At 37.0% G+C, this 51,910-nt stretch overlaps 2 protein-coding genes across 2 annotated transcripts; one reads left to right on the forward strand and one right to left on the reverse strand.

Annotated features, from left to right (window-relative positions):
• Nucleotides 1-9,535: 9,535 nt before the first annotated feature.
• LOC129249173 (argininosuccinate lyase) lies at nt 9,536-16,613 on the forward strand. Its single transcript, XM_054888839.1, has 4 exons — nt 9,536-10,420; nt 15,772-15,978; nt 16,067-16,260; nt 16,328-16,613. The coding sequence occupies exons 1-4, from the start codon at nt 9,703-9,705 to the stop codon at nt 16,607-16,609; spliced, it is 1,401 nt and encodes a 466-aa protein (XP_054744814.1). The 5' UTR covers nt 9,536-9,702; the 3' UTR covers nt 16,610-16,613.
• Nucleotides 16,614-22,036: 5,423 nt separating this feature from the next.
• LOC129248481 (CD63 antigen) lies at nt 22,037-42,925 on the reverse strand. Its single transcript, XM_054888040.1, has 6 exons — nt 42,843-42,925; nt 42,498-42,680; nt 26,318-26,506; nt 26,059-26,229; nt 25,215-25,442; nt 22,037-22,654 (listed from the first exon to the last, which is right to left on the reverse strand). The coding sequence occupies exons 2-6, from the start codon at nt 42,570-42,572 to the stop codon at nt 22,421-22,423; spliced, it is 897 nt and encodes a 298-aa protein (XP_054744015.1). The 5' UTR covers nt 42,573-42,680; nt 42,843-42,925; the 3' UTR covers nt 22,037-22,420.
• Between the last annotated feature and the right edge of the window lie 8,985 nt (nt 42,926-51,910).

The following is a 51,910-nucleotide window of genomic DNA, read 5'->3' on the forward strand; positions in this document are numbered from 1 at the left end:
TTTGCGTAACTGGCCCAACTACTAGCGAAACCGACTTCAAGAGAGCTCAAGAGAGCATAAAATCGGAATATAGAACTCCTTAAGACTAGTAGGCGGCACATTGGTGAAAATGGCATGACAAATGACCAAATCATAATAAAAGCAAAAACATTTCGACTGATTTTAGAAGGATAAAAAAGGTTATGGTGCCAACATAAGCTTCAAATACAGGTGTGGGCTTCTCCAATTTTTTTTTGTATCCCGGCCGAGGGGGCCTAATGAATACCCTGTATACTGGGGATTCGAAAATTACGTACGCATGCATATTTGGTATTTTTATGAAATATTTATAAATATTTTATCTTTTTTATGAAGCTAGTAGTCTAATGAAAATGTATAATAACTAAACGCCTCAAAAATAGATGTATTCATGTGAAAATTATCCAGCAACTTCCCAATAACTTCATTTTCGTGAATTTTCTTTCAAAGAGAAAATATTAAAAAAAAGTACATAAACGCCAAACCAGTAACAGCTGATTAAATTCTTGGCAAGAAAAATAACAAAAAATAAAAAATTCTTCACTTGAGCTACTTCGTATTAAATAAAAAAAAAAATCCAAAATAACGAGCTTCGGTATCACATGATTTCATTTTGTCCACAATAATTTGTTCCATTTAATCAGCGCTGTCAGATGAAGAACATTCCATTAGTAATTGCGAGGTGCAAATTTCAATTCATGTTTATTTTTCATTTTCGACCAGCTATTTTTCTCACTTACAAATTCTTACAAGTAAAAATGTATCCAGGAAAAACTTGCAACTTCCCCTCAAAATAAAATGCTCTCTCACTTTGCAAGTTTTTTGGGTACGTGGACACCAAAACGTGATAGCCTGTAAGAATTGTTACAAACTACTTGCTTCATGAACAGACCTAATGTTTTGTTCATTACCCGCAAGTTTATAGCAGGCTGAAACATGTGTTCCTTTCAGCGCATGAAACACAGCTTTTGATACCAATATTCTACACCCGAACACCTCTAATTTTGTTGGTTTTTTCCAATTTGATAGAATTCTTGGTTTTTCATTTGTTGGAAGCTGTGATAACGGTATCGCGTGCACTTTATTCAAACTGTTTTTTTATTAGAAACACTCATACAAAATGTTGGCATCAGTTAAGTATGTACTTGTCCAGAAACATATAGTATTGGCAAGTAGTTCGCCGCGCCGCCAGGAGCGCATTACAAATATAGTGAGTAGATAACGAGTAATACATATATAGCACAAAAATTAATTGTCCAACATCTCCTTCCACTAGGACTCTCGATAGAATTGTGCCCATCTAGTTTCGAAGAAAACCTAGAGTGTCGTGATTAAAAGGAGTTTTCGCATTTTGTAGAGGTCACCGCGGTTGGCAAGGCTGAGGAGGTCTATCAACGCTTGCAAGCCGTTGATTCATTGGACGATTTGTTGGTTATTGGCGCTGATACTATGGTCACATTGGGCGAAGAAGTTAACGGGAAAGCGAATATTACAGAAAGCCTATGGCGAGAGTGTTTCATCAATAAACACGCTTCTACGAATGTTATAAGGAAGATTTGCTTCAACGGGGTCGACAAAGTCAAAGAAATGGTGCTGGAAAACCGTTATTTAAGTTTCAGGGAGGTAGCTCATGACCTAAGCGTGTCTCACGAATCAATTCGCAACATTTTACACCATCAATTAGCGTGGAGACGCGACTCGTTCCAAGAGAATTAAATTTCTTTCAAAAAATTCATGGGAAGAAGGTGGCTGAAGACATGCTTGAGCAAGTGAATTCGGACCCAATATTTATCCAGCGCATCATAACAAGTGATGAGATGTGGATATATGAGTTTGACATGCAAACCAGTCAACCGGCGGCTGAATGGCGCTACCCACATGAGCCGAAACCCAAATAACCATGTCAAAGTCGGTCAAAAGTGAAAATCAGGGTTTTGTGCACTCGGAACTCGTTCCAAATGGTTCTACGGCAAATAACAAATATTATTTGGAAGTTATGCAACGTTTGAGAGAGAGAATGTGAGTAGGAAACGGCCCAATTTGTGGAAAGAAAACTCATACGTCTTACACCATGATAACGCACCGTCTCTCAAGGCTCATATTGTGAACAATTTTTTGAGCAAAAACTCGACAAATATCATCGTAGAACCACCGTATTCACCGGATTTAGTCCCCTGTGATTTTTTCCTTTTCCCAAAACTTAAATTGCCAAATTTCTAAAGGTCATTAAGGAGAATTCGCTGAAGGAGCTAAAGAAGACGCGTTTAGAAGGTGCTTTGATGACTGGATTAATCATTGGCATATGTGTCTTGTTTCGAATAGAACTATTATGAAGGCGACAAAATAAACTTTGATGATTAAACAATTATTTTGCGTTTTATTGAACAATAACGTCATTGAAAAAAGTATAATTTCATATCCATAACGGACTTAACTTGTAACAGAACTTATGGCAGGACTAAGTATATAAGCAGTCTTTGGGTTATATTGCCGGAAAAGTTTGAACATACATATGTACGTATGTGTGTATGTAAATGCATGAATGCTTTTATTCGAAGAATAGGATATATAACAAAATATATATTTATATATAAAATTGTCAAAAATCAACAGGATTTTTGAACCATTTGCAGTTTATTATATCAAAGTTCAGTGATCTATAAAACTGCATACCCCGAATTTTAAATTTTAAAATTATGAATAAAAATCTGGAAAATTTGCCGAATTTTTACAATATTTTTGAAGCTTGCACCTTGTTCCGAAATTCAGTGATCTATAAAAGTGCATAGTCCAAATTTTTTTTTACATTATAAGTAAAAATCTTCAAAATTTGCCGAATTTTTACACATTTGTACTATGCTCGAAACTTTGCTTTATGTTTTTGTAGTATATATTAACTACATTTTTATAACAAAAAAAAAAAAACGATCAAATTGCAAATAAATAAATAAATAGTCAAAACTTAGCAATATGTGATGTACACCCTGTAAAAGATACAAATGCGCTAATTGCCAATTGCTTTGCAAAGTGCTGAGCTTTAATTTGATGGTGATAATGTATACGCAATGTAGTACCCAGCATTTAAAAACTTTTGCCGCTCATGAGAGAAGTATTTCAAGTTTGATTATTTTTTGTTTATAGTTTTTGTATGTATGTACATAACTGTTACGCTTCAATTGCTATGTAAATAAACTTAGATGTTACGTTCATGCTTACATAAGCACATATGATCCAATTAATAAAATGTAGTGTTTGTATGTATGTCGCACTTTATCGGCTCAAGCATCTGTTGTGTTGTGTTGTGTTGTATGGATGTTTGTATGTACAAGTACATACGTATATATTTAGTGACGAGATAACACGAGTGAAGTCAGCGTGATATGACGTCTTTGAGCATTTTATTTGTTTGCTTTTTGTTAAAAAAAGTAGACATACTATAAATAGAGCGAAAATAAAAAAATGAGGTTATCATTGCTTACTACTGTTAAGTAAATATTTTGGTTTGATGTTGCAAAATCAGAGTCTATTGTTGAGCTTAAAGTTAAAAGAGCAAACTTCTCATAAACATATCACTCATAGAGTTTTATGGAAATGACAAACTTTGCCCCTAAAATATTTTTTAGATTAATACAAGACACCGGCAACAGTAGTAGAGCAGTTGATTTTATTATATTATTATTTTATTTTTGTACATATTTGGACTCGAAATTGTGAAATCTTGTTTAAATTACGCTAAACTGTCAATCAATGTTGATAGATTTTAACAATTTAAGGTTTCCATATGACGAAAAAAACCTTAACAAATTAGGAAAAGAGATAACAGACCAACTTCTAAAGGAGAAAAATAAAAAATTTGCAAATCTTCAAGCTACACACTTTGGTAGGCGACAGAAAAAAACTCCCATCTACATTTACCACCAAAAACAAAAAAAGGCAAATTGAAAATGAGCCCGAACCTCTTCAGAAAAAGCAACCGTGTTAGCTCAATCATTTCAAAGATACATTTGAAAATAATAATAACGTTATAGACTTCACTGATAGAGCAAACGAGGATAAGAAGCAAATTAAAAAAAAATTAAAAGAAAAAATTAAAAAAAAAAAAAAATCATTTCAAAGATACATTTGAAAATAATAATAACGTTATAGACTTCACTGATAGAGCAAACGAGGATAAGAAGCAAATTAAAAAAAAATTAAAAGAAAAAATAAAAAAAAATAAAATAAAAAAAAATCATTTCAAAGGTACATTTGAAAATAACAATAACGTTATAGACTTCACTAATAGAGCAAACGAGGATAAGAAGCAAATTAAAAACAAAATTAAAAGAAAAAATTAAAAAAAAAAAATTAAAAAAATATCATATCAAAGATACATTTGAAAATAATAATAACGTTATAGACTTCACTGATAGAGCAAACGAGGATAAGAAGTAAATTAAAAAAAATGAAAAGAAAAAATTAAAAAAAAAAAATCATTTCAAAGATACATTTGAAAATAATAATAACGTTATAGACTTCACTGATAGAGCAAACGAGGATAAGAAGCAAATTAAAAAAAAAAATTAAAAGAAAAAATTAAAAAAAAAAGTCATTTCAAAGACACGTTTGAAAATAATAATAACGTTATAGACTTCACTGATAGAGCAAACGAGGATAAGAAGCAAATTAAAAGAAAATTAAAAGAAAAAATTAAAAAAAAAAAATCATTTCAAAGATACATTTGAAAATAATAATAACGTTATAGACTTCACTGATAGAGCAAACGAGGATAAGAAGCAAATTAAAAAAAAATTAAAAGAAAAAATAAAAAAAAAAAAAAATCATTTCAAAGACACGTTTGAAAATAATAAAAACGTTATAGACTTCACTGATAGAGCAAACGAGGATAAGAAGCAAATTAAAAAAAAATTAAAAGAAAAAATTAAAAAAAAAAAAAAAATCATTTCAAAGACACGATTGAAAATAATAGTAACGTTAGAGACTTCACTGATAGAGCAAACGAGGATAAGAAGCAAATTAAAAGAAAATTAAAAGAAAAAATTAAAAAAAAAAAATCATTTCAAAGATACATTTGAAAATAATAATAACGTTATAGACTTCACTGATAGAGCAAACGAGGATAAGAAGCAAATTAAAAAAAATTAAAAGAAAAAATTAATTAAAAAAAAAAAATTAAAAAAAATTAAAAAAAAATTAAAAAAAAAAATTTTTTTTAAATATTAAAAAAATTTCACTTACAGAGATAAAACAATTAATAAAAACCTTAAAAAAAACAGCAAATTGCCTAGATTCCCGATCAAATATGTCTGACAAGGCAATCATTTATCGCATTCAAATTTTGAGGTATTTCCATTGCAGTATGCGGTCGAGGGTTATTGTGGTGGAACATTATTCTTTTTCTGGCCTTTTTTCCTTTATATCTTCATTGAATTTATCCAACTGATTGCAGTATAGACCCGTGCTGATGGCTTTTCCCTGTTTCAGCAATTCATGGTACAGTGGGCTTTTCCTGTCCCACCACAAACAAAGCAGTACTTTTCGTTGATGGATACTTGGTTTTGGAACTGTCGCTGATGAACGATATCAGGAACGGTTTGCTGTAAGATTTTTTCTTTTCACATTCTCGTCAAGAATCAGATGTGATGAATCCATTCTTACAGGGTCCGGCACTCGAAGTGTAACCCATTAAAAAGGCCATACAGTTATTTTGGAAAACTACTTTTTTTCAATTCAAAGTAAAAAATTTGTGAAAATACAAAATGAATAATCAATTTACTTTTGCTCGATATGACCACCTTTTGCCTTGACTATGGCCTTGAGACGATCCAGAGACGAATCGCAAGCTGCCCAAATGTGACTTGCAGGTATTTTGGCGCACTAGCGGACCATGGCTATTCTCAGCGCTTCGAGACTGGAGAAACTTTTAGTTCGGACCTTGCTCTCTAAAATGGACCAAAGAAAATAATCCATTTGATTCGTGTCTGGTGAATTTGAGAGCCATTGTGTGGTCGTTATGAAGTTCGAAACGTTGTTTCTTAGCCATTCTTGGTTCACTCGAGCTTTGTGAGACGGTGCCGAGTCCTGTTGAAACGTCCATAATCTGTCACTGAAATGTTTTTCTGCCCACGGCTTCAAAGTAACCTCCAGAATACTTTCCCGATAATATTTCGCAATCACCTCGACGCCAGGCTCAATGAAAACGATTGGAGAGCGCCCATCTGCGTTTGCAGGGGCCAAAATCATTACCTGTCTCGTATGAACAGTCGGACAAATAAACCCTATCATTTTGGGAGCTTACGAATTGCTCAATTTGAAACATTTTCTCATCAGTAAACACAATGTGACCGCTTTCGGCCAAGCGAACCAATCCTTCGCCCTCTCAAGTTTGACTTGTTGCTGCTTTGGTGCGAGATCATGCGCCTTTTGGATTTTGTAAGGCTTGAGTTGGAGATCATTTTTCAGTATGCGGTGGATGCTGCAGACAGATATTTTCAGTTCTTTTGCCATTTGATTGGCACTTCGTCGGTGATTTCGCTCAATTCGCTTCTTCATTTTTTGAACCATTTCACGTGACGTTGAAGTCTTTTGATGACCCCCTCCATGACGTTTCGCGATGCTACCAGTATCACAGTAACGAGTAAAGGTGCGACAAACAAAAACTTTATTTACTTTAAGATGCTCGAGTTCACGAACAGTCGCTGGTTGTAATTTTCCAGCCAAATATAATGCAATCCACATTACTGATTTTCTTGTTTCGCGTTTACTCTCGGCAAAATGCTTTCCTGCAAATGTTACCCAGCCAAATAATATTACCATTGCTGGCCAAACGATTAAAGAAAACCAGCCCAAGAAATACCAATGATGCCTTTGGCGTGGAACTCCAAGGGAATAGACGCAGGGGTAGACCAAGAGGATCCTGGCGACGCAGCTTGCATGACGAAATAACCCGCATTGATTTTACTTGGACTCAATTGAGACAGAACGCAAACGATAGAGTTAAATGGAAGTCATTAAGCATCATTCGCCACATAATCGGCGCTTAAAGCCAAATCAAAATATTTGGACATAACAATCGACTTAAAATTAAACTGGCAGGATCGTATAAAGAAACAATGAAGTGAAGTTAAAAATCATTTTAAGAAAGTGTACTGGCTGCTTGTATCTCAGTCCAAATTATCATTGCAAAATAAAGTACTTATTCAGCGAACGACAATTGCACCGATATGGAAATATGGATTTGAGGTTTGGTGGCTCTGCTCCAAAAAGTAATCTAAGTATACCACAGTGAGTCCAGTCTAAAATACTTAGGTCCATGACTAATGCACCTCAGTACGTAGTTCAGATTTTCATCGCGATCTGGATATCGATACTATTGACTAGACAATGCAAAACGCTAGCAGAAGACACATAAGTAGACTATTGGCGCACACTAATCCTATGAGAAGGAGGCTCCCAAATAAAGAGAAATCTACCCAAAATCGGCTTAACTGTCAAACACCTACTTACTGAGCTGGCAACTACAACCGATGGAAACACCAAGGGCGGTCAGGTCGTAGAAGATTTGAATTTTTAAGCACTATACTACGTCGATGTCGGCGTACAGCTCGTAGTTCGATCTTATTCGATATGCAAATTTCACTCAAATCGGACCATTGATCTTGCGGAGAATTTTTCTCTTGAAAGCTCCTAACAACCACTCATCGGAGTTTGTCAATGTCTAGGACTCACCGCCATACAATAAGACCGGGAGGATGAGTGATTGGTAGATCTTTTTTTCTTGCATCGGGAGAGGGCTCTGCTTTTGAATTGTCTATCCAGCCCAAAGTAGCACCTGTTGGGCACGAGTTATTCTTCGGTAGACCTCTACCTCGAGGCAATGTGTAAGCAGTCCCGGGGTTGCTTACGCATTGCTTCGAGGTAGAGGTCCAAGACGGCGTCATCCTGAGAAGGTCACTTTCATTTACTCTCCCTGCGGTAAGGGTCACCTATTTTGAAAAACATTTGCTTAAGTTTACATTCGACGCCTTTTTTTCAGATAATAACCTCGACGAAATTGGCGACGGCATTCCATTTATCTTCGCCCATCATCTTCTTGTGTTAGACGATATATATGGATGGGAATGTTAGAAGATATAAATGGGATGTTGCTGCTGATAACTAAACTTCTGCTTACTGCCACTCTGACATTGCATGTGTGTTGCACAGATTGTAAAGTGTCCCGCCGACATTGCACCCTTAGCGAATCTGCACATATTTCGCATCGTATGCCCATTAATAGTTTTCGCTTGCTCTGATTTGGACGCCCAAGGTTTGCCATGAGCTTACTTAACATGCCACTTACTTTGGCAACTCTTGTGGCAGCATGATTTATGTCCGTCCATTAAGCTAATCTTGAGTCTAGTTGCACTAGACTAGTCACTAGGAAGGGGAGTGAACTGGCTTCAGAGACCTCCTACCCAGGCATCGGCATCCCCTGACAGTTGTTAAAAGGGAACTGCACAAATTATTTCTCAGGAAAGCGCCGAAAAGATGGAGCTCCATTTCTTCATGTGTTATTTCGGAAACCCTTTGGCCCCAGTACAATATACGGAGGACTCAGAAAGTCCTTTGGACTCCTCGCCATTCTATTTCCAAACTCGTAGCTGCGTTTACCGGTCACTGGATGATCGGCACACACGCGAAAAAGCTAAGATAACCATTTAACCCCTATTTCAGAAGCTGTGGGGACCTTTCAGAGAAGGAGACTGTTGAGCACTTTCTCTGTAAATGTCCGGGTTTGGCAGCTAGACGATTAAGATCACTCACTGGGTGCTGCTTTTTTCGACAGCCTGGAGCAGTGCTCCAACATAAATTTCATCAACCTTCTTCTATCAACAGCTCTGATTGGCTGTAGATATCCGCTCGTTGAAGGTCTCACAATGGTATCAAAACGGCGCTTTAGTGTCACCTGGGCAGTTGAAAGTCTGGTACTTCAAACTCAGTGGCTCAGTGCTAAAACAAAAATCATCTGTAAGTCGTGCAACCTGCGTCCCACGTATCGGTTGAGCGGTGGAAGGGTAATCGTTACGCTTAATAATAGTGGCTTGTGGATTATCAGCATGAACCAGTTTTGGTTCTGAAAGATTGCTATGTTGCTCCGGCGATGTTTACAATATATTTCATAGATTTACAGTTTTGTGCTCCATCCTAATGTGTAAGGTGATACTTATTTTCATTTTGCGAGTGTTAATTAGATCTTTATTGTAAGCTAAGTTGTAAAATGGAATTAAATTTTTATTATTCGTTTTTAACCTATTGAAATACATTCTTAGTGAGAAAAGTCCCCTATATCTCTTTGCGTATATATTATATTTGCATTTGTCATCATCACTACATACTTAATAAGAAACTGAATTACTTAAGGTACAACAATAATTTGCTAATCATTTTAGAGCGGAGATAACGCGAGTATCTCCTTGATTTTTTGACTATAACAAGCAATAAGCGGCGAAGCGAACAGTTTCGATCTAAAATTTAAACGGTGCAGATCGTAGTGAGAACGATCGTAAACAAGCGCTGCTGCTGCTGCTCTTTATTAACGATCGAGAAAATTGTGTTGACACACATACACAGCCAACTGCATAACACGAAGCTAGTAGATCTCCTACACAAATTTCCCCTACCCAACCAATTACAATTGACACAATGGCACAACAACTATGGGGTGGTCGTTTCGGCGATGCCGAGGGTAAAACAAGCGAATGTTTGGCTAAATTAAATTGCAGTTTACCACTCGATTCGCGCTTCTACGCCGAAGATATTGACGGCAGCATAGCCTATGCGGAGGGGCTCGCACGTGCCGGTTTGCTTACCAATAAAGAGGCAGCCGACATTGGCGCCGCGTTAGAAGTTGTGCGTCGCGAATGGAAGGATGGTAGTATAAAATTTTTGCCCAGCGATGAGGATGTACACACAGTGAATGAACGTCGCCTCACCGAACTAATTGGCGATGTGGGCAAGCGTTTGCATACCGGCCGCAGTCGCAATGATCAAGTGATTACCGACATGAAGTTGTGGTTGCGACGCGGCATACGTGAAACGGTAGCTGGCTTGCTTGCGGTCATTGGGGCCGCTGTGGCGCAGGCACATAAAAATTTGGGTGTACTTATGCCGGGCTATACGCATTTGCAACGCGCTCAGGCAGTGCAATTCTCACATTGGATGCTCTCGCATGCGTTTGCCCTGCAAGCGGACTGTCAGCGGTTGTTGGAGTTGAAAGAGCGCGCCAATCTATTGCCTTTGGGTAGCGGCGCATTGGCTGGCAATCCATTGGGTGTGGATCGTGAGTGGTTGGCAAAGCGTCTGAATTTTGCCGGTGTGACGCCGAACAGCATGCATGCGGTGGGTGATCGCGATTTTGTGGGTAAGTGAAGGAGGAGGGAGCGAGACTGATAGTTGATAAATTGGAAAAAATATATATTTTTATTAATGTTATTCATATTTTTATACGCTAAAAGAACACACGCATTTCATGTTGCTTGTCTTATAAACTGGTAAATCTCATAAACTGCTCTTTCAGGCAAGTGCTGCGATTACTCGTCAAGACAGACGCACGCACATGCTTATGCCGCGATAAGTATAATCTTTTAATAATACATAATAATACCAGTCGTTTTGCCCATCTCTCACCCAACTGAAACCAGGCGTGTGGTTCGCATGACGTACAGATAATTTTTTTCTGGCGCTGAGCTAAGCAAGGCATGAGCTTGCTAAGCGCCGAGATCTAAAACTGTTCAGCTGCAGATAAAGGCATCCACTGAATAAAAAATTAAATGTATACCATTGTCAATAATTTATTGAGAAAGGATAGTAGCGCTTTCTTGATGGTAAGAAACGAGTTCTATGAATCAAAAGTGCAGGAATGAGAATTAAAATCTTGTTTTGAGATTATTCGGAAAGCCAAAAATGTGTGTGCTAATATTTGGAATGTCGATATGTGTGCCAGACAATTTCTTCGCGAGAGCATCACGCAAAAGCTGCCCAATTTTTCATTTCTTACACCTATGGTAAGCCTGCAGGTCGTAGTTGATTTGTGTGTACCACTCATTTTTGCAGGGTCTTGAGACCTGTTTGAATTAAAAAAATAAAAATTTATTAAAAATTATTGTAGATAAAAGTAACTATTACAGGAAAGGTATCAAGGTAAATATTTTTAAGATATATTTATGCAAAAAACAATTTTTATGATAGGGTTGCCACCTAGATCTTAATGCAAAGCAGCAATAATCACAAATTTCAGTTGGGTATTAAGAAATATTTAAAATAAGTTTTATTGAAAAATATTTTTAAGTTGATGTTGCCACCTGTTTTGTTTTTGGAAATTAAGAAATCGATTATGTCTGCATTTATCAATGTAAAGGTAAATATGACTTTAATTCAATAATATTTTTGAAAGGCGTTGCCATCTAATTAAAAAATGGTAATAAATAACAAAAAATAATAAAAGGTTAGAATATGGCTATTCAAAACTTTATGTATTTAAAAAATTAAAATTTATTAAAAATTATATATGAGTAAATATTAAATAAATAAAAAAAAGGTACGAAGACACATATAATATTTTTAAATATACCAAAAACAGTTTTTATGATAAGGTTGCCACCTAAGACTTATTGCAAAGCAGCAATTTAGCACAAATTGCAGTTGAATATTAAGAAATATTTAAAACAAGTTTTATTGAACAATAGTTTTAGCCGGTGTTGCCACCTGTTTTTTTGATAAGAAACCTATATATCAATTTATCACCAATTTCAGTGGAATATTAAGAAATATTTAAAATAAGTTTTATTCAAAGATATTTTTAGCTGGCGTTGTCACCTGTTTTATTTTTAATTAACAAATGGATTGTGTAGGTGTGCATTTATCAATGTGCAGGTAAACATGGATTTAGTCCAATAATATTTATAAAAGGCGTTGCCATCTAATTAAAAAAAATTTAATTAATAACTCAATTTATTAAGAAGTTAAGATATGGCTATCCAAAATGCGTTTAAAAAAAATTAAATCGAAAATAACTCACCCCACATAACACAGCCAAACTGGTATTAGGCCAGCGCGATACGTGTAACACATGCAACGCAGCGAATGCTGGGAGTACTTTAGAGCAATTACTTCGCCACAGTCCTGCTCTTTGTAGGACTCGACAAATGCGCCTACGATCAACTTATTTTTCATACTTAAAGGATATTACTGACAAAACTCGGAACGGCTTGTTAAAATTCACGAAGACGTGCCTTAAGAATTACATAAAATATTAGTACAACTAATATATTGTAGCACTGGTAACACAATGGATCTTGGTCTAAGTGAGATCTTTTTACAGTTCAGCCCGCACTACCTACATACATAACTTGGTTCCACTAGGTGGCGCTGGAATCGAAGTATTTACAGATATCGTATTATTAATCCATTCCTCAGAGCTCAGGGGTTTTGTTTCCAATGCTAGAAGGTCCAACACTTTGACATTTATTTTCTCTTTAATATACCGGTAAGTAGAGAAGGCTTTGGCAAAGAAAGAAATTTAGCTAGACTTATAGAAGTAAGAAAAAAATTTGAGATACCAGAAGCCTTTTATTCAGACTCAACATTTCCACCCCGGTAGCCATTTGAACCAAGAACCTGAGGAATCTGAGATTGGTATATTTTCATTTAACTGTCGAGAATTGATTAGGCAATAAATAACGCAAGCGGGAATACTGTCGCACACAAATCCTATGATGAGAAGGCTCCCAAATATAGAGAAATATAGTCAAAGGCGGGTTAAAAGAAAGAAAAGTTTAATTGCAAATTTGCACTGCAAAAAATTTGGTTTATTTGCTTTGTTTATTTTGTTAAATTATCTTTTTTTCTTATTAATTAAATTGCTTATTGTCTCATCATGAGATATGTAATATTTTATGGAAGCAAATAAAAAAAAAGGCATAAAAAAGGCATAGTTTTCAATCTCCTTTAAAACTTCCGTTGACCTTCACGACGATTGTGTGTGATTTTTTTTTTTTATGTGATGAAATTGTATGAAGGTGCCGAAAAGGCCGAGTTTCCAGTCTCCCTTGAAACTTCCTTTATCTCTCATGACGATGAGGCTGTACTATAAGCCAAAATGGCCGAGATTCCGTTGCTTTGTGGACGGACTCTCGTAAGAGATGAGATAATTGAGATAGTGCCGTCTTGAAGATGTCTTTTTTTCTCAATTGTGTGTGAACTTCATTTAGAAATCGATTTCGGGCTAGTTTAATGGGATGGCCTTCTAGTATTTGCAGGTATTTTTTGCTCAACCATACTACTATATTTCTCGGTCAAAAACCCATCAAAGAGTGTAAGCGTCAATTGTTATTATTATTATTATTATGCCCACTTCTAACTCTCATGACGCGCGGACGTCTATACCTTCATTTTCATTACGACTTATTAAGTGAAACGTCCAAAGCCCAGTTAAAAGCTCAAATCGAGAGATAATTTTTTCATCAAATATCGTTTTTAACAATTCAATGGTATCACGTGCTACTTTTATATGGGTTGTAGTTATTGTAGCAGCATAAACATTCCGCATACAAGTACGGGGACTGCTGCTGAAGTGTCCTTCCCTTGGCCAGATATAAATCCGGTTCCTTCCAGCAACGTAGAACCGACTGTCGTGGGAACGTGCAGTGGGATGTAGCTTCTCCCTGTTGAGCTTGGAGCAATGTTTTCCATGTTTTGAAATAAAAATCAATGGCTCCAGCAGCATTTCTGAAGAAATAAGTTTGAACGATACCAACAGCATGAAAAATATACCAACAATTAGTTATTCGGGATGTAACGGTGCTTCCAGTATCTAAAAATCTGGAATTTAGTTTGTTAACGAAATCATGCAGCCAAAACAGAGCTCCATCACTGAACACAATTACTCGATACAAATGGGAACTTCCTCAAACTTTTCCATAGGTTTCTTGTTTATGTGCCAGTTTGAAGTAAATTTTAATAATTTAATAAAAATAGAAGCGTTGAGACTTTGAATGCTGAAATGCTAAGCTATAATGAACAAAAAGTCCAACTTAATTGTAGGAGCGGACCGGTTTACCCATGGGAGGCAGAAATACATACAATTGAGAGATGTGTGAGGGAATAACTCCTTAGAAAAAGTGAGATAAGCCCACATTTACATATTTGTATATAGTCAGGCGGCTCCGAAAGCCCTTATTTCAACTATAATCACCTTAAAAATGGTATATGACTGCCTGAGCTATCTCAACATGTCAGGGAACTTCAACACAGTATTATTAAGTTGGGCTCCTGGCCACGAGGGATACGATAGATATAGCATTTAAACGAAATTCGTCTCTCTGATCATATGATCTCTGGGATCATCATCTGTCGATTCTGTGAAATGGGCACTGAAAATTCACAACATGTCCTTTCTGCACTGAGCGGAAAATGGCTACACCACCTGGGTGGTATTACCGTGCATCCATATAAATTATGGAACAATAAGCCTTAGAATCTACATCGTCCCGACGGTGACATTCAGCAGAAATTGTGTCAATCTCTTTCCATCTCGGAAAGAATGGAATAAGGGATTCTCACTAAACAAGCTCGACACTACAGTCTATACAGATGGCAGTAAAATGGATTGTGGTGTTGGAGCTGGTATATATTCCCATAGACTTAAAATTGAAAGATCTGTGCGTCTCCCTAATGCTTGCAGTGTCTTTCAGGCGGAAGTACTGGCAATTGGGGAAGTTTGTAGGCTACTAATCGCAGATCCCTCTTTTAAGGGCAGTATCGCTATTCTTTCGGATAGCCAAGCTGCAATCCAGGCACTTCATTCAGCTACAACAACCTCTAAAGTGGTGGAGCAAAGCAGGAATAGCCTCACCACCTTGAGCGAAAACCATAAAGTTACCTTAATCTGGGTTCCGGGACATCGGTAATGAAAAAGCGGATGAACTGGCAAGAAGGGGATCTGCCATGAATAACGCACTAGCAGAATCGGTATTCACACCATTAGGTGCAGTCAAGAGTGCAATTTGCCTAAAATACCTTCGAATCGCAGATTGTAGATGGAGAGACCAGACGAAATGCAAAATCAGCAGAACGTTATGGTCCACCTACAACCTCAAGCAATCGTTGACATTAATAAACATGAAACGACGGGACGCCTGGAGACTAACGGCAGTCATAACAGGCTTTTGGTCTGTGGGAGAACAAGCAGCCAAAATCGGCATCCTTCACAACACATACTGCCACAGTTGTAAACAACCGGAGAAAAAGGAAACAATCTTCCATTTCCTCTGCGAATGCCCTGCCCTATGGAAGGGTAAACCGTTGTTCGAGAGTCTGGAACAGCTGTCTGGCTTACATGTCAACAACCTGATAAGGTTCCTGAACCGCACAGACTGGATATAGTCATGCTGTAAATAACTGGTAAACAAGTTGATAGCGAGGATGTGGCAACAAAATGGTGCGAAAGGGCTAGTTGAATTCTGGAAGAATCACCACTTAAACCAACCAACCACCAAGCCTCAGAATGTAGTAAAAGTCTTAAAATATAGGGCACCTCAACAGGCTTTGCACAATAGATCGCTTTTGGTTGCAATGCGCAGTAGTCTAATAATAATAATAATAATATTTCTATGGGAAGCTCTATCATTAAAAAAAAAACCCTTTATATGCGCCACCTTTTGACTGCGAAGCGTACAAACAAAAATTATGTTTCCTTTTATTTTTATTTCACAGTCGACTTTATCTACTGCTGCTCGCTGGCCAGCCTGCATCTGTCGCGCCTCGCTGAGGATTTAATACTCTATGCTACTAAGGAATTTGATTTTATAAAAATCGCCGATGCTTTCTCAACTGGCAGCAGCTTGATGCCACAGAAACGTAATCCCGATAGTTTGGAGTTGGTGCGCGGAATTTCGGGCAGTATTTGCTCCTCGTTGAGTGGTAATTGAGTATCATGGCAGGTCTCTGCCGTCATTCAATCATTTCTCTTAACCCCGTTCTACTCATCTTTGTCTTCTACTCCCTCCAGGCATCATGATGACCATCAAGGGTACACCTACCACCTACAATAAGGATTTGCAATTCGATAAGCAATACGCCTTCGATGCTTTTGATCGGCTACAAGACGCCTTAACTGTAGTTGAGGGTGTAGTAAAAACCATGCAACTGAATCGGGAACGCATGGAATCAGCGCTGAGTCCAGATATGTTGGCCACTGATTGGGTGAGCTTCGTTTTATATAAAAAAAAATAATAATTAATTTAATGATCCATAATTAATTCACTTACAGGCCTACTATCTGGTGCGCAAAGGTGTGCCATTCCGTCAAGCGCACCACTATATCGGCGAAGTGGTCGCCTATGCCGAAAAAATAGGCCGGGAACTCACGGAAATTCCGTTGGGTGATCTACAAAACATCTGCGAACACTTCGATGTGGATATAGTGCAGGTGGCAGATTTTGGTGAGAATGTGGAAAAATATGACGTGCCTGGTGGCACAGCAACTAATTCGGTGAAACAGCAGTTGAAGACTTTGCAGGCCTATGTCGATGGGCTCAAGAGGTTCAAATGAATTTAAAAAAAAGTAGTAATAAAAGTTGTAAATAATGCTAAAAAAGCAAATTGAACTGAAATAAGAAATTTATAACTTTTTCAACTTTTTTAATTAATTTCTTTTTAATTTTACTAAAATGCGTTATAAATGTGAAAGTTTATGGGTCAGTGAGTTTGAATGTTTTGTGGCTGAATTACGCGGAAACGAGTGAACGAATTTGCATGGACTTTTGCACAGATAACTTATGGCTTAAGTTGTGAGTAGGCTATTTTTTGAAGAGAGTTACCACCTGTTAAAATTTTAAATTAAATTAAATGCATAAGTCAAATCAAATATTCGAATATGGGTAAGAAATGTCAAAAAGGTTTAAAGGAGCTTAACTTCGAAAATATTTTTAAAAAGGGTTGCCATTAGTTTGACAAATTAAGTTCATTAAAAATAATTAAATAAATGAAATATGACATATAGGTTTCAAAAGAGGTTTAACAAATTTCAATTGGAAATATATTTTTAAATAGCGTTGCCACCTGTTTGAAAAATAAACTAAATAATTAATGAGAAATAATTAAACTAGTTCAGAATGGGTGTCAAGTGAAAGGAATTTTTAGAAATGTTATTCTATAAAATATTTTTGGAAATGGTTGCCACCTGTTGGAAAGAGTTAATTCAATTTAATAAATAAGTTATCTGAAATACATCTATATGAGTGTAAAAAGAAATAAGTGGGAAATCTCTTAATTTGAAACATATATATTTTATTTAAGGTTGCCACCTATTCGAAAATTAAATTACAAAAAAATTGCGAAAAATAATTAATCTACTTTAGAATAGGTGTCAAGTGGAAGGAGTTTAAGAAACCTTATTTCATAAAATATTTTGGAAATGGTTGCCACCTGTTGGAAAGGTTTAATTCAATTTAATAAATATGGTATCTAAAACATTATTATATGAGTGTCGAATGCGTGCAAAATTTTCATTTTCAATATATTTTTGCGTAGGGTTGCCCGCTGTTAAAATACTGAATTGATTGAATACCATTCGGAGATTCTCCAGATTACTCAGTTTGTCAATGCATTTTCTATATAAAAAGAGATTTTGATATCCTTTATTCAGAGTAATTATTTATTAGCTACAGTCAAATGAAGCTTTTTTTCTATGTTCTGCTTACGATTTTTTGGTATTCTAAAAATTACTTCGGGTATTCCAACTATTCAGAACTCATTTAGGTGAGACGTCATTTGAAGTTAAAAAATTAAAAAAAACAGACTTTATGCTTTTCATTTTGGTCTATCATTACCATCATCATCTATTTGCGTTACAGCCCGGCGTGGGTTTTAGCTTCCTCAGCAATCTTCCTCCATTCAATCGACGATCCAGCGCTAGAGATTTCCAGTTTTTGCCTAATTTTTTCAAGTTCTGTTTGGTCTGCCACTGGGTCTTGAGCATAAAGGATTGTAGTACAGCTGAAGTTTTTGTTGCCTACCGCCATTCATGCGGATGTTGTAACCTACCCATCCGATGCATTGTGACTTAATATACCTTAAAATATCTTCGCCATTGAAGAGACTTCATAGCTCTTTATTGGGCCTGATTCTGTACTCGCCATCTTCTCCGTGTATTAGACTTTACTTTACGCAATATTCTTAGGCGGTCTTTGTCTGCAGGATTCATGCGCCAAATGTCTGCTCCGTAGGTTTGTACCTACGTGAGGGAGATATTGATTTCAGGAAATTTATGTTAGCGTGGTATGCATGATTCGCCGCCATTATTCTGGCAGATATACAGTCGTTAATGTTGTTGTCGTTACTTATTAGTACGCCGAGATATGAAAATTTTGACAGACTCTCAAAACTGAAGACCTCGATGTTAATAACGCCAGACATTATCCTCTTAACTCTTAAGATCCTCATATACTCGTAATTCGTTTTGTTTATGCTTGTTGCCAGTCTTACCAATCTCGTATTTTTTTCTATCGCTAGAAAAATGTCGTCTAGGTAGCGTACTGCGGGCGACGATGGCTATATCGTCCGCGTATGTTATAGTCACAGAGGTCCTGGAAAATAGATGCCGCGATCTTGTGAAGTCTTTAATAGTATAATGCAAACCTAGATTGAAGTTGGTTGGTGAAAGGGCATCACCTTGTTTTACACTGCTGTTGGTATTAAATGAGCTGGTCGTATTCTATTGTATAGAAACTCTTCCATTCATGGTTTTAGCGTAAGCATCGTCAAACGAAACAGTTCTACTGGGACTCATGCATTGTGTTGGCGACGGATTCTATATGGATGCTGTCGAACGTTTTCGTTTTGATTGCGTGACGTGTTTTGACATTTGTCTAAAATGTATTTCAAATCAGCCATATCAGTTAGGTTAGGTTAGATTGACCTGGCTGGTTGAAAGCCATCACATACACCTATTAGTCCTTAGTGGTACCAGATGGAGCTTGACCCTTAGTAGGCTTCTTCCAATAAACCTGCTTCTTTCGCGAATTTAAGTAGGCTGTGAAGCTCTCACCCCGAGTGGTATTCTAACCACTCATATTGTGAAGCTTCTAAACATTTCATTCGGGTTTTAGCTACTGCAGGGCATGAACATAGAAGGTATTCTAGAGTTTTTCTCTCTTCCAGTTCATTGCAAAATCTGCAGCTATCATTGCTAGTAATTATTTCCCATACTACATACAATAGTTATGTTTATAAGAAAAGTAGTTCTCCAATACATACTTTTGCAGGTTAATGAAATTCAATAAGGTATAAAAATCTGGCAACATTTTCTCTCTTAAATTTTTGTTATTAATGTTCATCGATCCATATCGTTCCCGCGTTTCCATTTATGTGTTTTTCTAAACATTCTTTGGGCTTCTTGCGGGTTGCATTTTTTAAATTTTAAATATTCCAGGAAAATCTATCTAAAAATCAAAGCTAGAGTTAGGAAGATAGTGAAGAAGTGAAAGTTTTAGGTGATCGATCGTAGGGTTATTATCACTAAATTTAACCCTTAATTCGCTAGAGGAGCTGGAGAGGAGAGTCTGCAAGGTGTTTGCTTACATGGATGACGTGGCTCTTTTTGTCAGAGGAAAATTTTTAGATACTCTCATGGAATTGTTGAAAAATATCTGAATCTACTTGTGAAATAGACCGCAAATGGCGGTCTCTCGATAAATCCTCTGAAAACGGAGCTCATCTTATTTACGAGCAAATATAAAATACCTAGAGTCTTTCTCCTCTCAATAACCTGCACCCTGCTGCTCTCTGACAGGGTAAAGTACCTGGGACTTATTTTTGACAGAGCGTTAACGTGGAAGCCCAGCATTGAGTAGAGAATTAGGAAGGCAACAGTCGCCTTGTATGGTTGCAGGGTGGCTTTCGGCAAAAGATGGACCTCTTGCCTCAAGGTACGTTTTAGCTTTATAAGACAATTAGAAGCTAGAGAGGTTTGCCCTAATTGGAATCAGTGGATCACTTTGGACTAGCCATAGTCTAGCGCTCAACGCTATGCTGAATGTGGCACCCGTGGGCATTGCAGGAAAAACTGCAGCTGCACGCACTGCAAACAAATTGAGGTGTTCGGCCATAAGCTAGACCTAAGCTATGGACCCTCTAGCATTCTTAACAACTTTGAGTTCATTTCCATGGTGCTGGATCATTGTACCCCCACGCTATGTCCGAGTAGAACTTTTTCCACGGGGTGCAACATTTAGACGCAGGACATGGCAAATGTGTTTACGGATGGCTCGAAGTTGGACGGAACAGTTGGTGGGGGAGTATTCTGCGAGGAGCTCACTATCATTCAGTATTCCAGACCACTGTAGTGCTTGCCAGCGGGGGTACCCGCAATTAAGGAAGCAGTGAATTGGTTGCTTACTTCTGAAATTGATGTAAAGGACGTAAATATCTACTCCGAGAGCCAAGCGGCAATTAGAGCCTTGGACTCCTTGTTTGTGTGTTCGTTAGTCGGGGAGCGCCTGATTCTCTCTCGATTGCATCGGAATACTTCGATATTAGACTCATTTGGGTTTCCGATCACAGTCATTTAGCCTAACCTAACACTTAACTGCAGTAATCGATGGTTAAGATATTTAAATATGCCTTAATTTAATGAATTCCATAGAAAAACAAATGGAATGTAGAACATAATTTCCTTTATTACTTTTATTAAGAATTTTAAGCAGGGAAACGCCGAATTACCATTCTGCATAGCATATTCACTTATTTTGAAAGCTCTTGGAAAGGAGAAAATGTGCTGATCCCGCTTATCTTAATGATACCTACCGATAAAAAAAGTCCGCGAACAATCTTTAAATTAGGTTGCATTGAACTTACAAAATCTTTGCTTTTCGTATGGCGAACAATTTATAGCTTACTCTAGACTTGGTATTCCGGTTAAATTTTTCATTTGTCCTCAAGTGGAAAGGCGAAAAATGTTGATATGTAATGTGCTGGGCTGAGACAAAATTTATAAAAATTATTTTGTTTAAACTTTTTCTCATTTATTAGGTTAGACTAGAAGTGGTGATGTGCGACACATTTTGAATATGTGTTGAAGTGCCCATTGTGTATCACGTGGGCAACTTGTCTCTATCTCTCCTAAAACTAGGCTGTGCTTTCATTCGCTGCTCTTACAATTTGCTCAAAGATAAGTAGCTTACATGCCTGTAAGGGTATGCATATGTCATTGTCTGTGTTCGCTAGTTCATCGGCTATGCAGTTACCTTTAATGTCGCAATGGTCAGAGACCAATGTTACCTTTAAATGAAATAACTAAGCCATCTCGTTAAGACATGTTCGGCATTTCATGGTTACCTTGGAGGTTGTTGACTGTTTTATGAAGGTTTTATCGCCGCCTTTCTATCAGAGAAAATGCAGATATTACCTCAAAATATTGCATCACACTGTATCAGTAGCGCGGATTTCATTATTCGCATCAGACACTACAGTAGTCGGGGAGTCGAAAACTGAAGGAGATTTCTAGATGTTCGGAATATATGTACATACACCACTGCCCACTCTGCCCTCGAGCTTTGAGCCTTCTGTGCATACATGGATGGAGTCGCCTTGTCTTACATTGACCTGTTTCCACTCTTCGCTTGAGGGTAGGAGGATCGTGAACGTTGTAATGGCAAGTGTGGGTGGGAGCGCATAGTCCACAAGTCCGGGAAGCTCCGAAATATCAGCCAGGATTTTATCGTGATCGTAGTCCTCGACTTTTACACCAAAGTGATAGTCTGCTGAGATATCTTAGATGAAGATCACACAATGTTGGAAGATGTTTACCCCAGATTGGTATTACAATATCAACGGCATATGAAATTATCTTACCTCGCATTTTTTCAAGTTCCTGAAGAAGATTATTGATAGTCAGTTTCCACAGGTTCCAATTGGTTGCTTTGACTTGGGTTATGGAGGCATAGGCAGATATTAACTACTGGTTTTAATAAATTAAATATTTCTTGTCACTTGAGTAAAACTTTATTTGATATATGATTTGACACAATTTACTTGCTAATACAGTTAAAAGTATATTTGTATGATTATGTACATAATAACTCGTATTCGCACATCTGCACGTATGGATGCAAAAAGTGTACGTATGTATATACTGTCAATATAAAGCTTCAAAGTTTCAATATTACTAGGCATGCGTACTTTACTTGTTTGTATAGAAGAAAGTTAGAAACGAATAAACAAAAAATATTAAAAGACAACAACAATGAGACAAAATACAAATAGAAATTTCCATTTAGGCACTTAAGTGTTGATATACTAGGTGTTGTATGCCATTCTTGCTGTTGGTTGGCATTTATTGCGCCTCTCTACCGCTTTCAAGCACTTAATTCACGCTGGGACTACTTGGCGTATACGTAATGGGATCCTGTTCCATGTAACGTTCCGCGCGCTCCAATTGTGTATAACCATTGATTGGTGAGTTGGTCGGTGGCGCCACTTTTCCACCAGAAATAAGTACGCCCAGACTTTGTTGTAACTGCCAGCGACGTGCGGCGCGTATGGACTTGTTGCGGCGTAAAGTTTTTGCGAGCATAAAGGCGCAAAGAACGCCAAGAATCTGAAGGGGGTAGGGAAAGGATCGAAATTAGTAATGTTTAAAGAAAAGTGGGTATTATATAAAAATTAAATATTTATATGCAGCATGCATATATTCAACAGATTGAGTGTTGTGGAACACTTATAGATTAATTTCACTTTGCTCGCTGAGTGAGTTTTCTACTTTTGAGTTGCTTACTCAACACAAAGCAACACTTTTAGGCAAAAAAAATTGGTGTAAAATGCTGCTTAAAAAAAGTTAAATTATGAAATAAAAATTGCTTTCACCAGGTTTAGCCCCAAGCGACTTTCATCTATTTCCAGACGTAAAAAAATCATTCGTGGAAAGCCATTTTCGTCAAATGAAGTGGTCATAACAGCTGTGGAAGCATATTTTGCAGCCCTTCCTGTACTCACTTTAGGGATGGCATTCATAAATTGGAGTATTGATGTTCAGGGAGACCATACGGAATAATAAAGTATATTTGAAACCACAAAATTCTGTTTTTCTTATCGACGGGAAAATTTATAGAATAACCTTGTATATATCTGAATGTTGTAACTACGAACTAAGACACTAACACGTAAATTTGCCAGTAATTCCATCTAATAAATGAGAGGAGATACCCTCTGTAATAAAGCACTCGCGAGCATAGCTAGAGCCTACAACTACTACCTACAGCTCCTAACGTTTCCTATTTCGAAGGAAGCGAATCTATTCACCAAGTAATGTTATTACTAAACAAGATTATGCAGGTTGAAGTGCCGATTGGCAAGTATAATTTAAGAGTCATGGAAATGCAGATAAGTTGTTTGAGGGAACGAAGAAGAGAGTGTCACAAAATTGCAGATTTTTAAACACAAATTTGGAGTTAGGTTAGGTTAAGGGAGGAGACCGATTTAGGCGGCCGAAATTTTGGTGTTCTTCGTGAATTTTTTAAACCAAGAAGGAATAATCAGAAATTGTTAAAACTTGGAGGGTATTTTACTCATATTTTTCAGTACACTTTAAAATTCTTTCAAGCCATTGCCGCCGGAAATAGTGGCGTTAGAGCGTGTTGTCCATGGACGATCGCCATCCGAGTATCATGCTGGTGGGTATTCCTGAAGTTGCAATTTTTCTCCGTAATCAACAACAATTTTTTTTCATTCACAACATGTTTCTAAAGATATTAAGCTAATTTTGATAAAATAATATTGAAAATTGCATATCTTTGAGGTGCTTGAACACAATGTAATTTTTTCATACCATATATTTTTATTTATTTTGCTTAAAAAAATATTTTTAATGTTAATATAATCCCAGAATTAGGTTCATATGAATTAGGATTGAATAAAGAATACTCCGAAAAAAATTTATAACGATTAGTCGATAACTTTTTGAGCTAGGGTGCCCACCAGTTGAAAAAAGTAGTTTCGAGAAAAACTAACGCGCGCTACGGTGCGGAACCGACGGACAGTCACTTAAGTGCTCATAGAATTGGGAATAATGCGAATTTCGCTTTAAAATTTTTACCACATATTCTTGAGTAGTTATACTAACAATTTATGCAATAAAAAAGAGTCGATTTTTTGATAAGTCTAAACTGGTTTCTCCCCTTAATGTAAGCAAGAAAACTCAGAGAAAGGTTAAAGTTATTGCCAAAAAGAAAAAAAAAATTTATAGATAAATAAAAGAAAATTACAAAGAATTAAACAGAGCTCTACAACTCCACCAGTTCAACACGAGATTTTGTCAAATTCAGTGAGATTCGAGTAGTTAAGCTATTCGCAATAATCTGAAATCGCTCAATTTGGATGTTATTTATTGAGATGTGAGTTTTCAAAGTCATTCTTGCAAGTCCCCAAATACTGACCGGAGTGAATACAAACTTTTAACTATGTATATATGAGTATCACCTAAATCGCTTAATCAATTAAGAGTACGATGCGCAGAATGCAAAAGTGTGGACAACATCAAACCGTTAATCGACTCTCAGCGAATTTGACGGCATCAGCTGATTGGCTGGCGTAATAAGGAATATAATAGCGGTTTATTTACAACAGATGCTAGCGAGAATTGAGATTGTGTTGATCATAGGTATACGACAACGCCTTATTAAAAGAAAGCACACATGTAAAATGAGCGAGAGACCGCCGTAGCCGAATGGGTTGGTGCGTGACTACCATTCGGAATTCAGAGAGAGAACGTAGGTTCGATGAAACACCAAAATCAAGAAAAAATTTTTTCAAGTAGCGGTCGCCACTCGGCAGGCAATGGCAAACTTCCGAGTGTATTTCTGCCATGAAAAAGTTCCTCATAAAAATATCTGCCGTTCGGAATTGGCTTAAAACTGTAGGTCCCTCCATTTGTGGAACACCATCAACACGCACACTACAAATAGGAGGAGGAGCTGGGCCAAACACCTAAAAAGGGTGTACGCGCCATATATATGTATATATACATATATATAACGACGTAGCATCATAAGTTAGGCTCACAATAATGGTTCGAATGCCGAAAGCTTGTAATTTAGCATTCTTGAATTAATACCAATATTTTTCATTTCTCCAACAATATTCCACACTTAGTGTTCGCATACCTGCACAAATGCCACAGTGGTGGCGCCAGTGGCAATCAACATGGTGCTCTGTGAAATGATGAAATCCATGCGTGACAAGCATCCGCTTTCGTAGGGCTGGACACAGTAGTTGATATCATCGAAAGAGAATTCAGCACAGCATGATGATGGCAATTCAATGTTATTATCCACGCTGCTGTCATTCTGACGCTTCCAGTCCACGGGGCTGTTTACGCCGCAGCAACCAAGCTACAAGTAAATTAAATGAAATAAATATTTAATGCACTAACCCGAGATTATAATAAAGGTATCACCCACATAATGACAAGTTTAGACTATTATAAAAATTTAATTTACTCATAAAAAGCACATACTAATCCGAGTCTCAAATTTTGTGCAAAATTTACGAAAATTCAAAAAATATTTGGTACGCAATTTGATAGTCCATTAAATTTTAGTAAAGTAAAGTGCAGGTGTGAAGTCGCTCCAAATTTTTTTTGATTTTCGGTAATTTTTTTTTCCTTGACAATATTTCGCATTTTCACCGTATAAAAAAAATTTCGTGCATTCGTTATATGGAGAAGATGCGCAACACCTTCAGGCTAAAAAATGATCAAAAATCAACGCGAATTTTGAGCTGCTTCACATTTTCATTGATTAACAATTTTAGTTCTTTTATATTTTGTTTGCAACTTGACGATTTTTTATAAATTTTGTACAAATTTTTAAATTTTGAAACGTGGGTTATATTGGCTTTGGTTATAGAATTAAATTAAAAAATTAATAAATAAACAGTCTAAACTTGTCAGTATTTGTCGCTTTTACCATAACTTCGGGAGGGTCTACATATCACATGACTACTTACAGTGCCCTGCATAAAGTCGACACCATCCTGCACATAGACATTGTCATCATATGCCTGTATGGACTCGTTCATCGTGCGCACCAACATTTCACGCACTTGAGTTTGCATCACAAAAGCGGCAATGGCTGCGGCCACCTCGAGGATGAATACCAGGAATAAGCAAAAGCCATACTGCGGATAAGCGGAAGATGGAAGTTTTTAATTACTAATTAATAAATTTAATTACTATTTAAATTTTCTGCCATTTATATCTGCTTACCAAATTGATTAGCATAACGCTCTCCTTGACCGCACCATAGGCACCGAGCGCAGCCACGAGCAATAAAATGAAGCCGATCGCTATGAGTAGCGCTGGCGGAGAAGAAAAGTGCGCATCGAGGAATTGATTGAAGTCACCAAAGATCGCCTGAATGGTAGTGCCGACCATGACAAGCAAAATTGCAGTAAGCTGAGGGAGAGAGAACAATTAGAAATAGATAAAAAAGCGTGGTGAGAAATGATTTCATTTATAAAATGAAGTGAAAAGCTATATAAGCCGAAAAAATAGTAGTGATGAGTGATCGGATAGTAGTGGCTGAAAATGGTAGTTAATGGAAGTTTTTTTATGATTAGGCAACTGCCACAGTTACCAATTTAATATTTCATTATGCACTGTTACATGCTTGCCAAACGTGTGGAAAAAAATGTTTAATTAGAAATAGGCGAGCCAAGAAGCACCGAGAAAATCATCATCATCATCATAGCATCACAGTTCGGGGTGAACCATTGTTTCCATTATAATTCACCCCCATGTCGCTCCATCATCAGCTTTTCGTTTTGTATCAGATGTGTCCATAGCTCCAAAGTCGCCTTCAATGTCATCTCTTCATAATTTTCTCGGCCAGCCTCTTCTTCTGTCGCCTTTTGGGTTTGTTTCGAAGATATGTTGTATAGCTCTATCGCCAGAATGGTAGCTTCTAAAACACTCAAGGTAAAAAGCCCATTGTATTCAAAGCGCTGGAAAGCAAAAGAGTTGATAGTCAACGAGGGAATGAGAGAAGCGAAAGAGAGAACGAGATGGAACAAACTAGAGACACAGAAAGATACAGACATAGCTGTTACTGTGAGAATTTCCCTGATTATTTGCCAGATCTAAAAATATCCTCGAGTTTGAGAAAACGAATTTTACTCATTCTTATGACCTCGGAACCCAAAATTTGCACCCTTGCTTTATCAAAGGCAGACCACTCACAGACAAAATGCTCAGTGCTATCCGGTTCCTATGGCTGTTCGGTATGGCTATTAAATAACAAGACTGAGTCTACCATACAAGCTAATTCTACCACCAGCTGCTTAGTATGAACTTTTCTCTTTCGAATGTGGTACCTTTTTCTTCTGTAAAGAATTTAACATTGCTATAGTCTTCGTCAAAATTAGGGTTGTTTTCTTGTTTCGTCGGTAGAGTTCTAAGTGTCGTAATGGAGTAACAAATTGTTGCGAAGTATCACCTGAAAATTGAGAAAGACGCAGCTCTTGTGAGTTCCTGAAGTTCAAATTATTGGTCACAGTTATTAGCTTAACATTCTTCCTTAACTCCTGGTCGTATATGCGGCCAATCGCAGAAGACTTCAATGTACTTTCTCCTTGAATGCAGACTTAAAGCAGGGACAAGGTTAAGTCATTTCGACCATTTGCAGCCAGAAGAAAGGCGCATACGCTCAGTCCAACCCAGGTTTATCTTAAGTTTAATAAGGAAACTTTGTCTGCTTGAGATCCTGTGATGAGTAGAGAACACAAAAGGCCATGAGGTCGAAGTGCAAAACTAAAATGAATCTGAATCTATATCTAAAATCTTTTAAAGAAGAAGAAAAACCTGACCCGAATTGTGAAAGGGCAAGCCTTGCGTTATCCAACAAGACAATCCCTTAATGTGTGCCAAGAGATTTCTGCTCAAGTACAGTATTACAGTGTTGCCGCATACGTAGTCGACCGATGTTGGGTGAACTAGCAGATGCTGACATAGTACGGTGCAAATATATACAATAGCCCAGAACCAGGTACGATGGAAGAGTCTTGCTGGGATCCTATGCTCCCGAGCCGAGTGAACAAGGGTTTAACATACTTCAGTTAAGTGTTACCTATTGGTGATGTGCGTCTTGATATTGTTCCACAAATAGAGTCAAATCCGACGGCAAATACTTTTTATGAGGAGATTTTTGATGGCAGAAATACACCCGGAGGTTTGGCATTGCCTTTTCTATAATTTTGCTGTTTTCATGCACCGAGATACGAATCTATGCACGCCTGAATGGAAACGACGTACATTCGGCTACGGCCGTCACTTCATTCGTTTCATTAGCTTGCCCTAAATACCCCAGCTCTCATCAGGCTTATGACTGACTTGATGTGTGCCTATAGAGCTAATGGGTTAAGTTAAGTTATAAATTGCAGTCCTAAATTACTAAACTGCAGTGTTTGATATTTTTTTGTAGGAAAATATTTTGCCTATTGAATATATCTCTAAAATTTAGGCGCAGCTGAAACTGGTGAATTTCATTGTAATTACCAAATAAAAAACGCTATGCGCGGCTTACTTTGGTTCACCTTCTTTTGGCCAGGAAAGTTTGGAAAGTTAATCAGCCATTCTTCATTTCACTACTTCTTATATCTTCTTGCCAGGCAATCCCTTATAGAGTGTAGCAAAGCACTCAACAAACTGGCGACTCTTCTTTTCCATGATTTGGGTACCAGGTCATGAGCGACACAAAGGATGCAAAAAGGCAGACTTTTAAGACAAAAAAGGGGCAGAAGGGCCATTTATTGGACCAACCGCAGTTTTGGCTTTAACAAAAACAACCTAAAACAGGAAACCAAAAGGAAAGGCAAGGAATACTAGAATGACACAAACCGGCCTTCATCACTCTAAAAAGTTACTGAACTTGAATACCAAAGAAGCAAACCCTAGACAAAAAGTGCCTCAGATTACTCTGCACTCATAGGCTGAACAATTTAAATTGAAATTTGAAAAAGTCGAGCTAAGGAGCATCAGGAGATTTGGTGGCTCCTAAAACACTCATGATAAAAAGCCCATTGTATTTAGAGCTCTGGAAAGAGGGTTGATAGTCAAGGAGGGAAGGAGAAAAGTATTAGAGAAAGAGATAGGAAAGAATAGAGACAGAGATAGAGATAGTTAGTCGTGTGAGAATTTTCCACACTCTTTCGCAAATCTGTAAATATCCTCCAGTTTTAGAGAACGAATATTATTCATTCTCACGACATCGGAACCCAAAACTCGTAGCCGTGCTCTAGCAAAGGCAGGACACTCACAGAGAAAATGCTCAGTGCTATCCGCCTCCTCCAAGCACGACAGGCACATTGGGTTCTCGTTGATTCCAATGGTGGTCATATGCTGACCCCATGGATTGTGTCCTAATAATACCTAACATCAACCGAACGTCTTTCTTCCCAAGCTTTAGTAGAAAATTTCACAGTTTTCTGTGCGGACTTGTCACACAACACTTCACCGTTCTGCAGCGTTCATAGGCTACTTTGCCAGCAATAAGTGTTTCAATAAAATAGGACTGTCTAGCACCAGTTTATGGAGTTTCTGCTGTGATGAAGAGGATACCATGGAACACTTAATCACCAACTGTGAAGCATTAGGCCATAGAAGACACAGAATCCTGGGCTCGTACCTACTACAGGATGAAGGCCCACAAATGTTCCCTTTTAAGGCGCTGGTTCGATTTCTCGCATTACTAAATAATTAAAATTAAGGACTTAGGGACATACAATAGATCAATTTGGTCGCAGTGCATAAAGGTTTTAGCCTAACCCGTACAACCATGACCAAAGGTGTACGATTTACGATTTAAGACACTGCCGACCATTCTACCGCTCTTTTATAAACTACAGTCTAAGGGCTGGTCAAATGTCAGAGAAAAGCGTTTATGTTGGACTAGCTGCCAATATTAAGTGGGGGCTGTTTTGTATTAGTTTCTTCTGATGCCACTTTGCCAGCTATTTCTTACGAAGGCTTACGAAGTTAATCTCTAATTTCGAAAATTCTGTATAATGAACCTTTTTTGAGTATTTTTGGGTCCAAATTGAAGTTGAAGTAATTTAAGATAGTTATTTTACTTAATTTGCATTTCAATATTGAGTATCTCAAAAGTAATTTTAAGATTTAATAAGATTAATGAAGAAAATCTAATACAGGCGCCACAAACATTTCTAAGTGTACGTCAATTATTCACAAGTGTGTAAAGCTTTATTCATAAAACTCAGCGCACACATTACGGAGAATTGTTAAAATTCCACATAAACCATCTCTTCGCTATAAGCTTTGAGAAATAATTGAAACAAATGCTTTCTTTGTAAATGTTACATAAAGTGTAATACTTAGAAAAAGGCTATAATTCATGTAAACTGATACTAAATGGGCTTCCTCTAACTTTGCAGTCTTCGCATTTGACGGAATTTGAAATGTATAGCAATATAACAGTGACTCGGGAATTCTTTCATTTACTATTAATTTGATTATGTACTTATATATGTAAAAATGCTTACATACATATAATACATATATCAAGCATATACGTACGTCTGCCAATTAAATATTATACGCTAATCACATTGCGACGCCCTACTGATAATGTAGGAAGAAATCCCTCTCGCCTATGCACATACGTTCATACATACATACATACATATGAGCGATTCCATGTTAAGTGTTCCAAGTATAGAATTTTGAAGATTGTCGTTGCTTTTTTTTAAGTTTGTTTTTATATAGGGCTGGTTATAAAAGAAAGTAAGGTGAAAAACTAAAATTTTTTTTAAATTTATAAATTTGAAATTGAGGCAATGCACATTAGGTCAAATGACCGTTTTTGCTGTGCAAAAGTGATAAGAATGAAAGTGCCGTTTTATTTTTGTTGTTGTTGTTTTCTAATTAGAAATACTTTAAAACAAAACACTTAAAAAAAATACCGTTACACAGGCACGCTTCAAAGTCAATCGACGTAATTTTTCGTATAAATTTGTTTGAGAGTTCAGCAGTGCTTGGTGAACTTTGAGTCCGCGTTTCTCGTATTGAGTTGAAAATAATTCATTAGTGTAAAATGGAAAATAAAGAGACGTGCATATACATATATGTATTTAATTAAAATGCTTTATATTTATGTTGCTACATTTGTAAGTAGCTTATTAGCCTACATAACCTTGAAGTGATAAAAGTTATCTTCCACATTGACTTTCTGGAAACCCTATACAATTTCGACCCCATTTGACCTCTTTCAAATTAGAAAAAATAGATGGAATGTTTTTTAATGTGTTATTTACAATTTATTTTAAATTGCGATTTTTTGCGTTTTAAGAGTAATTCCACTTTTTTTAGGCATCCTAGGTATAAAAAAAAACGATTTGTTTTAAATGTTCCCAAAAAAAAAAATAATAAAATTGATGCCGTTTTTAATCATGTTCTTGGAAAAATTAAGGACATTAATCTTTTGATGAAATGAAGAAGGATTTAACACGTTGACTGCCGCGCCGGCACCCATTGCCCGGCGCATGGCTTTTCAATGGCGCCGCGCCGGGCAATGGGTGCCGGCGCATTGTTTTTGGTGTGGTGGTGATGCACACTTGCGGCGCTGTGTGATAACCAGCAAATTTTGCTCGGCAGTCAACGTGTTAATACAAAAAATACATTTTTTTACTGTAAAACTAACGCAAAGGTGGAAAAAATGCCACAGAAAGATAAACGTCTTTAAGCATCAAAATCATGTGTGGCCAAATTCGAAGTTAAAGTTCCCAAAAAAGCAACTAGTACCATTGTTGGTCATCCACGTGTACCATTCAGCGAAAAATCAGAATTTGGCAAAAAAAAGAGGACACAGACCTTTCAATTTTTTATTATTATTTTTATGTACTTTTATTAATTTTTAAGCTATGGATAAGTTCGTGCGGTTTTACAACAGATGGCGTAACTTGATTATTATTCCATCGATCCACATTTCCAAACATTCATTGGAGAGCTACTGTCGTAAGGCACAAACGTCAGTATAAGTTTTTTATTTGAAGCGTAAACAACAATATTTTTACCACACTTGAAAATGTCGAATTTCGTGCCAAATAATGTGTTTTTGCGGGGAATTCTTTAATATGAAGAAAAAAGCAGCCGAAAGTCATCGTATCTTGGTGGAAGTTTATGGTGAGCATGCTCTAGCTGAGCGAACGTGCCAGAAGTGGTTTGCACGCTTTAAAAGTGGTGATTTTGGCCGCGCCGCCAAAGTTCATGGATACCGAATTGGAGGAATTGCTCGATCAAGATCCGGCTCAAACGCAAGAAGAGGTTGCAAAAACTTTGGGAGTTGATCAATCAACCATTTCCAAACGTTTAAAAGCCATGGGAATGATCCGAAATTCAAATTTCGAAAAAAAACCGCACGAACTTATTCATAGACCTATTAAAATTTACTTTTTAAAAATCTTTTGGAAATAAACTTTAATATTTTCTGAAAGATGTTTGGAGACAATTTTTTGTCGTAATTCTCGAAAATTCCTCCTTCAGATTTTTTTGTAACAACTTTTAGCGAAAAGAACAAACTTTATTTCAAAAAAAGAATTTTTTTGTATATTTTATACTAAAAATGTTGAAAATTTTCATATAGAGGGTTTTTTAAGTGTGGTATCTTAGTGTATTTTTAATATTTATATATGTTTCTATTAATTTTTAAACTAAAATGTATTTTTTAAAAATCTTTTGGAAATAATCTTTAATTTTTTGTGACAAATTTTTGAAGACAATTTTTTTGTGGTAATTTTCCAAAATTCCTCCTTCAATTTTTGCTTAAAAATTTTAAGCAAAAAGAACAAACTTTATTTAAAACAAATTTTTTTTATATATTTTATACCAAAAATAAATATAAAAATTTACAAATATCTTGAAAAGGAACGATTTAAAACTTCCTATGCCGTCTGCTTTCTTATTACTCAGATCAAAAATGTCACAAAGATTACCTTCAAAATTTTAAGCAAAAGAACAAAATTTATTTTTAAAAATGTTTTGTTTTTACATATTTTATACTAACAAATAAAACACTAATTATTCACTTCACAAATGAGAAAAACTTTCAAGCAAAAATAACAAGTTTAATTTAAAAAAAAAAATTGTAACATACTTTATACTAAAAAATAATAAAAATGTTCCCAAAAATCTTAAAAAGGAACGATTTAAAACACCCTATACCAACATTTTCGACCATGAGTAAACGTAAAATTATTAAAATTTTTTCAAAATTTTCTGTTTACCCAAAAGCGTGTAGACATAAAGGGTGATTTTTTAAGAGCTATAGGAAAGTTTTCCAAAATAAAATGCATGAAATTTGTATTTAAATTGATAGTACAGTCTATATAATTTAATGTTTGAAGATTATTTACAATTGACAGGTCCCGAACTTGAAATAAAATGTTCACCGAACTCGCCTCTCAACAAGTCCATTGTTACGCGTGCTGTGTGGCATGTGGCACCGTCTTGCTGAAACCACATGTCGTGCAAGTCAAGCTCTTGCATTTTGTGCAAAAAAAAGTTGAATATCATTTCACGGTAGCGCTCACCACTCACAGTTACGTTACGATTCGCAGCATCTTTGAAGAAGTGCGGTCCAATGATACCTCCAGCCCACAAACCGCACCAAACTGTGACCTTTTCTGGATATATTGGTAGCTCTTGCAATTCTTCTGGCTGATCATCACTCCAAAATCGACAATTTTGCTTATTTACGTACCCATTAATCCAAAAATGAGCTTCTTCGCTGAAGACAATTTTTCGATAAGAAAGTGGATCTTCGGCCAACTTTCCAAGAGCCCATTCACAAAAAATTCTGCGTTGCGTAGGTCGTTCGGCTTCATTCGGCTTCTACACCAAAACGTTAACGACACCGTTGGACTTCTTTATTTGGGGTTATTTGAAAGAAAAGGTATACTACGATAAGCCAGCAACAATTCAGGAGCTAAAGGATGAGATAATTCGGCAGATTAACGGCATAAAACATCAATTATGCCTCAGTGTCATCGAAAATTTAGACCATCGGATGTATGTGTGTACGTACTTGAGCTATACCAGTATTATCACAATAAGGAGAAATGATAATAATTTCCTAAAAAATTGTATTTTATTCAAAATCAACACCGGCCCTTGAAACATAACCACCCTTTAGAATGTCATCCCATCTAACATTTTTGGCCGATACTTCTGACTACACCTGGTATGTCCATGATTCAGTTTTACCATGTTTTATGGATTACTGTTGCTGATAAAGCTGCCAAAACAAAGAATTTTTTCACTACACCATATTTGGTTCTTTCGTTTTTAGAAAAATACACTAACACGCCAACTTCAACTGAATTACTGAATGAATGTTTTATAATGAATTGGCAGATAAGAATAAAATTGTTTGTATATTACAATGAAAAATGTAATATTAAAGCCATTTGATCTCAAATTTCGGCAATAGTAAAAAAGTTCTCTAAAATGTGGACTCTTCAATTACAAGTTTCACAAGACTACTGCTTATCCCGAGATTTTTAGGGCAGTTGATTTCGCTAAATTTCTTCAGTTTTTCGGGACCTCTAACGAAATTTCTGCTAGCCATCGCCCAACGCCAAGTGATGACAAACCTCTGAGCGTATTTCTGTTGTTCGCAAAAAAGTCTTATGCCATTTGTAGGCCGCAGAAAACTGAAGGTCGCTTCAGTTGTAAGACAACAAGAAGACGCGCAAATACTTTGAAGAGGGAGCTGAGGCAAATATTTAAAAACGGATGTATGCGTCAATTATTTATCGAAGTGCAATATAAATATTTATATTTAATATATGTATACCTATATTCATAACTAGTCATTTAATTATCATGAAAATACTCAATTTTTTATAGACACTTAAGCCGAATTTCGTTTATTCTCTTCCATTCAAGTTTTCGTCTATATGTTTGGGTTTCCAAAATATATTGCTTGATAAGATATGTTGCACTGGTATTTGTGCAATGATTTCTAAACGTATGGATATATGTATGTAGAAGTCACCTAATTATCGTCACATTTTCAGTACAATATTGGAGTTTTGGTGGCCTAGAAATAATACATACTCTCTGTTATCTGAAAGCTCTCTCGGAACGAACAGATTTGATAAGAGTTTTTTCAAGTATGTGTGTGTAATACAAGATGACGGTAAATAATGTATTCATGTTAAAAGATAAACGTGGAAATATAAATGAGGCGTGCACGCCAGACATTTAGTGATAATAAATACTAAAGAATTACCTCAAAAGGTAGATATATGAGAAGCCAATATAACTGAAATAAATCTAATTAACAAAACAAAAAAAAAATATGGCTAGATACAAAATAGATCACATTTATTTTCCAAACACCCTCAGCAAATATGAATGACATAAGTGCAGTTTCCCTTCTTCAATGGATTGGACGGAGCCACCATAAATAGAGTCAGCACTCTTTGGATTATCGTAGACTATTTGTCAGCCTGTTGCTGCCATATTTTATTTAATATATCAATAAAATATATAAAATATTAATAATAATTAATATCATATATTAGCCATTCATCGGCTACATGGGCTTTATTACTCTTTAGCAGAACTACGTCTTTTCTATTCCAATGGAAATAGAATCCATTGTAGGCGATTGCCGTTTAGGTACTTCATCTTTTTCATTACTACATGTGGCTGTTGTCAATATCATTCCCGCATATTGAAGTGTGCCTTTCATTCACTGGAATTTATACTACTTGGCGACCACCTATGACTCGTCAAAATGTCTGTTTGCGTTGATATTTGCTTCATCTGTAACTGGAGGGGTTAGACCACTAATGCGCTAATACTAAAGGCAATTTATGTATTTTTTTTGTTTCGAAAACCTTAAATGCATTATTTTCAACTATATTTTCGAAGCCGGCTGGACTTTGGTTACGATAGGTTAGCCAGGTTGTTTTGTCTAAGATAAGACACTTAAATTTTAACCGGATGAAAGTGGAATATAAAGTTTTAAAAGTATAAGGAGCATGAAAGTCTTGACAGATTCGACCGGTAAATGCTAGTATGGAAAATGAAATAATCAGCCCTATCATAGAATTTGTCGTAGACTGTTTTTCGTAGAAACTAAGAAATTGTAATCATACAATTCAAATATGTAGCTCCGAACGCACATTCGAAATTCGTAGAGTAGCATTCACTGAATACACTCGTAACGTCAAATGTTGTTTCGTACAATTTTTCTACGACAACGTTAGACTAACGGATAAAAATTAGAACGAGTAATAAAAAGAAAACTTAAAAGGAAACAAATAAGAGAGCTGTAAAATGTAAGTCCTATATTAACTAAACTATAAACAAAAAGGAATTTTTTAAGTATATGTGCTTTTATTTGATTTTCACAGGTATAAAGTTGTAGCAACACGGCAGCAGTATGCCACTCAGGCGTTCTCCAAATGCTCAAAGGAAGAGGTAGCTGAGTTTTGGCAAAATGTTGCAAAGCAGCTTAACAGTATGGGCCCACCAACCAAAGATGTATCATGCTGAAAAAAGGTAATAAAGGGCTGCATATAAGTACATTATTCGTTTGCACAACATATTTTTATTTCAGGTGTGGTTAGATTGGAAGGCTTATATAGGGTCCGCCATATAACTTTACGGAATTAAAAATGCTATAAAAAAGAAACTACTCAATATTTTTCCAAACTGTTTTTTTTTATTTTGAAGTACAATCATTCCGGTTAATGATGGAATACAACTTCATTCATATGGCTGCCTCGGCTAGCCATGCACCATCCCATACGATCGGCCCAATTTTTCAACACATTTTCGGTTGTATGCGGCTGTATTTCAGCTATGACATCGCGTATGTTGGTCTTCATTATTGAGAACGACGGTGAACTGATATTCCTGGTGATTCACGAACACTCTCGGCCACAGCAGCAATATTTTCGTGTGTACGCACAGTTTTTGGTCGGTCACGCTTTGGTTTGTCAATAAGCAACCCAGTTTCTCTTACTTTTTTCGCAAAGTAACGCACATACGCTTCATTCGGTGCTTTTCTTCTTCCCATTGCCGTACGTAATTTTCGTACATATTCTGCAACATTACCATGATTTTCAAAGTAATGTCGAAATATTTTCCAGCGTTCTTTGAGCGTATACACAACCATTTTCGTTCAGCGGAAGAATAAAACTAATTTTCTGTCAAATCAGATGATAGCTAAGTGTTACCATTCTTCAAATAATACCTAGTTCAAATCCGTAACGATAGATGGCGGGCCCTATATAAAGCGAAAATTGTCCGAAAACAAGAGGGAGCAAACAACAACTGGCGGTGGCCGATATAAGCAGCACCGCTTCAATAAAATGGAAGAAGTCATCAGACTGACCGCTTTAGCGACCAGCACCCACTGGAAAAATGTGCGACCTGCAAGTAGCCGACCTGGAAGAAACGCCATAGAAACATGGAGTGCTTGAATGCGGCCAAAAATCAAATAAAACAACAAATGTTAGAAGTAGAAAATAAGAGCCTCGAAGCGTTGTCAAAAAAAAAAAAAAAAAATTTATACACATATTTTATTGAAAAACTTTATACTAGTGCTCTACATATAGATTGTCTAATATTTGAAGCTACATCATTATAAGTGGATGATGACAATTGTTCTTTCTATAACATTTCGAGTCTTTGCGTGTATGTTGTTAAAGTTCATTTCAGGGCTGCCCATTTGAGGTGAACGAAAAGGTGCCATCAGCCAAGATTCCAAGGCGTATCCAGAGTCTCTCGTGCAACAAAGGCAGGCACTTACAATGGTTCGCCCATTCGCCCTGACGTCGCAGTATTGCAGCTCTCTTCTGGTTAACTCCTTTAAGGAGGAACTCAAACGTCTTGAACGTGCAGGAAACATTTCGCTTATCTGGGTCCTCTACACAGGAATATAGAGGCAAATGAAATTGCCGATGAGCTTGCCAGGAAGGGGTCGACAGAACTGCTTTCAGTTGTCCTCTTCTCAGACATCGGTGTCCTCTTTATCGTAATTAAAGCAAACTGTACAATTTCTTTCTCAAAAAAGCGCAAGACAGATGGAGGTCTGTCTCATCGTGTGCTATTTCGAAAACACTATGGCCTCAATACGATATAAACAGAATGCTTAAGGTGTTGGGAATCCCCTGTCATTCAATTTCCAAACTCATTGCGGTATTCACTGGTAACTGGGTGATCGGTACTCATGCGGAAAAGCTTCGATTTCCGTACAACCCCTATTGCAGAAGCTGTGGGGATCCTGTGGAGAAAGAGACTGTTGAGCACTTTCTCTGACCCTGTCGGCTAGGCGCTTGAGATTCTTTAGCGTGCCCTTTGGGGATGGCTTGAGGAAATTCTCCAGCCTTGATTCTTTTTCTCTCCTCCACTACATCAACAGTACTGGATGGCTGTAGAGGGTTTTCTCTTCCCTAAATTCTTTTGCAGGTAGTGGTCCACAGTATGATATCAAAACGGCACGTAAGTGCCACTTGAAGAGTACCTGTGGTACTCTAGCCATCTAACCTACCCATCTACCTACCTACGGATTGCATTTTCTTAGTTTTATACGTTCTTTGGTTTTTGTTTGATGAACAGGAGATACTTCATTTTGACCTCATCCATCATCAGCCTCAGCTGCTTTGCTTCCTTATTCTATTAAGCGCGAGCAGAGCAAAATACGGCATTCAGACAACTTATGATATGATATCTGAGTGTTCGATATGTCTAACATATGAAGACTATCATTATTTCTTGAAATACTAGAATAAACCAACTAATTTAACATCTCTCTCCCATATGCCCTTCTATATTTACGCCCATGTACAATTGAAAAATGTATCATTCACCATCAGCCTCAGCCGCTTTGCTTCAACTTAGAGAGAGCAGAACAATTGATACCAAAACACCCCTCTCCTTATCTCTCGATCTTGCCAACAGAGCATATTTCCAGCATTTACTGGTAAATTACCTTAATGAAAACACTTAGTTAAGCACCGACTCGGGAAGGGCTCAGAATACCTGCTACAACAACAAGAACTTTCGCCAAAAGTATAGCAAAAAATTGTTAGTGAAGATTCAAATTATCTCCTTCCTACGCCAGGTAAAAGAAATCGCATGAAAGAGATTTGAGTGCCTCATTGACTCTCACTAAATATTTCGATACTCTTGAGATAACTCGGAAAGGATGACACGATTTTCGTGATTTCCGTGGCTGTGATTTCCGTGGAATTTCTTGTGACTCCTTCTCAGTAGGTTTGTCTGTAAGTCTATCTTTATATTGACTGTTTCCAGTGAAATTTAAAATAAAATTTTGCAATTCCACGCCAAAAAATTCTAGATGTTTTGGTTTATCAAAAATGTGTTGAGGCTTGCCAATTAAACGAACTTTTATGAGGAACTATTTCTACTTCAATATTGTCGGGGATTTCCTATTTAAGCCAATCACGTTTTTAGATCTTATTTATTTTATAAGCAATGAACTAAAGGCTTGAAACCATTAAATCTTTAATTATTTACATTAGCGCTTTACAGAGGGCAACTACTACAAGTACGCAGTTGAATGTGCATACGTAAGCAGACAAATGGCGAGGCTCTACGTATATTAAGTAGGTGAGTTGAAAGTAGGGATATAAACACCGAAACTCTGGTATTCAGGGATCCAAAATCCCGAAATAAATTTATATAAATACAGAGATAAATTTTTTTGTCAGGTAAAAAAATAAAAAATTTTACTGAAAAAAGTATGAACTTGTGAAGTAAAAAGAATAAAATCTGACTGACTATGAACTTAAGGAATTTGCGCTTTTAGAGGTGGAAAAAAACAGGTTTAGATGATTTATTTGAAGACTCATTTATTTGAAAATTCCATAAACTCTAAATTTAAATTTTTTGAATCTCGTATTAATATTTTTATGGTAGTTATGGTGGAGTTGTTGTCTGAGTGACATAACCCTGACCCGAGGAGCACAATAGACGCCATTTTGATACACCACTTGGAGAACCACTGATTTTTATTAGTCGAATCATCTTGATTTGACTATGAATCTGCCATCTATTTTCTTTTTGCAATTTCTTTTAAGTTAACCATCGAGAATTCCCCCAGCATTCTATGTCGTAGAGCCTGAGACTTGGACGCTCAGACAGATAATGAAAGTCTATTTCCTTAGATTCTTCTTGATTGCAGATTCTCCACCTATCGTTTTACGGTCACCCCATCTGCCTGGTTCGGTCTCCCAAACGCCAGTAGCCGGTTGTTGTTCACGTAATTCGGAATATGTCAGCTCGTGGGTTTCTCAACAACTCCCCTGTTCTGGATTTGTTGAAATGGGGCCACGTTTGTTTAGTATTTTACAGGTATTCGTGTTAATCTATTTGTAAATGGCTTCCTTCTGGAATAGCGAGAAGATCTCCATTTTGCACACGCCTATTTCTACCGCCGCGGATTCATTATAGGATGCCCTCTGTCTTGCAGTTCATTAGTACTCGTATTCTCATTTCATTCTATGTTTCTATGGCCAGGTACCCCGATGAGAGTGATTTCTGCCGTGCGCGCTAAAACATTAAGGTATTTGCATTTTCTGACGATTTTTGAATTGGTTGTAAGTAACTTTAAAGCTACTTGAAAAAACGTATACGTCCGATAGTTGTGTGTGGTTTCTGATATTGCTGCAAGCTTCTCTTATTCTGAAAGCTTCCCTTATTCTGAAAGCTTCCCTATTCCCTTAACTTCTGCTTGAAAAATACTATTCCAACTCCCCAGGCGAAAAGACATGGAAGTTTCGAGGTCTTTAGAATATACACCGGCTCCGATGCCGCAATCTATCTTGGATCCGTCAGTGTAAAGAGCTGTTGTATGTTCTTATTTTTTTATAAGAAGCAGAACTTCAAAGAAATAAGAGAAAATGAATGTTTTCGTCTAATTTTCTAACACTGAACTTAGGCGAATCCCGTCCTTTCGTATGCCGTAGAAGCTTGGACGATGACAACAACCGATGAGGCGTTATTGTTGAAGTGTTAGATAGAAAGATTCTGCGGAAGATTTTTGGACCTCTGCACGTGAACAACGGCGAGCATCGCAGGCGCTGAAATTATGAGCTGTATGAGGTTTACGATCCAGCGGCTACGTTTGCTGGGTCATGCCGTATGAAAGAATATAAATGCACTGGCTCTGAAAGTATTCGATGTGGTACCAGAAGGTGGTAACGAAAGGGGAGGAAGGCTTCCTCTGCGTTGGAAAGATCAGATCGAAAAGAACTTGGCTTCACTTGGAGAGTCCAACTGGCGCAGGTTAGTACATACAAGTAAGAAATGCTTTGCTAAACTCGGCCAAAATGGCGTAAGGAGTTATCGTGCCAATCCAGAAGAAGAAGAAGAAGAAGAAGAAGAAGAAGAGGAACTTAGGCATATAAGATTTAAAAATTGTATTATTCTGTGAGGCAGTACCCGCTTTAAGGATTGTTGGGTTTATATTTAAAAATACATTGCAAATTCACACAAACTAATAGCAAAACAACAAGTTGTAGCCGCCTGCGAAGAAAAAGTTTACCGACCTTATGAAAAGTGACGTGGGAATTCAGGGCTCAACGGTAGGTATTAAAAAGCAGATTCAATGTATAGAAACATTTTATAAAATAATTTGGTTTTTTCTAAAGCGAAAGGCATTTTGAGTTTTCAATAAATTTGAAAAATTTGTATCTCGGGATCCTGAAATTATATTTAAAATATCCCGGAATCCCGAGATCAACAATTATCGCTAATATTGGCATATTGAACTTTTACTAAATTTGAAAAATTTGTATTTCGGGATCCTGAAATTATATTTAAAATATTCCGGAATCCCGAAATCCCGCAATCAACAATTATCGCTAATATTGACATATTGAATTTTTACTAAATTTGAAAAATGTGTATCTCGGTGTCCCGAAATTGCATTTAAAATATCCCGAAATCCCGCAATCAACAATTATCGCTAATATTGGCATATTGAATTTTCACTAAATTTGAAAAATGTGTATCTCGGGATCCCGAAATTGCATTTAAAATATTCCAAAATCCCGAAATCAACAATTGTCTCTACCATTGGCATTCCCAGTTTAGAGGTGTACTACAAATTGCTATCAGTAAGTCAACAATAACTCATGAGCAAGTAGATATTCATATATATGCATACATACTCGTACACACATATATATATATTTTGCTAGGTTAATCAACAATGCATGTGTATGAACGCAGTTTATGCCAGTATGTGTGATTCAATTTCCATGAGTAACCAGGATCGATAAAATTGGACTATAAAAAATCAATAATTTCACAAATTTTGGTAACTAGCAAAGATGAAAATATGAAGATGACATTTGAAATATTTTGTTTTTGTTTTTGTTCACCAACTTACCGCAAACATGAAGCTGACAATGATCAGCATAAATTTTGCGCAACGCATGCTTGAATTCAATTGATCGCGCGCCATTTTATTTTTTTTACATAAAAAATTTACAAAAACTTTAATAGATTTTACTATTATCTCGTTTAATTAGGACCGCTTACGTGTCCGCAAATCGTCAGCAAATCGATTGCTCTGTAAAAAAAGTGGTAAATATGTTTTTAAGTTTCTTTAGTTTCGTTTTCAACACTCAATGTAATAATAAATAGAGTTTTTTTCTGTTGCTATTATTTCACTATGTTGTGTTTATTGTTGTTGTGCACGTTGCCAAAGCATTTGATTTGTTGTGGCCATTACCGTTTCTTAGTGACAGTTAGCAAAAATCTATTTAGTTGTTTTTTTTTCCGGTCCACACCGTTTCAAAGTCACTTCAATACTGACTTGAAAAAGCTCAATGTGTAGCGCACCAGCGGTGGCGGTGGGTCTATGCCTGCCAATACACCTGTATACATATACATGTATGTATATGTGTATGTTTGTTAATGTGTGCACTCCGACTCCGACAAACGTTCAGCCTAAAGCACAGCGCACAACACCTACCTCAGCCACAGTCCTGCTTGCCCTTTCGCCACTGGACGGCTTTTATTTTACTTAACTTTACCTTAGCCCACATACAAACATACTCGTACTTAGACGTATGGTAGTCATTGCTCCTATTTTTAATGTTGTTTTTCATCTGGTATTATAGCGTAAGTTGTTTTTGTTCTACTTATAATATATTTATATGTATGTACGTAGTAGTGTACACCTCTGTTAGAGTTGTGTTTACTTTTGTTGTAATTTCAGCTACATTTGTCATTTAGCGCCTTATCAGTCTGTTATATTTTTTATTTTTTTTGTTGATAATTTTTCCATCTAAGTATTTGCTTGCAAAACCTACACGTTGGGTAGTGTGTGGAAAGGTGAGTGGAGTGTGGCTGTAGGATGGGCGTCAGGGTGTTTGCTTTGTTATCGCGATAAGCGTTACAAATATGATAAGATTTTGCAATACTTGCGCTTCAAGTGAGTTGCTGCGAGTTCTATGCAACTTATAATTGGTTTATATGCTAACAGTGCTTTAAAAAAATATGTTATATTTTTTATAAATCAAGGTCTGCCAAACTACTGTGAACTACGCTGAAAGAGAAATCCACGGAATCAGCCTTACACGAGGTAGTACGGACTGTGGAAAAGTCTCTGGAAGGCAAACAATTCACTTTGGCGGCCTTCATAGATATAGAGGGTGCTTTTAATAACATTAGGGTGGTGTCAATTGTCACTGCGTTAGATAGACTAGGGGTGAAAAGACCTATCTATCTCTGGATCTTGTCCCTGTTTGGCTGCAGGGAACTTAATGCGGTGGCAAGAGGGGCTAAAGTCACTAGATTCGCACAACAAGAAGGCAGCGCAGGGTGGTGTTCTTTCACCCCTACCTCGGATAGTTGCTATTGATGAAGTTCTGATAATGTTAAATAAGGGTGGGGTTAAGATAATAGCTAATTCATTCACTCTCACCAGGGACACCACCATCTTTCAAGCGGAATTATACGCAATAATGGAAGCAGAAAACATCATGCAACGTAGAAACCACAAGAGAGTAAAGATTAGAATACTCTCGGACAGCCAATCAGTTCTAAAAGCTTTAGATACCTATACCTACAACTCAAAAACTGTCTTAGAATGCCAGAAGGCACTCAATAACCTGGCATCCAAAAACAATGTCTCATTAATTTGGGTAGCAGGACATGAGGGATATGACGGCAACGAAAAGACAGACTTTCAAGCCAAAAAAGGGGCAGATGTAAATTTCATCGGACTTAGTCCCATGTTTGGATTTAACAAAAACAGTCTAAAACAAAAAGTAAAATACTGGGCCAAAACTCTAATAAATCAGCATTGGAACAACGTGGAGTGTCTTAGACACTCCAAAAAGTTCTTAAGTTTCAATGCTAAAAGAGCTAGCATGGCCCTCACGTTAAACAAAATGAGCATTCGCACTCTTACAGGCGCCCTCTCGGCTCACTTCACCTGCAACAAACACTTACATAAATTAGGCATAACTAACACCAGCACCTGCAGATTCTGCTGCGAAGATCAGGAGTATATAGAACATCTCATCATCGAATGTCCGGGGATGACGCATAGAAGAAAAAAGTTTTTAAACAAGTTCATGCTTATAGATGAAGACCTACAATCACTCCCTCAGAAGGAGCTGGTACAATTCATAAGCATACTTAACAATCAATAGACAGCATAGGGTGCACAATAGATCAATATGGTCGCAGTACTAAAGGCCCATACCTTTACCCTTTACTACCATTAACCATTAAGGTAATAGCATACGCCGATGACTTGGTCCTAATGGTATCGGGAGCGTTTCCCTCAGTCATAGCTGAGATTTTGGCTGTACTCAGCCGACGGGCTGCCACTTGCGGCCTCCGAGTTAACTCTGACAAAACGGAGCTGGTGCTATTTACCAGAAAAAAGAAACCTCCATCTTTTCGACTTCCCAAATTAAACAACCACGTTCTCCCGCTTTTATCGGAAGTTAGGTATCTTGGAGTGATACTTTGACACATTGAAAATAGTGTAAAGACAGCCAGTACAGCCTTCTACTGCTGCAAATCTATGTTCGGTAAAAAATGGGTACTCAGGCCACTGGTCGTGCTGTGGACGTACAACTCAATGGTTTTGCCCATTTTAACGTATTAATGCCTGGTTTGGTGGGACGCTCTTTGGAAGGCCTATAATATCACTAAACTGGGGAGGGTGCAAAGGACTGCATGCATTAGCATCACTGGAGTATGTAAAACTTGCCCCAGTACTGCCTTGAATGTCGTTTTACACTTACTTTCCATCGACTTTTGCGTTACTTCCATCGCAGCTCAAAGTGCAATTAAGTTAAAAGAGGTTGTCCTCTGGAGGAAATCTCTTAAGGAACATGGTAGCATTTGCGGGCAGTTAACACCGTATTTTTCCGAACTTCGAGCAGATCTCTCTAGCCGCGAACTAGAGTTGGAGGGTCTTGCTAGGGCAACCTTTCGAAATAGGCAGGATTGGATCGAGGGAAAAATCTGCACCGAAGCTTGAACCTCTGTCTTCACTGACGGTTTCAAGATGGAATCTGGACTCGGAGCAGGGGTTTTCTTTAAATCAGATAATTTATCTATTCCCTTAAAACTGCCGAACACTGATAATGTTTTTCAAGCAGAAGTCTTTGTGATCCTGCAGGCATGCAAAATGCTTAGGGAACGCGGGAGCGAGGGATATATTAATATTTTCTCCGATAGTCAAGCAGCGATCAAGGCTCTGACGACGGCATGGTGCAGAACTAGTAAACTCTTGTCAGGAGGAGATCAAATCTCTTGAGTGCGCAGGTAACATATCTCTGATCTGGGTTCCAGGACATAGGAACATAGAGGGAAATGAAATTGCTAATGAGCTTGCCAGGAAGGGGACTAAATTGGCCTCAGGGACCTCCTACCCGCTCATTGGCATCCATCTGAATAGTAGTTAAAGGAGAACTGCACAAATTATTTCTCAGGAAAGCGCCGAAAAGATGGCGCTCCATTCAAGTGCTATTTCGAGAACCCTTTGACCCCAGTGCAATATACGAAGAACTCAGAAAGTTATTTGGTCTCTTCGCCGTTCAATTTCAAAACTCGATGTTGCATTTACCGGTCACTGGACGATCGGCACACACACGGAAAAGCTAGGGTTATCATTTAACCCCTATTGCAGAAGCTGTGGGGACCTTTCAGAGAAGGAGACTGTTGAGCCCTTTCTCTGTAAGTGTCCGGGATTGGCAGCTAGACTACTAAGGTCACTGGGTGCTCCTTTCTTTGACAGCCTGTGGCAGTGCACCAACGTAAATCCAGTCAATCTTCTCCATTTTATCAACCGCTCTGACTGGCTGTAGATATCTGCCTGTTGGATTTCTCACAATGGTATCAAAACGGCGCTTCAGTGCTATTTGAGGAAAGCCTTTCGTATCTATTCAAAAATTGCCCAAGAATGTAAGCCGAGGCTGAACTCTCTTGCAGGATGGAATAAGCTTGAATTTAAATGTGCGCTGGGGTATTTAAAGCAACGAATTGACGAGCTGCGGTTCTGTGGAACATCCAATTGAACTGCAGTAGGGTTCATCAAGGCTATCAGTAATAAGTTTCACGGCAACCGCTGGTACAGTACTGACACCTGCAAAACAATAAAGTATTTCCTGAAAAGACGTGATATGGTAGCAGAAGAATTCAAAACTCAGGCACAGCAGGAGTGAGCTAAAAGCCCTGATGTTACTAATTTGGGGCCGCAACCCATAGAAACGACATATGGTCAGCATATGCCGCATTATCGACGATTCCCCGCATACATTCTTAACAGATGAGAAAATTCTTAAATCAACCGCGAGGAGCAAGAGATTCAAAAAAGTTAAACATTTGCTTATGTCATTGGCAAAAATGACAAAAAGAAGTGACCCTACGATGCTCGCTTGGAGAACACCTGAAGTTGTAACAAAGTGGTTCGAAAAAGCTCCATTAATTTTTACCGCGCACCGTCTACCAATCGAATGTGAGTTAAGCCATTGCAGAAAGGAGGATTGAAAGCCCAAGCAAGCCAACTTGCTTACTAGAATCTCGTGTGAGACTTTGTCAAATGCCTCAGAGAAATCAGTGTAAACGCAATCAACTTGGAGTCCTTTAGAAAACGATGGCAAAACAAATTCGCTAAAAACAGCAAGATTAATAGCTGTAGAAGGGCTAGTTACAAAACCATGACGGCTAATTTCTCTATCTGAATCAACATTTTCATTCAAAATTTTAATTTGACCCTTTTCAATATCAATTAAAAACTTTAGGGAAATATTTTCCATTTTTTTTAGTATTTAATGTAAAAATACTTAATAAAATAAACTTTTTTTCGAAAAAAAAAAAAATATTTTTTATTTACAATTTTTGGCAAACAACCGAGACTATGCTTAGTAATCACTGAAAGTTTCATAGTGGGATTTCATTAGACTCCAGGTAGGTAGCAGTAGAATAGAGGATTTATTATTTTTTGTTGCCATTTGGTGATTTCGATGTAGAAGGGATCTGCTTTCTTTTTCGTTCATATTACCGTAGATATTTTTACACTTAAACCAGGTTAGTTGAGAATAAATGGCTGCCCTTATTTGTCCTTACGAGGAACCCACTTAGAGTTTTGAATATTGACTCATTCGTTGTGTTACCAGACAGGTGGAAAACGGAAGAAAGGGCTTTGGATTAGAGTATGATGACGCTCGTATTAAACGCTTCAAGCTACTACTGAATTTCACCAGGTGTTTGATGTTTAAACCCGCAACATCCGCAGTTATAGCGAAAAAGTGACATCCCAGATGTCCAAACCTTTGCCCGACGGGAGCAGGGCAGCCGAGAAGAAGGTGCTGAGAAGATTTCACCTCTTACTCCAGACAGCTTCTACAGAACGGACTTCAAGCAATCGCAAGTCTCACCGCATGGACACCTTACGGACAATGCCTGGTAAGGATAGCTATCAAATTCGTGAACTGCGGCTTTGTTCGCCTCAGAAGTTACCTCGAGCGTCTCCGATCTACCCGTGCCATTGGCGAAGATCTTTTCGGTAATAGCTGAAACCATCAGAGCCATCAAAATTATCGTTTTTTTTCATCTGAACAAAAAATATTGCGCCAACTCTCCGTCCAACCCAAGTGCTCTTCTGGAAAATTTTAGTCTGGCCACTTTAAGTGATTGAATAAGTTGAGGTAATTTTAAAGGTTTCCTCCATTTTATATTTTAGTCTGCAGATAAAATTTGTTGAACTTTTCATTTCCCTATTGTGGCGCACTGAGTCAATTTTTAGTGGCTTCTTCTTCAAGAATATTGCATTGGCGTCGGGATATTTTTGTATTCCTCTTACTTTCTTTGGGAGAAATGTCATATTTCTCACCTAGTTTAGAAAAACTCTCGCAGCCTTTAGCAATCGATTTATTTTACGGCTAATTTCTCTACCTGAAACACCATTTTTTTTCAAAATTTTAATTTCACTCTTTTCAATTAAATTTCAGTTAAAAACTTATTTCTTGCTATTATTAATTCACCCCTGAAAATATTCTCATAAAAAGTAGTAAATTAAGCTTAACTGTAGATTTGATTTATTGGAGGTTCGCACTTTGCCCTCATGGTCTTTTGTGTCCTGAATGTAAATGATTTTCACAAAAAAACTCAAAAAGCACGGATAATTTAGCATCAGAGCTAGTAAAATAAGACTGCGACCAATCAAATTCCGCACCGTTTATGAACAGATGATGCACATTTTATTACATTGGTACAGTTTATTTATTACCATTTTTTTTAAATAACAATTTTAAGAGTGGGCACATAAAAAGTTATTTTTTCTCAGTCGTTCTTTGATATCGGCAAATTTCGCTCACTGTACTCACCTTCAGGAACTCTTGGCTGTGCCGGGTGACAACTAAATAATAGCAAAAATTAGCGACTAGGTAAGAATTATGAGTGGCATGGCCTTATGCTCATTTATTACGGAACTACATCAAGTATAAAACTACTTTCTCGCAATGCATTTTTTTCATTGGTATGAATACTTTTGTGGCTCAATGTAGGTACGCAAGTATTTGCCATAAAAGTAGATAAATCAAATGTGGATATACTATGCCATATTTCTCTCTGTACAAATCGAAATATGCATGTACAACATATTTTCACTTAACTACTTAGGTACATTTGTATGTATCATACATATGTATGTATGTGTGAATGTACTTATATACGCAATTAAATACTCACCTGAAGCTTTTGCCGTTTTGTAATTTGCGCCAGTTTTTAACGCCTAACCTGTATATGGTTTTATATTCTGTAAACAACTAACAGATGCGCCTGCTTGAATATTCAATTATTTCATATAAATATTTATAAACTTAAGTTATTTTTTAAATTGCATCATGAGTGCTTACAGGTAGTAATTTTAGTTGGCAATTAAAAAGGGATTGAAATTGTCTTTGCTATTTAAAAAAAGACACATACAAACACACATACAAGGTGGCGCAAAAGTAACCTTGCGATGTTTTTTGGCTGTAATTTAAAAAAAAAAAATGAAAAACTTTGATTCTTCTTGTGGATTATTTTTATGTGGTCTTATCATTTTTTTTACATGAAGTCGAGAATATGATGTCATGTAAATGGCCGCCGCCACAGTTGATTGCCATTTGAGTCCTTTTTATGGCATTTTCCATCACTTTGGCCAAAATTTCCGGCCATAGGTCCTCACATTCTTGACGGATATTGTCTTTAAGAGCTGCAAGAGTCTGAGGCTTGTTGACATAAATCCGCGGCTTCAAAAAGCCCCACAAAAAGAAGTCTGGAGCGGACAAATCAGGCGATCTTGCTGGCCAGTGCAAATCGCCAAAACGTCCTGTTGGAACCACATGTTTTCCAATCCCAATTCATCAAGTTGCGGCAAAAAAACTCGTTGATCATTGCTCTGTAGCGCTCACCATTCACAGTAACCGTACCCGCTAAAATGGAAATGGGCCTCATCACTCATGATTATTTTTGGTGGTGATTAAGGATGGTGATGAAGGAAGGACGCGATTGGCGGTCAGCAGCTAACAGCTGATGCACCGTCTGGACTTTGTGCGGAAACATCTTCAAATCTTGTACCAAAATTCGCTGTAAAGACCGTCGACTGATACCTATTTGCGTGGCACGTCGTGTGGTCGATGTCGACGGCGCTTCCATGACATCCTCGGCTACAGCAGCAATATTCTCTGCAGAACGGCTACTCCGGGGTTTGCCACGCCTGGCAGCATCTCGTGTTGTGCTAGTCTCTTCGAGGCGTGCTGCTAAACGTCGCAGTGTTTCAACAGTAGGCGTTGGACGGCGAGGAAATCTGCGATGAAATTCACGTTGTGCCAAACTCACCGACCGATTATTGGTCAAATAAATAGTCAGCAATATTCCGCGTTCTGCAGCAATGTAGCGTAACATTGTTTATTAACATGTATTTCGCATGTGTTTACTACACAAATGTCAAAACAGAACCGACATTAGGGGTCAATCGCAAATTTGTAGCATTTTCTGATAGGAGGATTACTTTAGCGCCACCCTGTATAAGCCGCTAATGTTCATATAATCGAGTGTTCTACATGTTGCATCAAAAATGCTACATAGAAAATCTCTTAGGAAGAGCAGCGCACCACAACTGCTGTCCAGCTTTTAACATTTTTTACATAGTAGGAGAGCCAATGGATCGTAGATGGAACAGCGTAAACTAATTTATTAAAAACTATACATAGTTATTAGAGGATGGATATGAAGGAAAATATCTTTCAGAAAAATCTATTCCTAAATAAATATTTTAATAGCGTTGCCACCTGAATTGTATTGAAAAATTAAATTAATGGTATTTAAAAAGGTTTAATTAAAAAAAATTGTAACTGGTGTTGCCACTTATTTTTTTGCAAGTAAAAATTTAAAAATTAACAACTTGTCAATAATTGCACATGAATATCAAATTAATGATGTTTAAAAAGGTTTAAATAAAAAAAATTATAGCTGGTGTTGCCACTTATTTTTTTGGAAGTTAAAATTAAAAAATTAACTACCTGTCAAAAATTGCACAGGAATATCAAATTAATAGTGTTTAAAAAGGTTTAAATGAAATAAATGGTAGATGGTGTTGCCACTTATTTTTTTAAGTTAAAATAAAAAGTTAACAACTTGTAAAAAATTGCACATAAATAAATAAATTAATACATTAAATATCAAATTAAAGGTGTTGAACAGGTTTAAATAATGCATGCGGTGTTGCCACATGATTTCATGTTGAAAAAGTAGTAATTTAATATACACTTTACTAAAATGGATATCAGATGAAATGTTTTTAAACAGCTTTAATACAAAATTTGTGTAGCTGGAGTTGCCATCTGTTTTTTGGAAGTTAAAATTAAAAAACTGACAACTTGTCACAAATTTCACATGAATATTAATACCTATACACATATGTAAGTATCAAATTGAAGGTGAACAGGTTTAAATAAAAAAATCATTCGATGTTGCCACATGATTTTTTGTTGAAAATTAGCAATTTAATGGTCATTTCATTTGAATACTAAAAAGTGGATATCAGATGAAAGGTATTTGAAACAGCTTTAATAACAAATATTTGTAGCTGGTGTTGCCATCTATTTTTTTGTAAGTTAAAATTAAAAAACTGACAACTTGTCACAAATTTCACATGAATATTAATGTACACGTATGTAAGTACCAAATTAAAAGTGTTTTAACAGGTGTAAAAAAAATCATCCGGTGTTGCCACATGAATTCATGTTGAAAAAGTAGTAATTTAATATACACTTCATTTGAATACTA

This window comes from Anastrepha obliqua, chromosome 5 (genome assembly GCF_027943255.1).
Source record: "Anastrepha obliqua isolate idAnaObli1 chromosome 5, idAnaObli1_1.0, whole genome shotgun sequence".
NCBI classification, from domain to species: Eukaryota; Metazoa; Arthropoda; class Insecta; order Diptera; family Tephritidae; genus Anastrepha; species Anastrepha obliqua.

What these genes read in the sequence shown, in the direction of transcription:
- LOC129249173 (XM_054888839.1), top strand. Translation starts at nt 9,703, where the DNA reads ATGGCACAACAACTATGGGGTGGTCGTTTCGGCGATGCCGAGGGTAAA. An exon ending in GGGTGATCGCGATTTTGTGG is followed by an intron (nt 10,421 to 15,771) that starts GTAAGTGAAGGA and finishes TTTATTTCACAG; the next exon opens with TCGACTTTATCTACTGCTGC. An exon ending in ATATGTTGGCCACTGATTGG is followed by an intron (nt 16,261 to 16,327) that starts GTGAGCTTCGTT and finishes ATTCACTTACAG; the next exon opens with GCCTACTATCTGGTGCGCAA.
- LOC129248481 (XM_054888040.1), bottom strand. Translation starts at nt 42,572, where the DNA reads ATGGCGCGCGATCAATTGAATTCAAGCATGCGTTGCGCAAAATTTATG. An exon ending in TTGTCAGCTTCATGTTTGCG is followed by an intron (nt 26,507 to 42,497) that starts GTAAGTTGGTGA and finishes TCTCTCCCTCAG; the next exon opens with CTTACTGCAATTTTGCTTGT. An exon ending in CCACTGTGGCATTTGTGCAG is followed by an intron (nt 22,655 to 25,214) that starts GTATGCGAACAC and finishes TACCCCCTTCAG; the next exon opens with ATTCTTGGCGTTCTTTGCGC.